This window comes from Xiphophorus maculatus, chromosome 4, assembly GCF_002775205.1.
Source record: "Xiphophorus maculatus strain JP 163 A chromosome 4, X_maculatus-5.0-male, whole genome shotgun sequence".
In the NCBI taxonomy this organism is placed as follows: Eukaryota; Metazoa; Chordata; class Actinopteri; order Cyprinodontiformes; family Poeciliidae; genus Xiphophorus; species Xiphophorus maculatus.
In genome coordinates, this window is record NC_036446.1 from 30,275,446 (window position 1) to 30,346,506 (window position 71,061).

General features: G+C 39.2%; 5 protein-coding genes across 6 annotated transcripts; 2 read left to right on the plus strand and 3 right to left on the minus strand.

The window, feature by feature from the left end:
- The first annotated feature begins 7,409 nt into the window (after window positions 1-7,409).
- Window positions 7,410-12,754, plus strand: slc7a6os (solute carrier family 7 member 6 opposite strand). The gene is made up of 5 exons (XM_005802503.2): window positions 7,410-7,672; window positions 9,113-9,436; window positions 10,364-10,570; window positions 10,874-11,006; window positions 12,041-12,754. Exons 1-5 carry the CDS (start codon window positions 7,484-7,486, stop codon window positions 12,160-12,162), a joined length of 975 nt encoding a protein of 324 aa, XP_005802560.1. The 5' UTR covers window positions 7,410-7,483; the 3' UTR covers window positions 12,163-12,754.
- Window positions 12,190-21,642, minus strand: slc7a6 (solute carrier family 7 member 6). Its single transcript, XM_005802504.3, has 10 exons — window positions 21,533-21,642; window positions 17,335-17,909; window positions 17,123-17,248; window positions 15,946-16,090; window positions 15,723-15,846; window positions 15,540-15,643; window positions 15,350-15,446; window positions 14,754-14,903; window positions 14,344-14,527; window positions 12,190-13,591 (listed from the first exon to the last, which is right to left on the minus strand). The coding sequence occupies exons 2-10, from the start codon at window positions 17,822-17,824 to the stop codon at window positions 13,524-13,526; spliced, it is 1,488 nt and encodes a 495-aa protein (XP_005802561.2). The 5' UTR covers window positions 17,825-17,909; window positions 21,533-21,642; the 3' UTR covers window positions 12,190-13,523.
- A 3,336-nt stretch (window positions 21,643-24,978) lies between these two features.
- Window positions 24,979-49,315, minus strand: LOC102219314 (adhesion G-protein coupled receptor G5-like). The gene is made up of 15 exons (XM_014470048.2): window positions 48,878-49,315; window positions 37,273-37,345; window positions 34,434-34,711; window positions 34,125-34,311; window positions 33,907-33,946; window positions 33,609-33,708; window positions 31,659-31,784; window positions 31,422-31,538; window positions 30,680-30,722; window positions 30,478-30,584; window positions 30,202-30,317; window positions 29,165-29,427; window positions 28,975-29,074; window positions 27,940-28,217; window positions 24,979-27,355 (listed from the first exon to the last, which is right to left on the minus strand). The coding sequence occupies exons 2-15, from the start codon at window positions 37,334-37,336 to the stop codon at window positions 27,228-27,230; spliced, it is 1,947 nt and encodes a 648-aa protein (XP_014325534.1). The 5' UTR covers window positions 37,337-37,345; window positions 48,878-49,315; the 3' UTR covers window positions 24,979-27,227.
- An 11,000-nt stretch (window positions 49,316-60,315) lies between these two features.
- LOC102235482 (synapse-associated protein 1) lies at window positions 60,316-66,347 on the minus strand. The gene is made up of 9 exons (XM_005802505.3): window positions 66,037-66,347; window positions 64,870-64,988; window positions 64,602-64,668; window positions 64,109-64,182; window positions 63,579-63,718; window positions 62,729-62,892; window positions 61,353-61,399; window positions 61,083-61,239; window positions 60,316-60,953 (listed from the first exon to the last, which is right to left on the minus strand). Exons 1-9 carry the CDS (start codon window positions 66,224-66,226, stop codon window positions 60,823-60,825), a joined length of 1,089 nt encoding a protein of 362 aa, XP_005802562.1. The 5' UTR covers window positions 66,227-66,347; the 3' UTR covers window positions 60,316-60,822.
- Window positions 66,348-66,754: 407 nt separating this feature from the next.
- Window positions 66,755-68,914, plus strand: LOC102219566 (pyridoxal phosphate phosphatase PHOSPHO2-like). Of its 2 annotated transcripts, none has more exons than XM_005802528.2 (4): window positions 66,755-66,837; window positions 67,271-67,364; window positions 67,477-67,571; window positions 68,087-68,914. In XM_005802528.2, exons 2-4 carry the CDS (start codon window positions 67,294-67,296, stop codon window positions 68,653-68,655), a joined length of 735 nt encoding a protein of 244 aa, XP_005802585.1. In that variant the 5' UTR covers window positions 66,755-66,837; window positions 67,271-67,293; the 3' UTR covers window positions 68,656-68,914. The 2 variants fall into 2 exon arrangements, with proteins under 2 accessions (XP_005802585.1, XP_023187678.1); XM_023331910.1 differs by lacking the exon at window positions 66,755-66,837 and adding an exon at window positions 66,900-67,011.
- Window positions 68,915-71,061: the final 2,147 nt, after the last annotated feature.

Below are 71,061 nucleotides of genomic sequence, written 5' to 3' on the forward strand. Positions count from 1 at the left end.
AACAATACTTTCAGCGGGGTCTGCAGCAAGGTTCCTTTTTTCCAATGTGTTGTTACTGAAAGTTAATCTCTCATGCATCACAAGCGATTATGACTTAATTCAACAAAATAAAATAAAATTAAAAAAATCATCAAATGCATCTAATTGCCCAAATTGTAGGCCAATCAAGAAAAAATCTCAATGTGTTTAAATTATACATTATTCAATTTATGTAGCATTGTTAATTCAATTCAATGTGATTATTATTATTATTCATTTATTACTAATAAGAATATTTTTTTTTATTATATGAATTATAATGACTAATTATTCACATGTTGTAGTGAATAATTTGCACATGAACATGAAAGGCACAACACAACATGTCAAAGAACATCACTAATAAATTGGTGTTCAATGGAACTTGGTTGAAGAAGCTCATCACCTGCTTCACCATCAGTTGTTTCTGATAACTTTTCTGTATTAGGCTGAATTTGTGGGAGAAAAACAAACCAAACCACATGAAAACAGCATGAAGATTGTTGATGGAGTCTTCAGCAGAGAGTCAAAACTTGTGCAGGTCACTTGGAAGAGAGGGTCGGGAATAAATAATTCTGTTTTCCTCCATCCCTCTTAGCTCTTTGCAGGCTCGTACACACACACACACACACACACACACAGGTGGTTTTCACACACATAGAGCCCATGTGCGCAAAGCTAAGTTTGAACGAAATGACACGCTGGGAACGCCGTCTTTATGGCGTAGCTTAGACAGCGGCCAACAAAAAAAAAAAAAGAAACTACTGTTAGGTTCCTCATCAAAAACCTCTTTTGATGAGGAAAACAGTGTTGAGCAGATTTAATGGGAAACCAGGTGATTGTGTTTTGCACATTGTTAAGCCTATTTAAATTACAGCCACATTGGCTGAAGCTGGTCTAAATTGTTGGGAAAAGTTTCATTTGTCTTAATATGAATGAATTTATTTGGAAATGTTTTGATGGTTTGAAACATCTCCTTTACTAGAAGGTGTGAATCACTTCAGAGCTTTTCCTGGTTGCCATAGCAATAGCAACTAATGTTACACTTGTACCTGACTGATGATGTCACTAGGATCACTACTGTGTCATAGATCCTATGACATCAGCTCTGAAACCTCTTGAATAGTTTACTTGTGTTCTAAAGTCAGACCTGCAGAAGCCAGCGAATTTATAGTGAGTTGTAATCTTTTCATCGTGAGACAGAAACGAAATATGGATTCCAGACGATTACTGAAGAGGATTATTCCTGTGTTTAGGACAAACAAGACAGGATCAAGTAGAGATTTGAACCGACTACAAGAACAGGATGAACCTTTGGATACCTTCCTGTCAAATGCACCTAAATTTACTCAAGATGTGGAAATAATTGCTCAGGATTCAGAACTTCGATATGCACAGGAGGAGGAGCAGAGATATCACGCTATCATTCGAAAATCACAAAAGAAGAGACCGAGCACAAGAAAACGAACTGCTTACGAAAGGGAGATGGTTAGTGAAGGCAATGATTCGGAATATATACATCCAGAGAGGGAGAAAAAAGTTCCTGCAAAGGATCAATTTGAAGACAGGCGTAAGACGATGGCTTATGTAAATCTGGAGGAGATAAAGAGAAGAGAAGCTGCCAAAGACGCCTTAGAGGAGGAAAAGATTCATAAAGAAATGGCCAAGAGGGAGTTTGCCCAAAAATTACTTGACAAACAGGAGAAGGAAAAGAAAATTGAAATGCAAAAGTCTTTGACTGCAGCATGGGATGGTCAAGTTAAATATAAACAGCAGAGGATGATGGGAATGGACCAGGTTAAAAAGCATGGATATTATTCCTTGAGCAAATCAGAAAGGTTAAATCGAATGGAGGATTGTAAGAAGAATGTTTATGATAATCTGGATAATATCAAGAGAAAAGAAGCTGCCAGCTACATTGTCTTAGAGGAAAAGCGATGCAAAGAGAGGGCTAAGCAGCAGCTAGGCCAACAGATACGAGAGGAACAGGAGAGGAAAAAGAAAGCTGATTTGAAAAAGTCTCTGGCTGACACATGGGATGCTCAGATTCAAGAAAAACAACAGAAGAAGAAGGAAAAGGCTGAAATTGAAAGGCAACAAATGGCTGCCATAATGGAGTCAGACAGACGGCAACAAATTGAGGAAATTGAGATGAGGAGACGGAAGAAAGAGACATACAGGAAATGTATGGAAATGGAAATGTACGGGACTGAAAGGCAAGCGGTGCTTCCTGGATATAGAGCTGAGGAAGTTGGAGCCAGGAGAGAAAAGAAGGAGGATCAGCAGATCCTGAAGACACAGGACAACATTAGTGAACAAAGACGAGCTGTTCCATATAAATCGGTCGTTCAAGATCATGAGATTGACTGCGATGTTCCTGTTAAAGACAGAATTCGTGAAATCCGTAAAAAAATAGTGTACGACCAACTGTCATTAAAAAAGAAAGAAGAAGATACCAAAAGGACTTTAATGGAGGATAAGTTAATGAAAGATATTAAACATCGGGAAGCTGCAGAGATAAAGCGTGAAAAACTGGAGAAAGATAAAAAAGCTGCAGCTACCAAGTCTCTGACTAATTCGTGGGATTCACAGATACAGCGCAAACAGCTGGAGAAAAAGAGACTTGGTGACTTTGAAAGGAAAGACATGCTTTCCTTAATTGAATTGGATAGAGTGTGTGGAGGTGAAAATAAAAGAATCCAGCTTGAGAAACTAAAACAGCCAATTTATCATGAAGTTTGGACGACTCTGCCAGCAGCAGAACCAGGGAGAAGTAGCTCCAAGTCCTGTGTGGGAACTGCTGATAAACATGACGCAAAAACCAGTAATGTTTACAGACCTTTACTGAGTCGACAGAAAGTTTGCAATACCGAACCTGTCAAACTTCCCTCTCTGAACTCCGACTCAGCGCACCTCCCTGAGAATTGCCAACACAAAAATGTAAAACTCCCATCCATTCCCAGGCCCAAATGAAGAATTTGTTTCTCAGTTGGCCAAAGAATGTGATGGGATTCCCCTGGAGGATCTGAACCAAGTGGCTGAGGAGAGGGAAGTCTGGGCCTCCATACTTAGGCTGCTGCCCCCACGACCTGGATGGATGGATGGACGGACGGACGGATGGATGGATGGATGGACGGCTGGACGGATGGCTCTTCAAACCAGTTTTTCCTTTTCTCTTCTGCCTCTCTGTGAAAACAGCAGCTTTCACTTATCGTTTACATAACATCTTTGTAAGATTGTCTGTTAGCTACGTCAGACATATGAGGCCTTAGCTTTGAAGGTAGCATACAGGGTATTAGTAAGTTTAAGTCATTGTAAGTGATTTGAACAAAAGGTTTTCTCTGGGTGCTCCAGTTTCCCTACAAAAATAGATAGATAGATAGATAGATAGATAGATAGATAGATAGATAGATAGATAGATAGATAGATAGATAGATAGATAGATAGATAGATAGATAGATTTTGTCTGTACTTTTCTTTATTAGTAAAATTAAGTAATCCTACTTAATCAAATACAAGTTTTCTCTGGGTGCTCCAGTTTCTATAAAAACACAAGTGACAGACAGACAGACAGACAGACATTGTAATTTGCTCTCTTAATAAAATCAACTAATCTTGTTTTAAACTAAAGTTTTCTCCGGGTGCTCCGGTTTCTCTACAAACACAAATGACAGACATACAGACAGACAGATAGATATTGTCTGTAATTTTGTCTATTAGTTAAATAATTCTACATTAAACATAAGTTCTCTGCGATGCTGCGGTGCCTCTACAAGCAGGATGGATGGATGGAGAGATAAATATTTTCTGCAAACTTCTCTGTTATTAAAATTAAGTAAACCTATGTTTTATATAAGTTCTATCCTGGTCTCTACAAACATGATACTACATCGGTTAGCTAGCTATAAATAGATAGGTCTATCAATAGGTAAGCAGGTAGATAGATAGAGCTATCAATAACATTTATTGGACGGGCTGTGCATAAGACTGACATGACATATCATAAACATGACATAACATGAGATGTTCCTCATGTACTTTATGAACATGATGCCTTCATGTTCTTAAAGTACATGAAGAACATCTCATGTTATGTAATGAGATGACATAACATGAGAAAGTGTCATTTATTAAATGACAACTTTGCATTACTTTGAAAATAATGTCACTTTAATGCAAGTAGGCACTTTTAATGGACTTTCACTGCAACGTTTAGAGCAATTTTGCATTAAAAGTGTCATTATTATGGAGGCGTTGAAAACGAAGGCCTCCATATGTGGGTTGTGCTTTACCACTGTGCCACTACAATACCCCTCTGTGATTTATCTTTGACTAAAGTTATGTCCTCATATTATGTGAAAAACCCTCAGTTATGTTCTCAAACATACCTTAGAGGCACAAGATATGTGCCTCTAAAACGCAGTAAGTATCTTGTTAAAACGTGATACGCATCTTGTACGTGATGCGTAGCTTGTTAAAATGTTTTAGTGTCTAGTTAAAATGTGATGCGTATCTTGATTAAATGTGATACGCATCTTGTTAGAACTTGATAGTATCTTGATAAAATGTGATATTTAAATTGTAAACGTGATAATTGTATGTGCAGGAAGTGGCGGTATAATGCTAGGCTAATACAGAGGCTAACAGGAATTGGTCAAGTTTCCCTTCATGTTTGGTCTAAAACATGGAGAGATACGGATGCTGCTTTGCACTGTGGATTAAACCATTAATAGCATGTGCACTCTGAGCAGGATCCTAAACAGAACAGGACTGCATAGAAGGAAACGTCAGTCTAGTCCTCTAGCTGTGGCGGCGTTTCAAAGACAATTGAAATACAAATATTAATTTATTTTTTTAGAAAAGAAAAGATCCAGCTTCATCTGGATCGAAGCTGAAGTTGGCTTCCGATTGTAGCTTCTGATTCAGGAAATGGCCAAAGGGCGATTATGATGGAGGCAAAGATGTATTTGCTGAACGTTTTTTGTTCAGAATTTTATTGTACTTTTCTTTCTTTAGATTTTTAGTATTCTAAATGCATTTTTCTTTTAAGTGTATTACCAGAACAAAAAAGGAAAAATTCAGCCCATTATGTCTAACGATTTTTGAGAGTTTGGGGGGTAGATGTACCTTGCCACAAACCCACCTTTGCAGTCAAGCAGTGTTCCCCATTGACTGTAAAGTGTAAATCTTCTCCCTTGACTGTCTTCTCACAATGAACAATCGCTGTCGTCTCTGGAGTTAGGAAAACTTCCATTTCCTCATTTCCTCATCCTCCAGTGCATGGCATAACACTGATAATAGAGTGTTATTATCAGTGTTATAATAATAACACTGACTTTCAGTGGTTTTGGCTTTGATCCCCACTCTTTTTGCCTCTGACAGCTCAGTTGTGGCATCGTTAAATGGGGACATCATTATTAGACACTGTGCTGTAATGTCAGTGTTCTGAGGCTACAGATCACTGATAAGGTTCCATGTGATCATAAACATGTTACAGCATTATTATCTATCGTTTTCACTGCTCCTGCTCTTGAAATAACCCACTCTTCCTACGGTTTGTCTGGATGTCAGACAGCACTGCATTGTGATCAGCAGCGTTTTGACGACTAATCTTAAAGTGTGCGCCACACAATTTGTGTGATGCAAACGAGCTTCTTTTGCATCAACACCCATATTTACCGCCCATCAGTCACAAAGCAAGTAACTTTGTGAGTGATTCCCCACTCTGACATATGAGCGCTGCTGTTCTTTATGGCAAATTATTAGCAGTAGTTGCATTGGGGAAATGCAGTGCCACTAAAACAGCAGAATGCCAGGAAGTGCTTGAATCTATGAAATGGCATGTCTCAGCTAGATACGCATCAGTGTTGATATAGGACCACATATCTGATGTCAAACGGACGTTCGGTGGTTTTGGCTTTTTCCTTGGATTCTGTGTGTCCCTCAACTTGAGCAGAGGTCCACAACGCTGGTCCTCAGAGTGAGGGTCCACTGTCCTGCATGTTTCAGGCGTTTCCCTGCTGCTGCACACCTGGACTAAACAAACGGGGAATTAACGAGCTGCTGCAGCAATTGGAAGCATGCTGCGGAGGTAATACAATCATTTGAATCAGCTGTACTGAAGTGGGAAATAAACATAGCGGGACTGTTTGGTTGATTTTTTTTTTTAATGCACACACTTTTACATTTTGAGAGTTGAACTAATGCAGAAACACTGTGCAAGCATTTTAGAAACAAAAATCTGAGTAGCTAAACATGTCATGTGTCTTTTTAACTTGGAGCAGATTGACATAAACAAAAAAGGACTGCAGATGACAAGCATCGCTTCATACAACGGAGACCACCATGGATTTTACCAGATGCCAAAGTAGATTTAAGAAGATAAAGAATCTATTTTCAATGTTCAGATTTACACAGATGCATCAAAAAACCCAATTGGGTAAAAAAAGAAATACCTTATAGCCTTAGCTATACCAGGATTTCATTCATGGGAAATGAATTACAAAAGGGTTGTCAGTATGTGCAGGTGAAATATTAGCATTATTATTAGGAATACAATGGCTAGAAGAAATAAGACCTTTGAAAACAATAATTTGTTCAGATTCCAGTTCAGCACTAACCAGTTTAAAATACAGTCATTCAGACCAGAAATTTTATTAGACATACAAGATTCAATATTTAGGACACAGATGATTGGATTAACAATTATATTTATTTAGGTTCCAGCTTTATTAGGTAACAAAACAGCAGACAGGGAAGCAAGAAAGGCAACAATAGGACGAGTAGACAATAAATACAAGCAAATCAGAAGCAAAAAGTATTATTTAAACAAAAATTGAGGATAAGGTGGCAGAAAGAATGGAATGAAGATAACAAATGAAATCATTATCTTCCTTTGATAACATCTCACCTATTGTTTTGACTAGGTGACGAGAGTAGAAAGGAGAAACTATTAGCAAGATTAAGATTTAGACATACTGAATTTAAGAATTTATTATTCAGAATACACTGACATAATACAGTGGGCAAGAAACGAGAAAAGCAGAATATTTTATTTAATGTGTGGAAGATATGAAAAACAAATTAGATTAATACTGGAGGAATTTAGGAAAATTAAACATTTAATTTAATAAATATATTACAACAAAATTCATATAGTAAAAGTACTAACATTTTAATTAGGTTTTTTGTTTTTTGGGGGACGGGAGGTTGGAAAATAAAATTGATCAACAGAATATGATAATACTTGTTTAAAATAAGACATTTTGAACCACACCCCGTGCCAGTAGATGGCGGTAATGGACACTTTAGGTTTTTTGCCAACCGCCAATAAAAATCAAGAAGGAGCACAACGGAGAAGAAGAACCAGCGTGACAAGTCTCGCGATGCTTCTGATCTTCTGAGTGCCAGACAGACACAAACCAGAGCAGACAGACAAACAGACGCCAGAGGACGGAAGGCTATCATGGACCCGAACACGACAATTCTGCGAGTGAAAAGAAAAAGGGGGACAGACCCCGCAGACGCTTTGTTGCTGGCGTGCAAGCGCATCCGGCCCGAGTCAACCCAGAGCCCGGGGGAGACGGTACCGGAGCCAGACGAAGCTGAGGTGGAGAACTCTGTGTTCAAACTCGTGGCGACTGTAGCGACCCAGGTGAGAGGCCCGCCGCGGTGACCACACAGTTAGCCCAGGCTAGACACGCAGCCGGTGGTGAGCATGACACGGGCCGCTCCGTGAATATGGAGTCGCCAGTAGCGGACAGTACAAACACAGAGCTGGTGTCGTAGCTGAGTGGCCAGTAGTAGGGATGTTTTTACAGCGGTAAGGTGTTTGGAGACAAAGCCCGCTCTGCTGTTGGTTAGCATAGCGGAGTCGCTAGCCTGTGTGCTATGCTAACCGAGTGAAGTGCTCGTTTTGTTGACGTTGAACCTTTAATGCTGCGGGTAGCTAACCTGTATCTACAAGCATTTAAATGCTAAATATATTAACAGAAAGCTTTTTTTTATTAAACATTTTGACAATAAATACACTTATGCAACATAAGTTTACTTCCTCTCACTGTGGTTATAAATATTACATCATTTGTCTTCATGTATTATACTAAATAAGAAGAAAAATGAGTTATTTTTTTCTATAATAATAGAGGGTTAAAACTATACACGCAGGATAATAGAAAACTATAGAATTGTGATGCACACGTATTTATATATTACGATACATATCAGTGATTGGCCCACAACTTTCAGAAGCCTCACATTTCAGTTGAGAATATCTTTTAATAATTTCATGTAATTTGGTTTTTTTAAACAGATTTTTCTTTCCTTTTTTTGTTCTCTGTAAGCCAAAGTCGTCTAAATTACAAACAACAAAGCCTTGAAATATTTCACTGAAACAAGAGCCTGTTCCAAGTTTCTACACGTTGTGCTTCATTATTTATTTTACATTATATTTAAATTACCTAATTACACTTTCTGAACCATTTGAAAGAAGGTTTGTTTCAGTTGTTTTACATATTTGACCAAGGTAGTCAGTCTATTGTTTTTGTCAGTTTTATTATAATTTATTTTCCATTGGCTGTTCTACTCCTAATTTCACTGAACAAATTAAAATTGTTTTTCCACGTTTGACCAAGCTTGTGAGGCTATTGGTGCATTTCAGTGTGCTTTACTGGTGCAGGGTTATAAAATAAACTTGTAATTAAGTGCAAAGAAAAAAATAAACATTTTAAATGAGTTCAGCTGGTTTTTTGAATCAGATCGGTATCAGGAATAAAAAGTGAATCGATGCAGCCCTAGTTTTATTCATGTGAACTGGTCAGTCTGGTCATTGAGGCTGTTCACATGTCGGTATTGTTTCCTTCCAAAAACACTAAAAGTATCTTTTTGTTGTTTTAACTTTCTTGATGTATTGAAGAAGTCAATAAGTGGTTGTGGTCTCATGTAGTATGAAGGACCATGTCTTGGTTTTATATATATATATATATATATATATTTTTTTTTTTTTAATTTATTTATTTGTTTGTTTTTGCTTTTTTCTTTTCTTTTTTTTTTACACTTGTTACTATGGTGACAACACACATCCTCTTCTCATCAGGATGCTCCGGTCCAGACCCAGGTCCGGCAGGCCCTGGCCCGGCCCCGCGCGGCCCACGCCCTGCGCCCGTCCGCCTCCAGCTCCCAGCGGATAATGGGCGACCTGCGCAGCACCAAGTGGAGCACCCGCAGGGAGGAACGCTACAGAATCCTGTCCAGCCACCGCACGGGGCTGCTGCGGCCCGCTGAGCAGGAGACCCCCCAGGCTGAAGCCTCAGAGGCCGGAGAGGAGAGCAGGACGGACAAACGGTGCGGGGTGGGGGAAATCCAGGTGGTGGATCTGGTCCAGGAGGACGAGGAGGATCCAGACAAACAACAGAGGAAGGTGAGGAGGAGTTCAAGTTTAAATACTTAAACTACTTTACAAGAGACGAGGCCTGAACAGTCATCGTGAAGATATGTTGAATTAAACATACATATGAGGGTATATATGAGTTTTATGTATCTTATGGTTATGTTTTTGCTAATATGTATTTGCTAATATTTAAAGCTTTAAATCGATTTCTACTTGTGTCAATAGAATATATCTTGTATTGTATTCTATGATTAGAGTAGTAGCATTCATGCTAGGTGTGGATGACATGGACATGAAGTTTTATCACAATATGTTGTGATATTAATGTGATGAGAAATATTTATTCAATTTTGTGTAACTTTATGGCAGCAGTCATCTCCACAAACAACACAAACAAAAACTTTCCACTTGAAACAGAAAACACCAGTTACATGAAGAAGTTTGATTTGAATCACTAAACTAAACACATTAACTGCATTTAATTACATTTTCCAATGGATTAGTATTTATTGATACTTTCGTTGAACAAACAGTGGAAAAACAGTAAAATTAACAAACCAGGCAATATGGATGGTTTTTTAATGTTAATTGGAATTTATCATGACAATCAAAATTCTTGTGAGAAATTTATCACAAACGATAAGATAAATGCCCAACCCTAAGTCAAAATGTCTTGTACATATTTATCATATTATTACTGCTAATGATTAGCTTCAGTTTATCAATTCACTTTCACCAGTAATACTCTTAAAAATGTATATTTTATCAAGTTTTAACATCAAATTTAACAAAACCATGACAACAGTAATCAACTTGCTGCATTAGAATGCTTTATTAAATCCTCTATGTGACCAGGACTAAAATAAGTAAGCTTGGAGATGAACACAAATGATTAATTTGTCTTGAACTGCATCATCGTCTCTGCTGCTGCTGCTGACTCTCCGTCTGTCTGTCCAGACGCTGCCGTCAGACCCGGAGGTGATTCTGTGCAACAACACCAAGCTGCTGCGGGAGCGGCTGGCCGTCTCCGGGGAGAAGCCGGGGGTGGAGCACCGGGAGCACGACGACGACTACGTTTACGACCTTTACTACCAGGAAACGGTCACACTAGGCTGGATCCAGGACATCCTGTCTGTCAGGGCCTATGCTGACGACGGAGAACTGGTGTGTGTGGATGGATGGACGGACAGATGAATGAGTGCTGAAATCTGAGTGAGTGACTGAAGAAATGGGCTCACTTACTGCAGAGGGGCTTACCCTGCTGCTGCCTTTATTACTGAGTAACTAGTATTACATTACCCAGTATTGTTTTAGATTTGTAGAATATTAATTTTTCATTTTAACAATAGAACTCCTTGAAGCGTTATTTATTCACAAACTTTAGTCCAAATGTGAACATTTTAGATTTGAGTGTGCAGCTGTCAGCCTTCAGCATGCTGCCACATAAACGCTGCTCCTCCTCCTCAGGTTCCAGATCTGGTGGTCCGTGAAGAGGAGGTCTATGACGATGAAGACGACGAGAATGAAGAAAGCAACTGGAGGAATGACTACCCCGATGAGGACAGTGGTTCAGACAGCGACAGGGAGCAGCGCTATGGAGGTAGGCCTCTTAGTGCTGAGATGATGGGAACCTCAGCTCTGCTCCTGTGTGCTGATGGCTTTTACGTTTTGTTTCTAATGAAAATCTGTTTTCATGAACATAAACCTGATGGTGTTTATGGTGACATTAAACCAGAGATGGAGGATCTGTTAATGTAGCTGTGGATAAAACCTTTCTGTCTCAATGAAGTTTAACTCTTTAAAGCTGCAGGATACTAAGCAATTCTAAAAAGGTGATGTTGTTAAATATTGTAAAATAAATCCATTCTTTCATAATTAAATATTTTCATCTGTCATTCCAACTCTTAACATTATCATCACAGTCAGTTACGGCTAATAGATATTGCGCTCCAAACAGTCCTTTGCTCTTTTACTTCTGCACATTACAGTTTGTATAAAGTTACAATATGTAGTTGTGTATAAAAGAACTGCCCTGTTTTTTTATGTTTCTTGTATATTCACTGACAAGTATGTCGAACTTTAACGGACTCATTGCCAAGGAGCGTGACAGAATGAGGCAACGGGATCCTGGAGTGGAACCCACAGCTGTCCCAGGATGTGTTGCATTTAAATGTTTCATATCATTGAAGAAATGTTGCTGCTAGAGTAAATATAAAACACTCTTTAAAAATGTTTAAGGAAAAATATGACCAACAGACTTTGCTGTCAGGTGAACTGTAATACGCACATTTACTAAATGAATAATTAACTGATTTATCACAGTTTTGAACACCTGAGTTCACATTCACCAGTCACATCCAGAGATGACAACTTATAGAATAAAAACATCAATAAGTAACTTAAATATAATATATAAAGAGCTTATCTCAAATTTGCAAAAATGAAAAAAGATTGGTGATCCTCAAAACTTCTGTGATTGACTAAAGTGGAACTTTCAATCTCATTACAACCGACTTAAAACTATCAGAGCAATTCAGGGAACAGTGACACTGAGTCAATGAATGTCTTTGTATCAATCTAGTATAGTTTTGATTGTGTTCATCCATCTCGTTTTTTTTGTTTTTCTGTATCCAGACTACTGGGAGGAGGAGCACTCCTACTGCAGGAGGGACTGGCAGCGCTACCAGAAAGACGTGTTGCAGGAGCTGGGCTGCAGCGGCGAAGACGACGACGAAGACAAATATGATTCTGACTGACTGCTGCACCGCAACTTTCCAGCTTCCTTTTCCACAAGATGCCTCGCTCTACGAGCTTCTGTGTAGCAGAGTGCAGAATAAAAAAAAAAAAAAGGAAAACAATCCTAACTGTTCAGATCCCCCAACGTTGGTGTGGTGTGCCAAAGTACTGCAGCGTTAGTCCCGATTCCAGAAAGCTTCCTGCAGGTCGGTCGTCTCTCTGCTACACACAGGCTCAGGGAGGGAAGGCGTTTCCAGAAGGAACCACAGCGTCTGTCTTTATTTTTAAGCTGTGCTAGAGTGAATCCGTATGTGGGTGTTTGTTCCACGTGAATCGTTGCACATTAGTGTGGTATGCCTCGTACGCTTCGTGCCGTTCAATACTTCTGTTAGCGAGTCGTCTCCAGACACGTGTGTGGGTGTGTGGTTGCAGTTTTTAGGGTGTTTGCATTCTGTGCATGGTAGCGCATACATGAATTAGTTTGTTTTGTTTTCTGCATATTGTGAAAGGCTGGTGCGTAACTTTCTGTTGTGGATGTGTGAGTTTGTGGTTTGGGGAAGAAGAAAAAAAATCCAGTTTGGAGTTGGGAACGTTTCTGGAATGCTTGTTGAAATTAAAAGTTTCTGTAAATATGTAGATGTGTAAACAAAGAAAGCTTTGAAAATAAACATGAGTCTGTTCTGTTACTCTGCATGAAGAACAAACAGCTTTGGTAGAAGATTTATGAAACAGTTTATTGCAGAATAAAGTGCAAATACTACATAATTAAAGGCAGGAATAGTGAAACCAGCCATTCGACATAAAAGGAAGAGGCTTCTCTCAATGGGAAGCAGCAATATGCTAAACAATAGAAAAGTACCTGTATGCTTTACCTTTTGGACAATTTTCCTTAATTTCATTCCCACTCAGTGCCTTACTATAGCAGAAATTGCCTTTACATTGTTTTTCACACATCACTTTACAACCACAAACATTTCATTTGAATTTGGGGAGAAATAATAGCTAACTTGACTGTTTTCAAATAGTGTGTGAACATTTTTGCAAGGCTAACAGTTTTCAGCAGTTCTTTATATTTAATACATATTTTTCTTTTGGCTTTATATCATGACAGTTCCTCATCAAGAACATAACCAGAGTAGTGTTTTAACGTTTTCAAGTATTTTTTTTTGGTGTGCTAAAAAATGGCACTGTGTTCCTAGAAAATGCATAATGTATGTTCAGCCACCAGTGTGACTGTAGTAAGTCATGATGGGTCATTATGCTTCTCCCTATTTTTCTCCCTACATAAATCTGCGTATGGCAGCATTTTCAGTGCGTGGCAGCAGCATGGTGAAGAGTACAAAAGATGAGAGCTGCTTGTTTCCCTGTGTGGAGAAACAGGCTACTGGCTTTTGTCCGTCTCTGTCAGCACACAGAAGCAGGTGTACTGGGTGAGGAACGTCAGAGAACCTGCAGAAAGACATGTTAGCAGACCGGACATATTGAGATATTCTAATATCTTACAGTGCCTATAATTGCATGTTTTACCCTTCTATTGCTTTTACAAATCAGTCATGATCAACAAAATCAGTTTGGTTTTTTTTAACAACAAAAAAAAGTTAAATAAGAAACATATTTAAAATCAAGTGAATAAGTTAGTTCACGTGATACGTCATTAAAAACATATACAGTGCCAATCACTTCCTCTCGTTTTCTTTGTCTCTATAGTGACAACCAAAGACTCTGGTTCTTGATCACATGACTCGCATGATGCAAGAAATGTGTTTCCATTGCAGTTTTACCAAATACACTAATTTTGATACAGCTGGAAAAACCATCTCATCCTAGCACCCTTTTCTTTTTTTCTTTTTCAAAAGTAGCGTGTTTCCATTTAGTGCATTTATTTTCATAATTCCAATTTGCACAATTTTAAGGTCAATGGAAAACGCAGCTACTGTCACTGGCACTTCACTCAGGAAGCATCTATTCCACTCATGGTGAGACCACTAGCATCGTTCGGCTGGACCTCTGTTGAATTAGGTGCAGAGTATCTACATAATCATTTATTTTACATTACTCTTTTTTACTAACTCTTTTTTAATATATAGAAATTGATTTTACTTAGCAAAAATAAAAACTCCGTTATATTATTTGTCCAAAAAGTCGAATATTGCTGCTCATGAATGAATTGTAAAACATCCCAGGATGTGTGGCGTACTCACGCAGCAGCTTGATGATAATCGGAGGTCTTTTGGACTCCGGCAAATAGACGCCCAGGAAGTAGATGGGAACACCAGACAGGGCGATTGCGATCCCGATCAGGGAGTTCAGGGTGTTGCTGTACAGAGGAACGGCCACCAGGAAGACAGCACACAGGCAGAACACCACGGGGTAAAACAGTGTGAGCTACAGAAGGGCAAACAGGAGAGAGGGGGGCTAGAGTAAGGACGTTCTATTTGTAAGAAAACATGTCATAAAGCACTTAGCGTTAATCACATAACTGCTTTTAAACTAGACTGAAAAATTCTGTTTATGTTGTTTTTATATTGATTAGTTCAACCAGGTTGTGCTTTAATCGCATCTCTTCTCTTCTAATCAACCCCAATTGAGATAAATGACCCAATAATGTTACTTTGAGAGGTCTGGGTCTGTCAGGCTGCTTCCAGCGAAGGTAGATCTGCCCGGCGACAGACAGACCCATGAAGAACCAGTAGCTGAAGCTGTAGTAGTTGATGAGCTGGAAGACGTCTTCCACCGTGAGGTAGATCAGTGACATGATGCACTGGGCAGGCAGGGGAAGAAAGAAAAAAGAAAAACAGGAAATGTTTCAGATGAAGATATTTAATCACAATCTACAGTCAGAAATGGTCCTTAAAGTTCCTTATTTATTTCCAACAGTGTACAACAATGGTTTTGAGGCGTTTCATACCAAATACCTCACCAGTAAATGCAAAAATGTCCATCTACCGCCATACTAAACGCCATTTGGAAGCAATAACAGCATAAGAAACATTCACAGTTTGCTTGTATTGCTGTTTTTTTCTAAGACAAAAAACTATTTTTATCCATTTCCAAAGTACGTGGAGAATATTTTGTTTTATTTGATTTGGAAAGTGCTCTAAGATGGCATTTTCGACTTCAGCCACATGGTTCAAACATGTGCAGTGATATATTTCTGCCACTAGGTGTCACCATTCAGATTAATTTAAGGTTGATTTCTTCTCTTACATTGAAAATCAGCGCAGGGATTGGAGTGAATCTGTGAATATGGATCATGGACAGAGCATCTGGGAGGTGACCCTCCCGGGACCCTACAAAGAACAACCTGGACACAACAAACATGAATAGTTTTAATGTCAACATATACAGTATATAATACTGTTTATTTTTGCTTGATGAGTGGATAAATGCGCAGTACCTCGAAGCAGCTATAATGGAAGCATTTAGGCCCCCGTAACAGGACAGCGCTACAGCAATGGGGATGATCCAGTTCATGACCCCCAGCGTGTGATCTGCAAACGTCTGTGGAGAACACATGGAGGTGACATTATGGAAATATTCTCATTAATATATCCTGATCAGACGCAGACTGTTAGCTCACCACTGCCACAGCATCGCTGGCCAGTATTGCACTGACATCCAGAACAGCGTAGTAGGCCACGTTGGTGAGAATGTAGATGACGGTGACAATGGGCATGGAGATGGCAATGGACAGCGGTAGGTTCCTATAACAGCAGCACACCTGATCATTTAGAAGTGTTCAGACTTAATTCTTTCTGAATGGGTGGCAAAGAATTGGAAAAAAAAAAAGAAGTAATAATGACCTCTCTGGGTTTTTGATCTCTTCTGTTACAAAGTTGAGGGTGTCCCAGCCGGAATATGAGAAGAGTGCAGAGTACAAGGCCAGAGCAATATCACCGGGGTCTGTGGACGAGCCCTGGAAGGATGACTTAAAGTTGTCTGTGTAGCCTGAAAAACAAAGGAAGCTGTTTACAACTCTATCCAAATAAGTAATTGTCATCACATTGTGGACATAAGGCAAGGTCACGACTCCTATTGGTAACCTGATTAAGGTTTGCAGTAAGAACGAATGCCAAGTCATTGTCTTCAAGTCATTGTCTTCAGACTATGTCTGACTGTAAATTTACACAACACACTCAAGTTGCATTTTAGACTTCAGTGAGGCGTGTTAAATGTCAAAGTTGGGGAGTGTGCGAGTGCAGGAGAAAAAGAAAGCCAACTGGCTTGGCTTGTTTGGGAAAATTCCCAATATAAAACCTCCTTTTCCCTGAAGAGAACAAGCTCTTCTGTATTTGTTTACGTGATTCTGAACAAAAACACTTTGAGTTGAGAGTTATGCTCAAATTTGCTAGTTTGCATAAATGATGTCTCAATTTACAGTTAGCCAAAAACTATCCATTTAAATTAGAATCAGCTTGACCAAAAAATATAATTTGTTACATAATTGACAATAAATTAGTGTTTGGTTTTAGGTGTTCACAGATACATCCTGGGTTATGGTTACAACTTGTATTAATTAGTAGCATATGCTTTTCAATAACATTGTTATTGTTCCATGAATTAATCCATTATCCTACATGCTTAGGATCACAAAGGGTGCTGTTACCTCTCTTAGAGGTCAACGGGCGATGGGATAAACATGTATGATAACAGATGGATGGACTTATAAACTTATAATTACCAGGTTGTTTAAAATATACTCTTATATAATAGAACTGCTCTGCTTAGCGTGGCAGTATGTTGGACTAACTCTGTTACGTTGCTGATTTTCTAGACTTTTGTTCATAATTTTTTGGGTTGAGGCATTGCTTTAGTTTGCCTGGTCTCTCTGTCCAACTTTCTAACCCTCACAGACAAACAAGAGAAGAAAAAGCAAATGACACTGATTAGCAATGGTGTCATCAATGATAGGTAGTAGGTCTGCTGTCCGGACATTGAGGTGTTAGTGCGTTATGACAGTCAGGTCATAACTCTACTCACCCTGGCACAGCCTGAAAATGCCAGTAATGATAATGACAATGAGCGCCGCCACCTTTGCATAGGTAAAGATGTCCTGTACACGGGTGCCCCACTTTACATAAGCAGAGTTTATGAATGTCAGTAAACCTGAGGAGAGAGGAAAATGTCACACATAACCCAACAAGGACATGAGCAAACAACAGAGGAACATTGCACGATTTAAAGGTACTTACATATGCATGCAGCAGCGACGAGGCGGGATGCTGTGTACGGGGGCTCACAAGTTGGGAACAGTGGTTGTACCAGGTAGTTTGCGAACGTAATGGCTATGACGGCCTGGCTGGTGGGTTCAATGATCAACAGTGACGTCCACAGACGAATGAATGCAAGGAAGCCACCAAATGACTCCAGGATATATGCATACGAAGCCCCTGATTTGGTGATTGTGGTGCCCAGCTCAGCATAGCAGAGGGCCCCAACAACCGAGAACAGGCCCCCAATGACCCAGATGACTAGAGACAGCCCGTAGGAGGCGCTGTAGATGAGCACGCCCTTGGGGGAGACGAAGATGCCAGAGCCGATCATGTTTCCCACGATCAAACTGACCCCGTTGAGAAGCGAGATCTCCTTCTTGAGCTTCATTTGTTCTTTGGAATGATCCTGATGAGAGGAAGACTGACTGGCACTGCAATACGACTTGTCGGTTCCTTCACCGCCGGCCATGATGGTGGTCTTGGAGCTGAACCAGTGGGACCTGCGCCAGGATGATCCTACCTCCTTGTTCCTAATTGACAACCTTGGGCACAACCTGTCCAACAGATCCGAAATACAGTCTTTGTTATTAAAACAGAGCTGAAATGTTCAGTGGCAGCTTAGAAAGCAACAAAAGGCCTCCTGTATCATCTGTACTCCACAAAGGAGCAGCAGTGTTTAAAAAGAAATGGAGGTCTTGAAAGTGAGCTGTGCGTACCGTTGAACTTTAACTTTCATCTTTGCTAAAACATTAGAAGACACTGTAGTTTTAGATGCTTTTATAAGGCTCACCTGTCATGCATCAAATCTGTGTCATGTAGACATGAAAAATGCACCAGGCAGAAAAGGCGTGGCCTCTGTAGACGTTAGCAAGACAAGCCATGGCATGTGCCTGATGTTGTAAGTTTTAAGCTTAGAACATCATGTTTCCACCCTCCCCTCACCAGAGTTCCGTATAAATCTGGTGAGGGGAGGAACAGTACCAAAAATAACTCCTGGATACAAACAGGAAGCTGATTACATTGTTTATTGCTCATTCTTGAGAAAAAAAAGTCAACTCTAAGGAGAAGACTTCAATGACCCAATGTGTTGTTCAATGTTGCGTCTTGTTCAAATGAAGAACCACTTTATTTGAAACTCTGTCTGTTCCTTAAACTTTTACAGTGTGGTAAATGTATATATATACATATATATATATATATATATATATATATATATATATATATATATATATATATATATATATATATATATATATATATATATATATATATATATATATATAGACACAAATATATATATATATGTTACTGTTATTATTTGTGAACAGCAGACCCATATACAGGATACAAATATCTATATTTTTGCAACATAGCTCCAGCTCTACACTGGTTGGAGAGAATCAGTGGATATGAATTTTCCAACTTTGGCCACAGATTCTCAATTAGACTTAAGTTTGGACTTTGACTATACCTTTTAATACATGTATTGGTGGCCATGGTCTTAATGTTCTTTATAGCTCAACATGTCTAGAAAAATTGTTCGCCGACATGTTAATCCGGGAGTTGGCAACTCACGGCTCTTTAGCGCCGCCCTAGTGGCTCCCTGGAACTTTTCCAAAATGTTTGAAAATTAAAAAAGATGGAGGTGGGAAATATAATTTTTTGTTTTAATATGGTTTCTGTCGGAGGACAAACATGACACAGTCATTCTTAACGTTTTCCAATGCTATAAAAATGTGTAGAATAAATATAAAATATAAACATTTCCGTCAACAAAGATTTGCGTCAAACCCTGTAACATGGTTCTTCCAGCTGGGCGGGGTGCGAGGCAGGTGGCTGCTGTAAACAAACTGACGGTGTGTGGTGGGCCATGGAGAGCAAAGGGGAAAAGAGAAAAATAGCTGAGGAGAGATTCTACTATTCTTGGACCGAATCATTTGCATTCATTGTCAATGCGGAAGAATCACCTGAACGTTTGCTCTGTAGCGAGAAGTTGTCAAATAACAAAAAGAGTACCGCACTTTCCGGACTATAGAGCGCACCTTACTGTAAGACTCGCCTACAAATGTTTTGAAAAAAAAAAACGAAACATATATATAAAAGCCGCATGGGTCAACGCGTGGGGAGAAAGTAGCGGCTTATAGTCTGAAAATTAATGTGGAAAGACATTTCCAGGGAAGGCGCTACATTAGCTGCCGCGTCAAGATTAAAGTTGCATCTTACATGTCCGTAAACAGAAGTCACATTAAACACTGCATATAGGCACATAGGCAGGATTGTGCCTATATGCCACAATCCTGGCATATAGGCACATATTTAGTAACAAAGTGGTTGTTTTTATAAATTGATTAGTGAGTTTTGTCAGTATATATTTAGAATGACTCTTAGTGATATTATTGTGTTTAACATCCTCAGGTCTGAGGATGGTTGTGTTGGTTATGTGTCAAAAGAGAAGGAAGCTGCTATGTTTTGCCATTGCACTGACTTGCTTGGCATTTGCACAGAAATCAAACTTAAACCGTATTAATTTAATTTTATATACTTTATCTTTTCAAAAGGTTGCTGTTTTATTTTATAACTGCAGGTTGTGTTTTATTGGACTCCGTTTGTTGCCCAGACAAGTGGCACGTTAAGCACGTTCTGTTTTGTTTTTTTCGATCACACACTTAACGTGATTATCTACAAGGAGTAATTGTTGTTATGCAAACTGCATTTGGGAGCAGATTTTTTGAGTTCCAAAAGAAAAAAAAAATCATCTTTCCCTGCCGTATCTTCATAATAAAAAGGACATCAAAAATCGGATTTCTTTATTGCATTTATTTAATTTGATCAATTTTATCAACGAAACACAATACATTCATATTGTAACAGGAGTTAAACTTAAAGCACCATCGTACAACAGAGTCACGTGGTGCGTCATTCCGTCCAGGACGCACAGCAGGGAAAATCAACATTTAATCATGAATGTACGCACTTAGTATTTTAGATAAAATAGCTAATATAAACACTTAATCTGATCAGATGACCAGGCAGTCCGTGGCACATGTAACACTGTGACACAAACAGACTACGGATGGCCAAGACTTTCAACTGTTACAGAGCTGGGATTATGTCCATCTCAGCATAAAAGAGCAAATTATTTTCACATAGCAACGTTTTCTCCTTAAAACATAAATAATGATGGCGGATAAAGTCTTAAATCCAACCTTTTTTTTTTAATTATCCCGAATTCACTATTTTTCATACTTATTTAGATTTAGAAAAACAATCAAATCAAATTTCGTACATATTTCACTTTTCAGGATGTGGGGACCTCCTGGCTTTGTGCCATTTGTTTTTCTACTCGGTGAGTATAAAGGAGTGTATGAGGAGCCATGACTCAGGTAAACATGACAAAACCTGGCCTGAGGAAAACCTCATCTTCACCCATTTCTCTATTTGTCCACCTGCCTTCGAAGGAAATCTCAAAACCACTTAAAATAATGTATAACAGCAGGCCCTCGTAGTTTACATTTCACTGACATTCAGTCCAGGATAAGGAAGTAAATCCCAAAACTCCCCAAACAAAGTTAGGACATCACACAGTACTAATAGTGAAGATAAATTATTTCAATAAGTAAAAAGTATTGAAGTTAAATCATTTTAACTTCAATACGGAAGTTAAATAATTGCAGCCATATCATTGTTGGGTTTCTATTTTTCCTCGTGTCGATAAAGGCTCAGATTTGGCCGAACATCTGCCGCGAGCGACTTGAAAACAAACATGAAAGGAACCGCCGCCGCAGCGCGTGGTTTCGGCCTGCATTAAACTGGCAGGCGTCACATTTACTTTCCGCTCGTGAATTTCAAAATACAACCAAATATCGAGTAATTCAATTTTCTATCTCCTATCTACTCAGTTGTTCAAACGGAACTTGCTCTTTCATTTCAAACGGTTTTCATATTTAGTTTAAACCTCGTCTCCAACCTTTTGCAAAAGCATACAATTTAAGACGGCGTCTCTAACGATATTCGTGTAATCTTTTTCCTGAACTCACTTCCTGTCTCGGCTTTGTTTCGCTCGCTTGTCGCAGACCTACCTCTTTTGTCCCGTTTCTCAAGCTACCAAAATAAAAACAGTGATTCCGAACATCAACCAGAGATAGCATAAACCCCGGATGTAACTGTCCGGTCTTACCTCAGCTGTTGGGTTTTTTGTTTGTTTGTTTTTTCCCAATTATTATTTCCTCCGTTGGTGTTTATGACCGGCAGCCAGCCCTCACAGCTGATCCATCTGCAGCCAGTAAACAACAGCCTGCTGCGGCTGCTGCTGTTAGGGGGAGCATCATGTGACGAGGCATAAGCATCCTGTAACACAACATGTACTATCTGTACAATACACCTTAGGACACATGATGATACTTCAATAAATTATGATAACATACAACAAATCCAGATTCTGACACATTTATGCACAAAAAGAGACCACTCTGTGATGACAGATTAAAAAAATAAAAATAAACTAGGGGCTTCAAGTATTTGTTTTGCAAATAAAACAAGTCACAAAATTGTGTTCATCTCCCTTTACTCTGATACCCCAAAAGTAAAATCCAAAGAGACACACTGCCTCGCAGCATAGAGGTGAGGTGCAAGAGTAGATTTAAAAGTTTCTGCTTTGTTGTCTGTAAAAAAAAAAAAAATTGTAATAGTAGATGTTTTGCCAACTGGGTCAACGGAGATTGTACTTTCGAAGAAATAATCAGACATCAGTTACAGAAACCTTGAAAATATTTACATCCTTTCTGATAACCTGGTCCAGAGTGTGTCCTCGATTATACGTTATGCTTATTTGATATGTGAGTCAGACCAAAGATTTCAGGCTCATCACACAGCATGGGTGTTGAAATCTCGCATGATTATCAAACAGTCATAATCAACTCATACGACAGATAAAAGCTCATTGAAAGTCAGTCGAAAAATTTTCCACGTATTTTGGGATTTTGTAAGGAGTTAATGTCAGAGCTTGTTTCTGGTCTTTTACCTCAAGTCCCAGAAATTCAAAAGAGTCAACATTTCCCAGGAAGACTTTTTTTTTTTTTAGTCAGTGAGTCCTCTTTTATCTTTACCTCTTAGCAACACAAACTCATACTTTACTCTGCATTTTGCTCTTTCAGACACGGCAGCAACATGTTCGCTAAACGATGCTGTGTACTGTCTGCGTGGCTGATATGAGACACTAATTGGTAGAAGTGTAAATGAAATGTCTTTTGCTGAAACTATTTGTATATGCTAGGCAGCCATGTTGGACTTTGACATCAGGCCTAGTGGGAAACCTACAACTCTTCCACTCAGACTTTTACCAATTCTAAATCTGTTTTGCGTCGTGGACATTTTGTATTGAGAAAAGCACGAGGAAGACTCTTTAACCAGTTGAGCAGTGGCAATGTCACGATTACTGTGTTTACCGAAGTCTTAAATGTTTTAAAGCAGTTGAGAACAACTAAATCAGACAGTTCTGATACGTCAAAGTCCGTATCAACCCTAAATCAAATGGAGATTTTGTCTGTAATATTATCAGCGTTTAAAGCGTAATGACTTGTGTAGCTCTGTGGTACCAGAACCATGATGCTAACAGATGTTTCCGGTCTTCCCAGTCTGACCCAGAAAGTGTGTGAAGAAGAGAAACGTAATTAGAATGACTTTGACAGAAGCATGTGGCAGAGGAGGGGATCCTGGAGGGCATGTGTCCTCTGTTTTCATCACTGTGTCAAGTCAACAGCTCAGAACAGAAACACAGGAAGGTTCTGGACGAGTTCATCAACTGTTACACAGGTGGGGAATAAAACTGGCTAAAACAACATCACTGTTGGACAATGTCTTCTGCTTCATGCTCTCTGTAGTTGAACTGGAGAGCTCCAGCAGTCACAGACTGCTGCATCCCGAGTGCACAAAGTGGCTTTAAAGGAGACCCTTCCTCCCAGCAGAGATTAGCCTTCACAACCATCACTGCTCCCAGCAAACTGTAACTTTTTGCTTGCAGTTTTTGTAAATTCTTCTTCTTTGTAAATTGTGCTTCTTGTAAATTGTCTATTATTTTTATGCACACACACATTTCTGTAATCATTGACTCATTCCATATTTTCTTATTCCCCATTGTTCAGAATTATATCAAACGAAACCATAAAACAGCAGTTTTGTTTGAACAACAGCAGAGAGGTTTTGTTGGTGCGAGATTCTGTTGTTAATGTTATAAAAACCCTTACGGTTAGTTGTAGTGTACAGTTACTCCCACTAGATGTCACCAAACATCCCAGATGTACCTTTCAGCCTAATTATGGTGACATTACGTGTCTTGCAAAGAGGTTACGACTTTTCCACGTTTTACCATATTCACAACACAAACGTAAGTATATTTCATTTGGATTTCTATGAGATCAACACAATTTGGTGCATATTTATGAAGGGAAAAACGATTCGTGTTCTTCAGTTTAGACTTTGAAGCACCGCCTTCAGCTGCGTGTCTTTTTCTACTAGGTCTCTACAAGCATTGTACATCGAAAATTTCTTCCATTTTTCTTTTCTTTTCTTTGAAAGAACATCTGTGAGAAGCTATTTTCAAGTCCCAGATTCTCAGTCGTGTTTGGGTCTGGACCATACAAACCCATCCTGCTGTAGAACTGGCTGAATGTTCAGCGTCCTTGTCCTGCTAGATGAGCTGAGCCCCAGATTGAAGTCCTGTGGAACATTTTCACTCAGATTTAACAAAATCTAAGGGAGGGGGAGCCACGTTTAATTGGCTGAGATTAAAAGCTATCAAATATATTATTTGTTGAGTCAAGCTCAAACATAAAGATTACGCTCCTTTCATCAGATTGTAACTTTATTTACACAAGATTATTCTTTACACTTTTACAAACTGAACTTGCCGATTCCCTAAAATCTTCTACTTATAATTTCTTAATTTATCTCTGCTGAACCAATCAAATCAAACTGAGTCATATTCTTATTCTCAATAAACACTTAAAACATTTTTATATCTGTGGTCTGTGTTAAAATTCAAGCGTTTATGGGAGGCCCCTGATGGTTTGGGGCCCCTAAGCAGCAGCTTAGTTCTCAATGCTTTGGGCCACCAATTACAATCAATTTTGTAAATTTTATTCAAATTTTACATATGAATTTTTGACCAGAGCCTTGTTTTAGTGAAGTCCATTTACAAATTCAAAGCAGCTGGTTACAAGAGCATTTTATTTGGGGGTATCAGAGTAAAGCGTTGTATCCATAGGATCCCCACTTTTTAATTACTTTTCAGATAATCCATAGAAACAAGCTTCTCAATTATGTACCACTGTGTTGGTTTCTCACCTAAAACCCAAATAAGATGCAGTCATATTTCCACTCAGGCTCTTAACACCTTCAGAGCTTTATTAATGTCTTCATGTAGACAGGAAATATGTAAATAATATTCTGACTGGGTTTAATAGATTATGTCAAACAAAACAAAGCCTTCCAGAATAAAGTCCAAAAGAAGTTCAATAAAGTGAACTTCTTCTGGACTGAAATATATTTTATTGTTTTTGTTTTACAGAATATCCTTCATTCTGCTCTCTGGTTTTCACATAGATGATCAAAAACAAGTCAGCTACGTCTGGGTCTGAAGTGTTTATTTATTTATGAAAAAGCTCAAATAAATGGCCAAGGAGGAGAATATGAGCCAAACACCAAAATAACAAGTTCTTCTTTATATTAATAAAACACGTTTTATTAATATTCCTTACAGACATATATAAAAGGCCAGATATACATAAGGATTTGACTGAAAAATATTCTTTCAAAATAAAAAAGTGCAAACATCACAGCGTCTAAAAACATGTGTGTTCTTCTGGGAAGGAACATAATTTATCCACCAAACCTCTAAATGTGTGGATTAAACTATTTCTGCAGCAGTAAATTGTTTTATTTTAACTTAAAACACATTCCATACTTTATTATTCTTCCTGAATACATCAAAACACATCACATTTTTCATTACTAATGCCCACTGGGTGTACATCAAACTAACTGAAGCTAAGCAACACAACAGCAGTATAAAGTGCTATTTCACTATTCAACTATCAATTACAAAAGCACAGAACAGAAAATGAGCAAACATCTGAAATATAAAAGCTTATCTTCAATAGTAACATCTAATCAGAGCACAGTAGCATACAGATATTAAGCTTCACGTTTCTGTGTGTTGTAGTAAAGCTTAACGACTTTTCTAAATGATTCTGAATCTGAACTAAAGCCGTTTAATCTTCCACTAGAACCAGTCTAGGGATTCTGCAGCTCAGGCTCCGGGCCTGAGTTTGGACTTCCTGAGGAACTGGGAGGCGGTTCTTTCATACGAGCAACTCATCAACTACTTCTACCAGTTTAGTTTACAACTGAAGTAATGCGCTAGAACCTCGCATATTCTACTTTCATATTTTCATCAGACCGAACATTCGCTGCACAGGCTTGATTTCCTGTTTATTCACAAATATCGCCTGCGTCTCAAATGAGGAGGTCAGATTATATATTCAATGTGAACATAATGAAGCAGAGAAAATACAAAATTTTGCTAATATTGTGTTTTCAGTTCTTTAATCCCAAACAGAACCAAAACTACTGAAGGGAACAAAGAAAAATTATCTTGTAGCTTCACAGCAACGGACCCTGCAGTGATTACTGAAAAGTCAACGCCATCATTTCCTTATTACAAATAGGAAAAAACACAAAAACATGTGCTTCTCTGTCCTAAACATTAATAAGATAACTTCCCATCAGTGCTTTCTTTAAAACGTCTCACCAAATCTTTTCACTTTTCCTCGGCAGATTTTAGCTGATTCACGATATAATTATAGAATTGTACATTTTTATACATCCTTCCAGTCAGAAACAATCCTCGGTTATTTATATTCTGATCAGACGCAATGTCACACTGTGTGGGTGTGTGAGCGAATGTTAAAAACAGGACGCCGCTATTTTAAAACAATCGCCGACTTATTGTGGAGAGGATATTTGAAACAGTCTTATATTAGCATGTAGCATTGCTAGCAGTCTCCTTGTGAATTCCCCTGAGAATTTATCCACACCAAAGAGTGTGATCAACATGCTTGTGGTAGCCGTTATGCTAACGTTGTTAGCGTTACAGATAAACTGAGCATTTTAGCTACCTTTTCATATAATAGACTTTGTTATGGTGCATTCACTGACTGTAAAAATATTTTAGGACTCAGCTGTCAGCGTCCATCAACCTAAAAACGGTCAGATTCTGGCAGTATGTTTATTCATGAAACATCTGATTGTTTTCACAGACCAGTTATATGCCAGACGTTAGATGATGTCACTTCCAGCTGACTGGTGTCAGCATGTGAAGCTGCTAATTATGTTGATGTGTTGTGAAAAGCTCCAGGATCTACATGTAATGCAGGAAGAAGGTCCATTAGAAAACAATCTGCTGTCAGAACCGAACCCATACGGGACACAATCAGTTGTTCTTTGCTGCAAATAAGTGATATAACTGATAGATTATTATAAGGTCCATTAAATAAAAATATGTTGAAGAAAAGCAGATATAGAAAAGCTTAAATAATGGATTTTGGTCTCTGAGAAGCCCTTCAAATGGAACAAGATATCAGTAGCATGTTAGGATGATCATACTATATCATCACCACAACCTTGACTCTAAGTCAGTGGTTCTTCCACTTAACTCTGCCTCAAAGTGATTGTATCGATCTTATTGGTTCAGCCAGTGCTCGTTCTGTCAGTGTTTTCTGTGAGAACATCACAACGCAACAAACTCACAGGAAACCTGAGCTCAGAACTCTGCCTCTGTGTCTCACAGTTGACCTCACACCTTGAACTCGGAGCGGCTAGCTGTTCTCGGTCGTCTGCAGCATGTGATTCTTGACGGACCCGGAGCTGGTGCTGCCTAGAACCGACCTCCTGGCCTGTTTCCGGACCCAGTTCATCATGCAGAACCTCAGCATCAGGAAGAAACCTGGAAACAGAGACAGGATTCAGTCACTAGGTCACAGTTTAGGTTCAAAATGTTTTATGAGTAGGTAATGCAAGCAGAATATGGAGAAAGAACTGACCCAGAGCAATCCAAAGGATAATATGGACAAGAAATATAAATGTTGACTGCATGCTAAATACTCACTACTGTTCTTTATTTATTGTTTTTTACTTTTGGATTGCTTGTTGTATTCTGTTTGTGTTCAATACATTCAGAAATTCACTTTAAGGAAAGATAGTGCTAATTATTCTCATGAAAAGGAATGTTGCTGACAGAAAGGGAACTGAAAATAACTTTTAGATCTGGATGAAAACCTTGTCTGGTCCATGTGAGAGGAAGCAGTTTTTAGTGACCTTGATTAGACCCAAACACTCCATCATTCCTACATTGATACAATAGAACTTATCTCTCTGAGACAACAATGAGTCTCTCTGTGCATCAACAGATTAAAATAGTAAAAAAAAAAAAAACTGAATTTAATCACACGAGATAATAAACCCTGAGCTTTAGCAAAAACTAACCATAACAAGTGCGAATAGGACAGGATGTTCACCACTGACACAAACCTTGAAAGGAGTTCAGGAAGCAGGAGAGGAAGAGGATAAAGTCTGACAGTGGCTCAACATTCAGGAAGGTCAGACCCCAGGTTACTCCAAAGAGGCAGCTGAGACCCCAGATGCTGAGGAAAGCCACCCGGTTCTGCTTCCACTCGTCCCTGGTGCGGATCTCCCGGAACACCAGGAAGAGCATCACGACCCCAGAAGACACCAGGACGGCCAGCAGGGCTATGGTGGTGAAGCAGTGAGCTAGTAAGGCGTTTTGTTCATTCAGTTTCATCCAGCACCTGCAAAAAACAAAAACATAAGTCAAAGGGAATGATCCTGAATTCAACTTTTATTGGTTCTGAAACTTTTCCATTCCATAGCCTCCCAAACAGCGTTAGCTTCACGCTACGGACTCCCTCTGCTAACCCACAGACAATGCTACAAAATATGTAAACACTCAGTAGCTGCTGAAATGTTTTCTCTCACTTTTATTCACTAGCTAGAGGAGCAAAGCTAGCAGTATAGCAAGTAACTTTTCAATAAGTTGCTATAGAATAGAAACAGCCTGTCTTGTCCCACAGAGGAAACATTCAGATTCAACAGCAGGATCAAGGTGTACAAGTTTACACTGAAGATAAACAAGTGTTAGAAATATATAAAGAACAAGATCAACAATAATGCTAATTATAATACATTGTACAAGATTATAACTAAATACTGTGCAATTATCAAAAATAGAAATACAATTGATTAGGAAGACTATTTTAAACTTAATTTAAAATTTAACTTATATTTTATAGCTGTGATGCAAAAACAGATTAAATTTGATGCTAAAAAACATAACTAAAAATTTATCATTCAAATTTATTTTAGTTTTTTTCCAGTTTCCCTTTCTGAGGCCCCTCTAATGCCCTCTGGTGGCCCCTCAGAGGGCCGCACCCCCCAATTTGAAAAACACTGCTCTAGCAGACATGCACATGTTAGAGCTCTTGATTCTCTTATTTACCACCCAGAAAAAGTCGGATGTTATGTTGGATCAGATGTGAGAAAACTTACATCCGATAAGGATCATCTTTTTTGTCAGCCTGTTCAATTTCTGACATTCCATAAAAATCCCCCACACCAGCCAGGACACCAACAGGAACAACTGGGAGGACTGGGACAGAAAGTTTAACAAGTCAAACATGATCATGGCTTCACCTTTAAGACAAAGGTCATAGTGTGAAATAACGCTTTCCACGCTCACCAAAACCGATCAGATACCACACGTAGGGCCGCGGGGAGGGTCTGAACACCATGTAGACCAACCAGAAGGTGTTAAGCACTTCTATCCCCATCCAGGTGAGGGAGCTGAGCAGGGCATAGTGGAGCAGGGCCCCCACCCAGGTGCACACATCTTCGCCTCCCACGTTGGCCAGAACCCCAGTAAAGAAGAAGAGCAGGCTGAGGAGGGCCAGGGCCAAAGCTAAGCCCAGGTGGATGGCTACAGACTGCTCCTTGGTCCGTCTCCTGATGGGACACAGGAAGAGACAGGAGCAGGTTAGCAAAGAACAAACAGAGGAAAAAACAGCAGGGGAAAAAAACCCATCTAAACAGACCAACGTTTTATTTTGTTCAGTTTAAGTATTTCTAGAGGCTCTGTTGACATGAATCTCACACCACATGTGAATAACAACCCAACTAATCCACACATACCAGCAAATATAAATAAACAAGTCAATACAGTGGAATGGTACAGCAAATATACAAATTAGACAAATAAATCAAGCATTAATTATTGCTCATTGATGAGGTATGAAAAGGTTTCTCATTATCCAAATAGAGGCGTTATAGGTTCTCTCAAGATTTTCACAACCTTATAGCTGCAAAACGTACCGGTGGCCTTGGTTACAGAAATGCATTGATGTGTGAATACATCAATGATTTAAAAGTGAAAAAGACATTTGACCATAAACCAGTCACAACTAGGCATTCTATTGCTGCTGCTGTATTTCTGACCAATCAGAAGGCTTGTCACAGAGGTACGGAGCTCTGCTAGAGAGATTTAGAAAGAGCTCAAAGTAGCAGATACTGGCTTTCCATGAAAGCCACTGGTGATGCACAGGACTCCACTGATTTGCTGCATAACAGCAAAGCAAAGAGAGTTAATTTCCTGAAGTCATTTTTCCCAATTCATGTAGGTCCTAAAATAAATTAACCATGAAGTTTGAAAAGTCCTAAATCCAGCCAAGTGAAACTTGCAGAAACTCTGGTTTAATGTCGATGTGCTCAGAGTTGGTTCACCTGTTCCTGCAGAAAAACACGATGACCCCGATGCAGCTGATGAAGGACGCTGCACAGCCTACATATGTAATAGCAGTAAGTGCCAGTAGGTGGCGCACCGGTTTAGGCTCCAATTGCTGCAAGAAAACAGTGCAATGAGTAGAGCAAAAGGGTGTTGCGCAGTAAAAAATAACATCTTTTGTGTATAAATTCACTTTCATATATAAGAGAAGTAAAATTCTGTCTGATTCTTTGATTTTTTAAAAAAAAAAGAAGAGTCTGAGCAGCATGTCTCACCACCAGCACTGTGAAGTAAGTCAGATGGTCACACTGGCACTCTGTGTGCCACGATCCTTTCCTCTTTGTCTTGCATCCGAACTCCGACCAGTTCACCTCCAAAGGATCTGCACCATTGAGATGACACCAATAATGGAATCATTATTGAATAAAACACACCGTTGCATGATCAGCTTGTAATCTCAATTCAAACATTTCCGACCTCTGTGAGTGTCCCAGGAAACACATTTTCTTCTGAGGTTCCACTGGAAAAAAAAAAAAAACGCAGGAAGTTTAATTCACACAGATAAAGCTTTGAACGCATGTTTTCTGCAAACTAAACTATAAATTAACTGCATGTTTCCTGTCACCATTTAAAAAAAACAGAACAAACTAATGTGAATATGGCAGCCTGATGAGCAGCGCTGTGCCCTGCACACAACAAGCAACAGGTGAAGTTGCCAGCTGGTTTTGCACAAGCAGGAGAGAAACCTGCCGGTGGTTTTGGTGTGTTCTCTAAATTGCTCTGAGTGAGAAACAAGAAGTTGTTTTTGTTAACAGATTTAGAGATAAGCCACATCTGTAATTTTATCCGCTAACACTCTACGCATTGGGCCTTGAAAACTAACACAAAAACCCATTAACTTATTTACCATTAAACTAAGTCTTACAGTCACAAACCTCTGTGTGATTATTTTTTTGGTGATAGACCAAAACAAAATTTACTGTCAAGTGGAAGGAAAATACTAAATGGTTTTCAATTGAACTTTAACAACAAAAGCATGAAGTGTGAAACGCAAATGCATTTCCCTGCTTTACTCTTTCACCAGCCTTCCAACAGCTGGTATAAACGTTGGTTGATACCAGCATTGTTGTACGATTTATTATAAAAGTGTGGAAAAAATACACTATTAGAAAGAAGGTTTGACATCAACAACACATTCAAAGCAACCAAACAAACTTACAGGTATGTATTCATGGTCAAAGGAAATCTTGACCGGCTCAGGCAGATTAGTGATGATCTCATTCTCCACTGAGATTTCCACCACATCCAGGAGAGGTTTGGCGTCCTCAGAGCGTACCTGGAATTTACCCACAGACACACGTTTACCGCCCAACCACCACATTACACAGAGAACCAGGGAAAGTGGATTTAGCAGGGAAACAAAACGGCAAACTAAAAGCTTATTGGATCTCCTTACAGTTTCACGCACTGCCAGTGAGAACGCCGGGAACACGGAGATGTTCTTAAAGAATGTCACGGACACTTTGCTCGTTGCTGTCATGGCTGGTTTCAGGGCAGAAGGGATGTCGACGGAGACAGAAGTCTACAGACAGAAAACATGCACACAACGTAAATATGTTACAGAGTGGAGACATTTACTTCCTAGTCAATCAGGAAAACACCCTCATAGGTCAAGACCTGCCACATAAGCAGAGTACTGCTTTTCTACAAGAGAATGAAGACATTTCTCAGCCTATCAGACCCGTCACTGTGCCACCCTGCAGCTGTTTGTTGCTGTATACACTTGTAATGAGTAGATGTGTCTGCTGATTGCCGGGTGCTTCTTTAAATGACTTTATTTTTAGACACTTTGCTGGAAAATGCCAGCTCTCTACTTGACTTGGCTTTCATGTGGCAAACCTCTCACCTATTTTTCTTCTCTCCATCACTACTGCCCTCTACTTCAGTGAGCATTAAGTCCCCGCTCGTTTGAACCTTGAGCTCCTTGGTGACAGAGTTTTTTCAGCGACTAACAACCTTTAGTTCTAGTTTCATGCAATCCCTTTTCACTCCCCCAAAACATAAGAAATGTTGCTCTAAGGTGTGAAATTATGTTTGTTCCAGAAAGGTGTGGGTGAAATGTGATACAACCACACTGCTACCGATGTGGTTGAAACGCTGCAGTAACAAATGGACACGTAAAACCGCCATTTTTATGTTGAGTTCTTCAGAGCAACAAGTTAAAAACATAAAATACTTTTAAACGACTGAGGGCTGTGAGAGCAGAGCTGCTTAAGAAGCAACAGAAGCTGCGGTTTACGTGTGAATTGATTCCATCACACAGAGCTGCAGCTGCTCTACGTTAATGTAGGAATTGATAGTAATTAAGCCACTGAATTCAGTATTTATGATTATCAAAAAGAAGAAGTGTTGTGGTGGGTTCATAGTGAAACCAAACTGGGAGGAGAGCGACCAGCAAACCTGCAAACTATGGCTTTGGGTTCCCACGTATCTGGTTTGTTGTTTTTTTCTTCCAGTGACCCAAAAGGAGCTAAAACCAGAGTAAATGACATGACTAATCTGCTAAATAAGTTTGTGTTATGAAGGATGTAGATTCTGCTCTCGAAGAAGATCAGGATGTTTTAGAAAACAGTAATTTGGTGGTGGTGATCCGACTACAGTCAACTCAGCAGAAAGTACCAGACTATTGCTAACTGTGAATGAGATAAAAAAAGAATGATGTTGTTTTAATTGTTTTAATTATTTCTTAATGCTCAGAACGAGTTTTACATTTTAAGTTTGTGTTTTTTATTACAGATTTGTGACTAAAGGCTGAAGATTTTGTGACAACTTCTACTTCAGTGCTTCTCAAAATATCAGTACGAAGAAGCATTTATATGATTGTAGTCATATTTTCTTCTTTTATATTACACACATGTATTTAGCTGCACACCTTTATGAACATTTTATAGAATTTTCACATCTGCAAAAAGGCAGATTTCCCTCAGCATGATGCTGTTGCCACCATGTTCCTCATGGTGTATTTATACCAAGAATACGTTACATCGTGGTAATCAACCAAATTAGGTAACAGATTGAGGCGACTGTTTCAGCTGGATCTTATTTAGCTGTATCAGGGTAAATGGGACTGAATGAATACATATGACACTTTCCTGATTTTTATTTCTGAAGAAGTTTGAAATGTATCATTTTTCTTCTAATTCGTAATTATGCACCAAATTTGTATTGAGCTGTCACATAGAACCTCAAAAACAGACATTAAAATTTGTGTTTGTAAAGTAATGAAATGTAAAAAAAATCAAGGTGTTGATTTACAGCACAAAATAAGCAAACTTTTGTTTCCAAAAACAGAGCATATGACTTTAGCTATTCTTCAGAAAGTGTAAATATAATATTGATATGAAACCTTTTGCTTTGGTCCACTTGTTGAGACTTTTCCCCCTTTGAAATCTTTCTTCATCTCTTTCTCATATCTCTGAGCGCACGGATGTTCGGTGTCGTGAAACCTGTCCCAGAAACAGAAGCGGAAACATCTTCAAGCTCAAAAGAAGCAACTTTATCTCAGAGGCACAAACAATGCTTCCTGTTTGTAGATGGGTCCTTGATTACAACAGCATTCCAATCAGTGAAATTAGTAGTCAACACAAACACAGATGAGGACACACTGTCATGAAATGTGGCAGAGGGTGAAAAAAAAAGCGTACCCTTTGACAGAGGTCTGGTTAGCGAGGTCACACAACTTCTCTGTAGAGGAACAAGTTATAGGGTTGGGTCACTTTGTTCACATGAACACATTTAAACAATGAAATGAACAAAAGTGGATATAATAAACTAAACAGCTAAACATGATTGATGAACAATTTGTGTTGCTAACGTTAACCCATTTCTACATGTTTCATTTAATAAAATCCATCCATCTTACTGCAGTCAGTGAACTGTCCCTCGAAGTTGTAGCCTTCCAATGTTTTATCTGTGATGTCATCATTTCGGACTCTTCCTTTGGCGATACCATATTTTGCTTCAAGCATATTGGCCCCATTACTTAAATCTGTGCAACAATTTTGTGCAGGACTTGAAGGAGGGCAAATAATAATATTTCTTTCTCCAACCTTAAGAAAATAATAAAAACAAAACCAAACTGGCTTTTAAAAGACAGTTAAAGGAATACACAATGAAATGTGAGCTCAACCAATCAAAACACAACTAGCATGATCTTCTTTTACTGACTCACCTTAAGCATCATCTGGTCCAGCAGAGGCTCCCAGTGCAGACAGAAGTCCGTATCTGGGTGAATTACGTATTTATCGAGAGGAATCACCTTCATCTTATTACAGTTGGCAGTGATTCTTCCTCTGATAGACAGAGAACTCTCATTGGCTGAAACATTGAGCCCTGCCAACCAACCAACCAAACCAGAACCTGGAGAGACGTCGATGTTCAGGCTCAGGGGTTTGTTTCCGTGGCGCCATTTGCCACAAAACTCCAGAAAAGGGTCATGTTCACTTGAACCTGTTGAAATGACAGATATGTCTATTATTCACGTGAATCACAAGCTTAGATCATTTTTATTTACTTTTTAACACACTTAATTTATTTGAGTTACCTACAGTTACCTCATGTAACTGGACTTATCATTTCTTCAGAATATGGCTCTCTTAACACTATCAAGAATCTATCACCATCACTATCCCAACAGCAGGGGGCATTTTAACAGGAATTAATCTTCACAACAATAAATTTAAATTCTTATCATGGTAAAACATTTATCACGATAAACAATAAACGTCCGCTCCTAAAGTGTAATATTTAGATCCCACTGCCACACCAGTCTCACACTTTCACAGATTCTGTTTTGTGTATAAATGTTTTTAATAAAACAATGACGCTGACTGTGCCAGGCGAGTGATCATATTCTTTCTGTATCAGTTTTAGATACTATATTAATATAGCAAATACTGTAAATACATCCAAAAATTCCCTTAAACTGTCATAATGAAAGCTTTTCTTAACAGACCAACATGACTACATGACTGTACCTTCCATACATAGGTCATCCGTCCTCTGCACTCCTTTAGCCTACTATAAGAACTAAGTTATTCCTGAGATACTTCCCAGTGTTTTTGAAGGCAGAGGGCTCCTTCTAATACAGAGCAGTAAATATTAGCAGCTATGATATGCCACTGTCCTGTCCTGACTAAGATAGAGAAGCTGTGAACACCCCACAGCTGAAAAAAGAATCACAGTAATCAAGTAATGATTAAATTAAAGCATGAATATAAATGTCTAGATCAGTTCAATCTGACTAAAAATGTTTTATTTATCCCAAAGGGAAATTAAATGTTGTCACATTGCATATATTTCTTAAATATTAAAATGTTATCTGCATAAAAGTCAATTATTTACTGATCAGATGGATGCAGTGACGGCAGTTTAAGTCCGACACACTGACATCACGCTGGTCATGCTTCGTGATCACAAAGCGCAGTAGCATATACTGTACATGCTGCAATGTTTTATTACATTTAGTCATTTTCACCTCTGTTTGATTTGATGTGACTTCAGGAAAAGAGCGTTTCCTGACGTTTTGGATTAGTGAGTAAATAATAGTTCTGAGTGGTGTGAATTCCTATTTAACTTTTACTCAAGAAAGAATAAAAAGATCATTTTGCAGATAATTCTTGAAATAGTGATTGCACAAGTGAAAGAGCACCGAGGTCAAGAAGATTTCAAATGTGTCAGCAGAGCTGGTGACCACACCTATTACTGAGGACAACTTCAAAAAGCAGATCGTAGTAAACAGGACTGTTCTTTCACATCTCCGTCTTTTGCTGACAAAAATAGTTTGGTTATTTAATTTCTGTCATTTAAAAACATTGATGATACAACACACAACATTATTTCTGTTCATTTTTATAATGAAGGATTCACATTTTTCAGAAACTTTGAATCTTACAAAAGACTAGGTCAATAAAAAAGGGAGTTTTAATACAGAAATGTGTGTTTAATGAACATAATGTAACTCAGTCTGTAGTTGGGACTCCGTTTACAAGAATTCCTGGCTCACTGGCATGAAGGAGCTCATCCTGGGACTCTGCAGAGGGGTTCAGGAAGCTCAGGTTGCTTCAAAAGCCACATGTGTAGTCATGCCTCAGATTCTCTACAGGGTTCAGGTAAGTCCTGTTTGCCGCAAACCAAGCAAAATGACACCACGGTCATTAAAGTAGGAGGTGTGTGCCTTGGCAGCTACTGCCTCCAAAATGCCTCTCAGCATGAAGTGGCTCCTTGTCTGACTTTGGGGAAACAGTGAACCAACACTAGCATTGCTCCTCAAGTCATCCACCCATGTGGATTCTGTTCCTCTCCACTATTCCTCCAGAAGTTGATTTCCACATGAAATACAAAGTTTAGTTTCATTTGAAAGGAAGAATTTGGACTCCTGAGCCATGTCCTCTTCTCCTTAATCTTGGTAAGACGCTTCAGATAATGTCTCTATTCAAAACAATAGAGCGTTTTGAATGTTCTTTACTTCAAAATGCTCTCAAAGTGGCAATGTTTTTACCTTTCACCAATATGCTTGAAAAAAGGGCTCAGTGAATGAGCTTTGGTAGCTGAGCCTTGTTGTCAGGGTGTCAGTGACTGGCTACTGGACAACTGTCTGTCTTCTCCATTATTGTGAAGCCATAACAGAACATTTCTAAATAGAAATGTTGTTTTATTGGTTGTATGTGCTATGTTTATTAGTGCTAAGCCATCAAAACCCAGTCAGCTGCACTAGTCTGCATGCAATAAGTACAAGTTTCCCAGTTTGAACTGATTTGAATCCAGATATGAGAGGAACCTGCTATGGCAGAAACAGAATAAGCACAAAATAATGGAAAAATATAAATACTAAGACTGGTCTCTGTTATTTCTAATTTTTTTCCATCTGTTTTTTTCTCAGTTCATTGAAATCACAAATGCCAGAAGTCAACAATGTTTGGATTCATTAAACTGCACCACAGTAAGCTGAAACAACACTATAGCAAGAGCTGAGAATGGACAAGTCCACACTAAGAAAGTTGTTGTCTTACCAGCTGACAGGAGGCCGATGATAAAAAACACAGTCGTTAGATGATCCGCCACGCGGGTGTTCATGGCTGTCAGCTGTGATGGAGAAGCAAAAAAGCAGAAATACAGTGAGAAAAAAGGACAAACCCTGTGGTTTGCAAGTAGAGTGGCATTCAGCAATTAAATTAAAAGTGGCTGCCCATCAACCACAGGGTTCAATGAAAAAAAAGATCCAGTTCCTGTCTATACAAAGGCAAATCTGAGAAAAAAAAATCTAAATTGCCTTTTTGTACAGACACACTTCCTGAGTAAAACAAAAAAGTATCCTGGGGTTCCTCATATTTGACATAATGCAACATTTTTTTAATGATATGATTGTTATCCAGCGGCCTGACCTGCTATCTGTCCTGTTATTTCACTGAATACAAATGAACTCAGGCTGAAAATACACACAAGGACCCTTATGAGCTCTTATCAATGGAAACAGGCCTTCCCTTTAACGGTCAGGCTCCCACATGCATCAGCAGATCGTTCTCGCCGCCTCCCTTTAGCAGGCAGCTATTACTTTCTCAAGGAGGGTGGTAGCGTAGCCTGATAGCACTTTACTGCAAAAGCAGAAGTTTCCACTGAAACTAAAAAAAAAATAGACAGGTCTGCACATGTTCCCTCTGTAGAAGGAGAATTAGTAGAGTTCGAGAGCACTACCAGTGGTCTGCTTGGTGAATAGGGCCTTCTTTTGGTTTTCCCTCGTTCTAATGAATGGCACTCTGCACTCGGGATTATTGTCTGACTGTCAAGGTGAGGCCAAATGGATTTACTTTCACAAGTGGAGCGTTACAGCTTTCAACATGATGTTCCACTTGATGTATATGTGAAACTGCATTAGAAACAGCATTAAGTTTATTTCAAATGTAATGGACGCAGAGTCGAAAAAGAAAGAAGAAAAGAAAGAGCGAAAGGTGAAGGAAAAGGTTAAGAGGGAAAGAAGCCTAGAGAAAACACAAGCCGACATCCTAGACGTCTTTACTGTTGGGTTTTGACCCAAACATGTGACAATGATGTCATTAAAACCCCATAACTGTCATGAGGACACTGCTGTCCACATGGACTCATTGGAGAACATGTAAATATTTTGAGGAAGAGAGTTAAAAAATTTGATGAGGATGTGAAAACTGGGCTGAAACCACATCTCCTTCAAGAACTACAAAGAAGGCCTCTGAAGAAAACTACACCAGGTTGCATCATACTTTCAGAGAACCATGTAGTTCCTACCAGACGTACTTGCAAATTGACCCGTCAAATACAGTCTGCCGCTTGAAGTGTTCTCGGTTTCAGCCAAAGATGCCAGCTCACCAGACAAACTTCCGAGTGTGACGCGCTATAGACGCTCATCGCCAACGTGTCGGTGAACAAGCTAGCCTGAACTCCACAAACAACTGCAGGTATGAGTCTGTAAACAAAGCAGAGGCTGCTTGTGGGAGCACGCTGGGTTTCTGTACAATGTGCGTGACAGACAGCATTTGTGGAAAGAGATGCAGACAGATGCTGATGATTGTGGAAGGGAAACAGAGCAGTTACAGATCTTCAAAACATCACAGGACAGACAGGAACTAGTTGAACCACAGACATTGCAGAAGGGCAGGCAACAGAAAGAAACAAAGAGATGAAAAGCTACGAAGACAAGAAACCATACCTAGTTACTCAGACATCTATATATAAACAAGTACACTAGGACACACACCTGATAAGTGAGGAGAACCTGAGGTCAGGTCAAATAGATATTGGTTAAAGTGCTTTTTGGTGGCGTTGAAGCAAAACATGCCCATTCTCATTAATGAATGGATTTTTATGCAAGAGTCATGTTTATTACTCCTCATGAGGCCGACCTACAGTGAAAAACCATAAAACACAGATTACTGTATGTGTGTAAACCTTTACCCTACTACAATACACCCTCTTCTGGTTTGTTATTTTCTCTGTTTAATACGTATGTGACACAGTGACACCACCATAGGTGGTTAAAGATTGAGAAACGGCTGCTTTACGAACCCACAGAGATAAAAGCCTCCTGAGAAAGCTGTGCAGCGGCTTCATACAGCACAGCGGCTGTGGTATAAACCGAGGACTTGTCCATGTCTAACTAAGGCCTACATAGCAACAGCTCACAATACCAACATCTAACTCCGGTCCTAATACTCAGATTAGTCAAATTCATGTGGCAGAACAGATTTGCTGCGTTGTCAAAAGGTGCATACACCATAAACGTGTATTTCTTACACATTATGTCATTTTGATGAATACCTGAGCTGTGATGGTGGTCATCTAAATTTGGGACAACATTGGTTTCAAAATGCTATCTGGAGTTTATATTCAAAGGAAAACTCCCATTGTCATTTCCTGTGGTTGTTCTGTCTCTGTTGTGATAAGAAACAGATAGAAAAACAGTCACGTAGGCCTGTCGCGATAAACCGTAAATCGATTAATCGTACGATAAAAAAAACCTATCGACGTCATTTAATTTATCGTCCATATCGTCTCTGCTTGTATTTTTCTCTTTCTATTGATGACGCTGGATGTGTAGGCTCAACTCCGGCGCTATCCACTGACCCCTCCCTTCCTCATTTTTTAGGAAGGGAAAAATGAGAAGGGAGGAGGAGGGGACTATTACGTCAGGTAGTCAGCGCGCACATCATTTTGTACTGCTGCAGCTTTAGAGCCCCGTGAGGAGTTAGCAAGGTAAAGAAACACTATCTCATATTGGGGGAGGAGGGACTCGAAATGGAACTCGTTTCAAAGCCGAACGCAACTGCCGCAGTGTGGGAGTATTTTGGATTCAAACCAAATGACCGAGGCGAACCGCTGAACCTTTGCGAGCCGGTATGTCGCATTTGTCATAAAATAGTAGCAACTAAGGGTAGCAATACAACCAACTTGTACGTGCACCTAAAGCACAACCATCCAGTAAAGTTTTTCCAGCTGAGGAGGAAAAGTACAACCGGTGGCCCGTCTTCGTCTTCAAGTTCGCGACAGTCCACCGTCATTGAAACATTTCATCGACAGGAAGCATACAAAAAGGACGGCGCAAAGTGGTGCGCGCTCACAGACAGCGTAGTTCGCTTAATTGCTAAAGAGATGCTCCCATTTAATATTGTTGAAAAGCCGGCATTTCGAAAAATGTTGCAAACTTTTGATAGACGGTACGAAATCCCCGGAAAAACATACATATCACAAACGGCAATTCCACAACTTTACAGCAGTATTAAAGAGGACATACTGAAGGAGATAAAAGACATTTCATTTTACTCTGCTACGTCGGATATGTGGTCAAGTTCAAATATGACTCCTTATATGAGCTTGACCATTCACTATATAGCTGCTGACTGGACCCTGCACTCTAAATGTTTAGAGACCAGGTATGTCCCAGATAACCATACTGCTAACACCCTGGGTTAGCAGTATGTGGCCTTAAGCCACACAAACTCAACATGTTGGTATTTCTTGCTCGGAATCTCTGACTAAAGTAGCTACAGATATGCCTAAAGATTGTTGAGGCATCTGGTCTTATTTAAAAATGTGCTTGTTTCTTTGCACTATTTGTTTGTAAAATGGCAGTTTTCCCCATCTTTATTTAAATCTAATGATATACAGACTTCATAATCTGTATTGTTTTGGTTGAATGTAGTTTTTATTTCCACTGTGGTTTTATCTTGTGCTTAGTTTTTATTCAAGTGCATTTTTTGTTAGAGACCGAGAGTCCATTTAATTTTTATTTCTGCTTGTTTTATTTTATTAACCAGTTCCAGTGTTGAGTGTTCTTTTGAAAATAAAGGATATACATCTTTGGCAAGAAATCGCATGCATTATTTCGTCATTTCCATTAAATCAGTGTAAAAAGGTCTTCAGACAATACTATCGTCTATCGCAATAGTTTTTTGAGACAATTAATCGTTCAGCAAAATTTGATATCATGACAGGCCTACAGTCACGCTAATTGATAGGAGCCCGTTAATAAAACCATGTGGGAACAGTGAAAGCATCTTTGCAAATGAGTGAAGCTCAAGTGTCAGGCCTTCAAAGTTAAACTTTCAATAAGGAACCATCGATACAAACTGCACTGCAGAAACACAAGATCTTGCCAAGTATTTTTGCCCTAGTTTCTAGTGCAAATATCTTAGTACACTTCAAATAAGACAAAACTAACATAAGTAACTTTTCAGCAATACGTGGGAGCTTCTTTTTTAAGTAAATAAGTCATTAATATTGATTTTAAAAGTACTAGCAGGTTATTTCACTTACAACAAGACATTTTTTCCATGTTACAAGGGAAATAATTTACCAGAACTCATAACATTTAACTAAAACTGACTCATGTTGTTATTCCTATGCTTTTAATTTTTGAATGAGATAAGAGTAATCATTTCTCTAATTTACTGTTTTCGCTATTCATTCATTCATTCATTCATTTACTGTATTTGTTTATGTACTCACCCTAGTGAAAACAAGGGCGGTACCAATTCATTTGACCTTTACAATAAAAAAATACTATTGTCAAAACATCATCTTTACACTAGTAGTCTTCACTGGAATCTATCTGAGAATGTCAGCAACGTTCTCTAACTTTGAAGTGGTTGGAACGTGTAAACGCTGTGGATCACAGGGTTCTGGCTCAAACTCACAATTCCAACCGCAGATCTTGCACATCTGCCTCCTTCACAAGGATTGCTTGATTTGTTGCTTATTGCGTGTCGCAATAAGCAACAAATATGACATAAATTGAAACAAACTCATTAATTTCCATTTGAAGAATTTTATCGTTTTTCTCTTTTCTCTCTTTCTACCAAAAACTGGATGACAAAAGTCTTCAGTCTTTGCTTTGGTCTCTACTAGTTGATTTTTTGAAAGGCAATTTTGCTTACAGAGACTTCCCAATTCATTTTATCTGTTATTTTGTTAATTTATTTTGGATATTTGAAGCGTCTTCCGGTTCCTGTATCAAATGTTCTTTAGAATTGAAAGTTTATTTATCTTTGAGAAGCCCTGCGACAGACTGGCGACCTGTCCAGGCTGTACCCCGTCTCTCGCCCGAAACGTTCGCTGGAGCATCCCTCCCGACCCCACTAGAGACAAGGGTTTACAAGCCAAAGGCATTTATTCATTGCAACAACTTGCAATGAAAACTAAAAGTTTTCTTTCACTTCCCAGCTCCTGCCTGTGAGAACGAGCGGCACCGGAGCAAAACGTGTACATGTGAAACTACAATATCGGAGCAGCGCTCCAGAAGCACAGATGCACAACTTCACAGTTTCAAGTTTGGCATGCACACTTATCTTGAAATGCCTCACTTGCTCTCTTTCACACATCAACGCGCCAGGACAGTGATCCTCTTACTACGCCCAGACAAATCACAAAATCACCCCGGCTCCCCCACCACATCGCTATATTAAGCGGAGGGCTTTCCAGTAAACCCTCCCTTCTGTTGTCATCGCATGGGGGTCTCACTGACTCACACAGGCCTGCTGTCTTCACAGGTTTCTCTGAACGTCAGGCCGTGGGAGCAGCGTGAAATGCAGGCAGCAAACATGAGTCAACTGGATGTGTGAGATATTTCAAAATAAACGAAAACAGATTACGTTTGTTTTCAGGCGTACCTATGGTGGAGTTGGTTTAAAAGTTATTCATCTTCAGCCCAACAATGTCAGAATTATTGTATCTTGGGCTGCACAATGGAGTGCATTTTTTATCATTGCTGCAATGTCAGGGTGTACAACAAACCCAAAGGATTGTAAGTGTTAGATTTTTGTGAGTATGTTTCTTTTTTCATTTTTAATGTTTACATTTATCTTTATCTTATTGTTTGGGAAAACATATTCCTTTTTTCATTGTTTTTTACATTGTTAAAATTATTTTAAAAAAACTGTTTTTTAACTTTTGTTTGCATCTTTTCAGAGTATCTACTCCCTTTTAGTAAAGCAAATATCAGGGCACATGCATTAAAAGATGGAAATATCAGACTCCTTAGGCAACACAGAGGGAGGTGGCACTTTGTGGCTTGTGTCACTGTGATAGTGAGAGATAAAATTATTTATTCTCTCTTTATCTGGGATTCTGTGACTAGTCAGCATATTTGATGGGATAAACAATAAAAATCTGTTGTCATCGATACTTTCACTGGAGAGAATCACTTTGAGTCTTTTAAACTTCCATCTTGAAGGTCTGCAAAGATACGCGTGTGAGAGTTTGTGTGTATCTGCATACTTCTGTCGCTCCAGTCATCTGTTGCCTCTTTCTGACATAGATTTGCAAAACAGAGCAAAGCGTCCCTGTCGAGCGATCTGGTGCATAACAAGCTTTGAAGGTTTTGAAGACCAATGTGGTTTAAAGTTTGAAGGAAGTTTGAATTAGGTAACAATAAAACAGAACCAGCAGCACATTGGACGACATCCTGCGGCTCCTTCTGAGCCCTGAAAAAGACAAAGCCGCCATACCTGCCTGTTCTTTCCTCTAAATTAGTGTTTATGATGTACAGCAGACACTTACAGGCATTCTCACTGGAGGACTCTGAAAATGCATAACTATTCTGGCAGATCCTACCAGAGCCATGCAGAATATTATTAGAGGGTACACACAAAACTCTGACCCGACCCACATGAGTACAACCACATCCCCAACGCGAATCATGTGTGTGGCGCACAAACCTTACCCACATAAATACAGGTCACAAGAGCATGACGTGCTTGGCACTAGGCCTGTCACAATAATCAATAAATCAATTAATTGCATAATAAACTAAAACAAACTCAATCATTTCCATTGGTATAATTTATCACTTATCTCTTTTTTTCTCTGTTTCTACCAAAAAAACTGGATGATAAAAGTTTTCAGTTTGTTGCTTTTGTCTCAACTAGCTCTTATTTTGGAGCACAGTTTTGTTTACAAAGACATCGAAATTAATTTTATTTGTTTTATTTATTTTGGACATTTAAAATGTCTTCCAGTTCCCGTGTTAAATGTTCATTATAATTTAAAGTTTATTCATCTTTGAGAATGGGCTCTTGCATTATTATTTTGCCATTACCGTTATAGTCCTTGAAAATGGTCTCAAAACAACAATATTATCGTTTATCGCAAAAACGTTTGGAACAATTTATCGCCCAGCAAAATTGATCATCGTGACAGGCCTACTCGGCACACGGAAATATGCCACATTGTGCTTGGCTCACAAAAACAGCAGACCTGATACACACAATGTAACACACACACACTTATCTGCCTGCAAAGCCTACTTTTTTTACAAATTAGACTAAATAATAAAGACAGAAAAGCAAATCCTATCCGTCTGTCTGCAGGCGCTCCTGGTGCCGCCTCCAACAGTCAACAGGCAAAATCAGGTATAGGAGAACCTAAAGGTAATTTCTTTTCAATTTCATATATATTTCAAAAATTACAATATGAAACAAAACTGCTTTATTCTTGTCCTAATGATTCTGATGATGCAGTATCCTCCTTTAGATGTTGGTAGATCTAACAGTCCTCATCTCTTACATGAGGAAACAGCGCGAGTTCTCGGTCAGATAAGAATGTGCTGAGTTTCGACAGTCACCACCTGATATACTGAAAGTCCGGCTGTTTCAATTTTTGCATCAGGTTTTCACTTGGATAAGCCCCAGAGAACCATGATAAATGTTTCACAGTCAAACCGCTGCATGTCATTTCAGGCTCCAGCATCTTTGTTTTTGTACAATGGGGAGAAAATGAAAGTACCTGAAGGAAAAACCATCCAGAACATACAAACACTACGGAATATGTACAAGGCCAACTTCTGCTTCTAACCCTAGAAATAGTTTTGAGTTGCGACTAGAGTCTTAGATTATTCCCCAGATCTGAACAAATTGAACAAATGGCTCCTCTGTGTTTCTGACATGACGTTCCTTTGGAATGGTAATCAACTTCCCCTTGATTCATACCTAACGTGACATGTTACATGGTTCTGTTTTACTGCAGACACCTCACGTTATTCAAATTCAACCACTTGAGAAATGTTCAAAGCTTGACAAAAAACACAACCACAATAACCATTAAGCAGAAGTGACCAAGCTTGCACATCAACAGTCATGAGCTGCTTACGATAAAAAAAGGATAAAATAAAATTATATATATATATATATATATGGTCGTGGAGACCGCACCTCCTATAAGAACTGCTGTTTTTAACAAGCCTTGAAAATACCACTTCCTGTTAGTCTCAGCAGTGTGACAGCCTTTCTGACGCCTGCAGGACATTTTGAAAACTTTCCGTCACACACCGCATTTTAGGATTGGCACATTATGAAAATATGATTTCACAACATATTTAGAGTGAGCTTTATAGTAAATAACTATGCCCTAAGTTATGGTGGGGTTACTCCTGTCATCCAGAAAACAAATTTCGCTGCACATAAATTGTTCCTGAAGTTACTGGGATAAAGGATAATATTATTGTTTTGAGACCATTTTCAAGTAATGTAATGGTAATGGCATAATAATGAAAGTAGACCCACTCAAAGATTAATAAGCTTCAACTTCTAACAAACATTTAACACTGGAACTGGAAGACATTTTAAATATCCAAAATAAATAAACAAAACAACAGAAACCAAAAACAAAATGAATTATAAAGTCTCTGTAAACAAGACTGTCCTTGGAAAAAAAGGTCTACTTGAGACCAACGGACCAGACTGAAGGCTGTTGCCATCCAGCTTTTGGTAGAAAGGGAGAGAGAAAAGAGAAAAACAATAAATCATGAAAATGGAAATTATTGAGCTTGTTTTGTATTGGTTGATTTACTGCTTATTGTGATTATTGCCACTAATTCAGATTGTGGGAAACGAAGGAGTTTGTCAAGAGAAATGTAGGCAATCAGTATCCTGGACAATGAAATCGGAACCGCAAACCGTGCGAGTCTGTGCAGCTCACTTAATGCACCAATGAGTCAAGAGGAAATTGTGGATAAAAGACCAAAGGTCACCTCACCAGTTTGGCCGCATTTTGGACACTTAAAACAAAAAAAACTGAATCACTAATTATGGATATTGACTGATTGTCAATGAATTGCTTACATCGTGATGTGTTTTTCAGACATATCGCCCAACCCTCACTGCACTTGATGCTCTCTGGAAATTTAAACATCCCCGCATTCTGCCGCCGTCTTCACAGGCGATAGATTTAATCTCCTTCTGCTGCACTCCCATGGCAACCACTGAAACCAGTAAGCGTTTCATCTCAACTGCGTGAGTTCACAGAATGTGCCTGATAGGTGATCTCAATATCTCTCTGCTCTGGCACCTCGCCGACATTTTCTAATGTTTTAGGATTGTAACGTTGCCCAGCCCTGTTTTACAGTACGAAGTGTCTGGATGACTGTCCTGGAGCAGTTTTCCAGTCTACACGGCGGTGCGGGGAAGAATGCACGAGGAAGAGGAATCCGGGGAACAAAAGCAGCTCTTTGTTGTCAGGCATTAGAGCCGAAGTGACAGCGAGCGTGAATAAGGGTCAAAGATCACGGGCTGATTCAGAGCCTGTTTAAAAGACGAGCTCAAACAGCACAGGCAAACGCATGCAGAGTCCTCAAACGCTGCACAAGGTGCCCATGGAGAGAAGGCGGGGGAATTCATCTTCCTTCATACTCCTAGCAAACGAAATTAGTATTTTGTAGAGTTGAAGAGAACTCTCTCCTGAAGGATAGTGCTGAGCTCACAGTGCTGCAGCCAGAGGCACCGCTAAAGGAGGAGTGCCGATCCCTTCTGCATGCCTGGTTATCAGACAAGTTTGGCTTTCTTTTCTGTTGCTGCTTGCTGTGGCTGACAGCTTTCCATGTGACAACGACACCAGACGTCTTCATGAAAGTTAGAATTTCACTGGGCAAAGTGAACATTTACTCACAATCTCTTCCCACGCAGCAAGCAAAACAAGACATTGCTGCCAAACTGTGCCAAAACAGAAAAGCATATTCTTCCCCCCCCCCACACAAAATCTCAGACATGGAGCTCTAAGGTCAATGTTGCCGACGTGAGATGCACCCTAGGATGCATTTGTGCTGCATTCTTTGGGAAAGCACCATAGTGATGCACAGTGCACTCTGCCCTGCGTCTTTGGGGAGGAAATTGAAGGAGCAGGTGGAATGCTGCAGATAAGCCCTTTGTGGCTGAGAATAAATCAATAACTACTTCGCTTCCAGACAAAAAACCAGCAATTTATTAGACCTCAATCACTCCCAGAGTGTACATAAGGTGTGGATCAAAGGGTTTTTAGTTTGCCATCAAGTGCTTTCTTTCCCTCACTATAAAAAAATGAAGTCAGCACAAAGGAGAAGAGGTGATCTGCTATGAGTCACCGCTAACGCTTGCATTTCAAAAGATGGGGATTTTTTTTTATACATTCGTTCACTTTCGGTTTCAAGCGACATCTCTGATCTGCATGTGCTCCTTTAGGAGTCTTTCAAAGGGGTAATTGCCCTCGTTTTACACTTACTTTCACACGGTTTTTTTTTTTTTTGTTCTTGATGTTCCTGCGAGTGAAGACTTTTGATTCTACACCTTGGCACAGACAGAAACCACATCCTCCAGCTGAACGAAGAGCGGAGGTTAGAACCGTATAAACGCTGCTCGGTTCCTTTAAACACATATTTATTTACTGTGTACAAATGTTTTGAGTGTGTACTTAGTTTCACCCCGAGCTTTTTTATTTTTGGCAGTCAGACAGGGGTCAGCATGGACCGGTTATAAACTAACGTAGCTAAATGATTTCGCCGACCTTGTTCTCCATGCAGCATCACTTTCTCCGTCAACTCAATTAGATAACTTGAAACGCTAAGAACTGTAAAAAGGAAAATTTGAGCAACTAGGTTACTGACTCTTTTTTTAAAAAAGTATTTATTTAGGCATTTGTATAATGTTACCAATTAATGTTTTACCTAATTTAGAATAAAAATATAAATGTATATATACATATATATATACATACACAGTACAGACCAAAAGTTTGGACACACCTTCTCATTGAATTCAATGAGAAAGTGTGTCCAAACTTTTGGTCTGTACTGCCATATATATATATATATATATTTTTTTTTTTTTATTATTATTATATCACAGCCCCTACCACACCTGCTGCTGCACAGTCCTGGTTGGCTGACAGTTTTGGACAGAAATGACCCAGTGCAGCCCAGCTACAGCAACAGGTAGCCCAACTAATTAAGCAGCCAATACCAGCTTGTCATATTACTGTTACTTAACAATAGTAGTCTGCACAGTAAGTGCCTAAAGTTTATTACTATGTTGTAGTAGTTGTTGTTTTCTTTGTATCAATAACCCCCCCCCCCCAAAAAAACAAAAAACAACTAATAAATACAAAGACATTCTAGCTAATTAGCTATTAATTACGTTCTTTATTTAACAGCAGGTTAAACAATTTTTTAGTGTTAAAAAAAAAAGAATGTATTCTTGCTAATTTTTTTATGTAGTTTACTGCTCTTTTTATGTATCATAATAAATGAAATAGTATACTTAAATTCGACGCCTCGGGATTTAGAAACGTCGACAACGACACTAGACTTTTACAGCTAGCAGCTGGTTCAATAATGAGCAGGCTCACCTTGAGGCAGGTCTCCTTCCTTGTAGCTTCGGTCTTTGTGCTTCACCTGGACGCCCGGAGCTCAGAGCCTCCTGGTAAAACTTGCAGCCGCTGTTGCAAACCAAACGAGCCCGGAGGAGAGTAGACCAGATGCGGCGTGAAGGAACACAACGCGCGGCTGCAACTTCTGGTGAGAGCGCAAATGAACTGGTTAGACTGAGAGCGAGGCAGGTTGACCAGAGGGGAGGAGAGAGGGGCAATTCCCTGTCACTTGCTTATTGCATCAGTTGCGATATAGTTTCTAAATAACGTGGAAAAATGTTCGAACAGAATTAAAAAATAAAAAGTCTGATCGGAAAAGCGCGCGCGTGTGTGAAGCGTCTCATTCGGGACGTCGCGAGGACCACTCGGTCCGAGTGCGGAGAAGATTCGGTTCGGTCCCGGCGGTAAAGGAGGGAGAAGTCAAGGCAGCTTCAATACAGATGTGCTACTTTCTTTTCTGATTTTCAAAATAAAGTTTCAGGTCACAGCAGAATAGCGCAGATAAGTCACTTCCTCGGTAAATGACAGTTTTTTACTTATTAATTGCTTTTCAAAGTTGTTTAGTTGTTTATCTGTTTAGTCATTGACAAACATGTACTTTAACCCTTTCATGCATTAATTATGATCCATTGTGTCAGAATTTTTCCCCATTTTTAAAATTTGTTTTCTTAAGGCATAAAAAAAGGAATTTTTTTTTGTAAAAATAATTTTTTTTTATTTTATTTCTTTTTTATGTGATCAATTGTAATTTTGTCCAAGTACAAAGTTGTTATTTGAAAAATACATCAGTAGTATTGTTCCTTAGGGGTTATCTGACGTCACAATATTTTTTTTACTTGCAAGAGTCGTCTACAGTAGAAGGAGGGACCTGGTCGGTTCTCATGCTTTTTTGTCTGTCGGCCATATTGTATTTAACAAAAATAATTTCTTGCATTTGCAGCTGATGGCCATTTGTTGATGGTATATTTTATGATGCATTAGTGTCCACTTCAGTGGTCTGTGTGCCTTTATAACATAAAAATCCACAGGAAGCACAAGAAAATGGCTTTTAGATAGCTGTCCACTGTAGTGACCACTATGCATGAAAGGGTAGGAACTGACATTGTGTTTATGTTGTATACTTGATTTAAAAGAGATTTTTAAATAGGCTTTTGTCATTTGCATTGACATTGTGAAAGATGTCTATGTAATGTAAAAATGTTAATTAATGACTGACTGTTTAATAGGATTGCATGAATAAAATAATTCAGCTCCATTTTTACTAGCCTGTGTTTGCTAGGTGACCATCATTAATAAATCTAGAAGTCTGGACCCAATTCTCATTTGAACAAAGGATCTGGTCTATGTCGACCTGGTTTGCAGGTCCTTGAAAGAATGCAGCCCCTGACTTTAAACACACCGTGTGTCTTGTGCATGCGGCCATATTAGATTTTAAACGTATTACTCAAGGACCTCCCACTTTTCCAAATCAGAATTCCAACTTCATTCGTTAAACTGGAAACGTCAAAATTCATACCTCTCAGTACAAACAAAACAGACCACAAGCTTTAAACATGAATGAGCTTGAAGACAATAAGCATCATTGTTCGAAGCATAGACTGAGACCCTTCTCTCCTTAAACCCAATATGTTTGCTAAAGGTTGACCTTCTTGTGTTCTATACTTCTAGATGAATAAATTATGCAAATTTAAAGTTAGTCTTCTCTTCTTCCATTCCTTTTTGCTTTTCTCAGCCCGCTCTCAAGTCTAATAGGTTTCCCTGTGGCAAATTTGAGCTCTTATTTTGCTAAAGACAATCCCTATTTCCTGTTACTCTTGTCTCTCTTTTCTGTCAGGTGTAAAGGAGAGAGCCATAACTGGATGTGTGTGCAGAGAAAGGGGGTTCAGTGTTAAAGAGGCCAGAGGGCAATGACTCATTTACCTTTCTGAGGCGACTAAATTACGCAGCAGAAAATCTCAACTTCCCTCGGTAATTGAACTGTTATGGCTCCTTATTGCATTAGGTTGCGCTATCACACCTCCTAATCTATTTAACTGGATTTAAATAGATTCTTTGTAAAAGGGCTTCTTCTCCTGTAGATCTCCAGGACAGGTTGGAGGTCAAATGGGGATACTGCTAATGGGAATTGCCTCCTTTGGGGCTGTCCTAAGTGACATGTCAGCTTCTCTGTGGGAGAATTAATACGAATATTAATATGCAGAGAAAATAAAGAGGTTTATCTCGCTGTCTCTTGTGCTCAAGCAGACGTCAGGGTTTACAGACCGAAGCCTTGTTATCCGCTTGTTATTACGTCTGTAAGATATAACCTCAGAAAGCTGCAGAAGGGGAACTCACTAAAGCAGAATAAATTATGCAAACGGTAATTTGTCTCCTATCTCACTGTGCGACAGATGCATTTAATTGTGGCAAAAGAGACTTTGCAGCCAACTCCTCCTCCTCTCATTGTTTGCAGGAACTACAGCAGGTACTGTTTCTGTAACTGCCGTGCACCTGCATCTTTGGTCTGCGTGTTTGTGTTTAAGCAAAATCTGTCGTTAAAGGGAGTTTAAATCACTTTCAGTTGTTTTTCCATTTCTTTTTAAGCTAGAAATGGCTGAGAATTTTTTTTAAAAAAGTGTATTTCCCTGACTTTCTGTAGTGAATATATGAGCAGGCGTTTGCTTGTTCTGATCTCTTTGGAAATAAACAGCAGCAGCACGATGCCGTTCCAAGCTCCAAGGTTTGCTCAAAGGAAATGCGACGTGCATTATGTGCAGATGACTTCTCAAAGGAGGCGGCGGTGTGTGCAAAGGTCTTGTAGACTTCGTGATGAAACTAACTAGACATGTTGAATGTTGGCTGTTTCAAACATCCTTTACTATTGGACACTGTGGATATTTAATATCCACAATATAATTTTTATGTGGATAAAAAGTGGATCCACAATCCAATGCCTATTGGTTTGTGGATGCTGGAAACTTGATGGACTCCAGGTTTGTCAAAGAAAAAGCAAATATGGCGCCATTGTCACATCTATTTAAATTACTAAATTCTGCCATTTCAAATTACAAACATGGCAGAACACAGCATACAGGGAACAGAGTGAGAGGAGAGAAAGAGGGAAGTGCACCTGGCTCTCCTCTGTCGGTTCCAACAGTCGACATGAGTGGTTTATTGTCTGCAAGGAAACGTACGGCTGTGTGTGTGTGTGCGTGTGTGTGTGTGTGTGTGTGGGAGAGGTTTGTTTGCTTGCAGGGTAGGGTATGACGGTTGAATCACAACGAGTAATAAAGATCCTACTGCCAGGAGATAACAAGTGTGCTGAGAGTAACTCTCAAACATTCACAAGCCCACATGGAGACAAACGCTAGACAGACATGGCGGTTTGCTGATTTGCTGATGGCCTACCCCTTGAGCTTTTGCACATCACAACCACAAACTTCGGAGCATTTAAAGAACCTTTGCGGCAGACTAACACAAAGAAGCTCGTAACTGGAAAGTGGAAGAAAATGTTGTTTTCAAGGTTTGTACAGAGGGGGAAAAAAGTGTAGCATTTTCTTCTGATCTGATGCTGAAAGCTGGATTGGCCATCGGCCGTATAGGGTGATGCCCAGTGGGATGATGCATCATCGTGAACTTTAGGTCATGTTATAATGTTGTCTCATACCTGGAGAGACAACCTGAAAACATACCTGGAGTGTTGCCTTGACACTTTCATGCATGTCTGAGAAATCCTTTAATCTTCCGTGGCAACCATTCAGTTCCTTAAGACTAGCCCCTAGCAATTAGCAAACACCTGGTGGGACTTTTCCTCTGCTGAGCTCATTATACGAGTTACTGCTCATTGAAACACTGGTTTAAAAAAAAGAAAAGAAAAAAACCTTGTGATGGAGTTAGTGAAGGAGCCAAGTTGTGATGACTTCAGAAAGAGCAGGAGTTTTTAAAGAGGCAGAGGTTCAATTTCAAGGTACTAAATTTAGTTAAAATTCTCTTAAGTCATATTTGATATATAATACATTTTTATAACAACTGAAGGTAATATAGTTACATGATTGTGCCATAAAATGGCACTAAATGCCTGGAAAATACATAATACTGCCCCTTTAATGATGGCACTTGACAAAATCTAATCTCTCTTATTGGTTTCATAATTGGTGACTGTATGGTGTGTTTATGATGTTTTTATGTTTTCATCATCACCTTGTTGCTGAAATATGTTATACAAACAAACTTATTTGACTGATTGATTTTACCAAAAAAGTATATTACAAATAACTCTTACCAATCGTGACGAGCTGTTGCTTGATTTTCTTGAAGCACATTATTGACGCATAGTTGCACTGAGTACATTTGGATGCAACATTTTTCAAATTTTGAAAAAAGGAAAAAAAAAAAGAAGCTGTTCATCAATGTAACATGACAAGGGTTCCCCCCCCGAGAAAACGATCAATTTTTTGTGTTAGAAAATATTTCAAGTTGACAGGAAACTGTAAATTATCAGTTGATAATTATGTGTTATTGGAAGATTGGAAGATTGATATCTGAACACCAACTATAAAGTCTTTAAAAAAAACAAACTTAATAAATAAGCAATGCTAAGCCTGGTGGGGGCACAAGTAAAGCCTGGCGGCCCACCAGGTTTATGATAAGCCGGGGGAAACACTGCATGACAGTAAGAATCCCCCTCACTTAGAATAGTGAAAATGAGAGCAGATAAGCACCAGTTAAATGAGACTTAGCAATCAGTCTCACGTCTGCATGTGTTTCTTATCTAATCGTCTAACTTGATAAAAGGCCTGAAAACACCGTGTTGGACCTCTTAATGGATGAACTATTAGGAGTTTCGGCATTAACAGGGAACGGCCCACAGCAGGGAATGTTTGCTCATGCTTGTCAGCAGCAAGTAATATCCTGTCCCGCTAGATTATTGACCCCTATGTAGGCCTGTCTTGTCGAAATCTCCATATGTGGTCAAAAGAATCCTGGGAAGTCTGAACTCTGAACACAGTACTGAGACTCAGCCACCTTTTAACCCTTTAGCCCTCACACCCGGAAAATACAATGGAAAAACGGAACGAGGGCGTTCAGCTGCTTGTTAAGGGGTTTTAATAGACAGCAAAATCTCCCACCTGCACTTAGTGAGGTAAAAAAAAACAACAACAAAAAACACTAGTTAATATTACAAATGTCGCGATACTTGCATGTTGTGGGTTTTGGCTTGTGGTTTTTGTTATGGATTATTTATGGATCATAGTTTTTGCATTATTAGTTCATTCCGTTAGGTTCTGTTTTCTTTTAATATTTGTTTAAACTCTCACTATTTCAGTTTAGTATGAGACAGATAATCTGTGATAATCTAGTTTCTCCCAGTGCTAACTAGAAACAACCAATCAGAACCAGGAGGAGGGTCTTAGTGCTCCTTCCCGTATGCATGTCGCTATATCAAGTTAGCATGGCCACCACAAGTGCGTATAAACAATTTTACTGTAGCACATTTAGCAGCTTGTGCACAAGGATGATTGACAGAGCTAAACCCCACCTCCTGGCTCTGATTGGTTGTTTTTGCATTTATTCAGACGGCTATAAAATCACATGGAGGGGTGCAATCTTTTTGCAGATTGTGCAACTCATGCTCTTATGACATGGTGATAGTTTTAATAAATATGCAATTTTTTTATTTTATTTTTTTTACAAAAGTTACATACTGCAGCGTTCAGTCATTTCATATTCTGTTTCTTTTACTCCTTGCTCATCAGGTTTTGTCATGAATTAACTAGTTTTATAGTTTATTTTTTAGCATTGATTATTAGTTATTTTTTTCCTTTTCTTGTATCAGCGTTTTGGTTTCTTATTCATCATTAGTTTCATTTGTGCTGTTTAGATGTGCTGCTCATTTCTTTGTCTAGTAAGTGTCGCTACGTTTACGTTTTTCTGCTGTTACGCTTCTTGCGTGTTTGTATTTATTGTGTTCGATTACTGTCAGGCCTGTTTCTCTCTGACTCCAGTTACATTTTTCCAGCAGTCAAGCCCACTGGGCCCACCTGCGCTCCCCCATCTTCGTTGTCTGTTTTAGCAGATTTCCTTTGTTCGGTGTTCTGTTTTGCTGAGTTCAGGTCTGTTCCTGGCTAATGGCAATCCGGTTTAAGTCTGTGCTTTTTTTATTTTTTATTTTTATGAGAAAATAAAACAATCTAATGCCACACTTCAGTGGCTGGTTTTCTGGGAGTTGGGTCTTTAAGATCCACCATGACAACAAACAAGTTTAACACTGCTATATCCTTAAATCTATAAAAAAATAAATAAAAACCTGCAGAGTAAAAACGGTAATTCACTGGCCAGGCACTGTATAATAGTAAATGGCTTGTACTTGTGTAGCGCTTTATTAAGTCCATAGGAAGCCAAAGCGCTTTACACTACATTTAGTCATTCACCCATTCACACGCTGCTGGACAGTAGCCACAGCTGCACTGGGACACGTCCAATAATGACATTCTCATAAGGGGGGAAAAAAAGAAACAGCGATGAGAAGTTTCACTAGGAGCTAAATACACCGTGAGACCACTTTATAGTTTTAACCACCAGGGAAGCACCTGTTTTTGAAAGGGTTGTAGTATCAAAGTAGGGGAAAGCCCTTAAGAGGAAGTACAGTACTCTTGCCCTCTAACCAGGAACAGGTATATTCATGTTGAGCTACAGTTGGCCCAGTTTAGATCAATTTCAGATCTACAAACTGCACCCAGGTTGGAAGGGAAGTAAACAAGTGGTATTTAAAGACTGTCTTTTAGACTTTAATTAAAACTGCTTACTCAGAACTTACATCGTTTTCACTGGCTAAATGTAATTCTGTTTTTTTAAAGACAAAACTTATAAAGCTGCATGGTATATGAATTTTAAGAATTGCAGTGAAAGGTTTCTCTAAAGAACAAGATGAAATAAGCTTTGAGGAAGTATCACAGAGCACATGCTCACTTCTGAGTATACAAATTATATATATATATATATATATATATATATATATATATATATATATATATAAATAATTTACATTTTTGATCATTGGGATGAAATTTAGTTCAAAATTTGACTGAACATGGATCCTCTGTTTAACACTGCAGTTGTTGTTTCAGGGCAGTAAAGTGAATATTTTAGTATAGTCATGCACAACGTATTGATCATATAGAAAATATTTCTATCAGACTTGCAAAGACTTGAGTGAGGAAGGTGGCCTATAACACCTGACTGTTTCAGAACAGATTGGTTAGGTTGAACGGGCAAAATTCCAGCAAATGTTTTATTAAAAAATGTTAGAGTATCCAAAAACTTTTGACAAAGGCAGAATTTTCTAAATACTGATGAAAGTATGAAAAATTCAGAAATTTAAGAAAGTTTTCAGAAATTCTCTCACAAATTCTCCCTTTTGTTGATTTGGTGTTTAAAAAATAAACTTTAACTTTATCAGTCCTGAATGACTTAGAACAGGGCATGTTTGGTCTGATTTGATGTCAGCAGTAGCAAGACTGCTGGTTGTGTGTCTTTTTCTACCCAGTATAAAAATATCTGGTTTCAGTTGTACCAAAGGAAACGGCAGATGAGAAACAGCCGTGAGAACGAACACAACTGAGGTGTGACGAAACGGTCAAACAACAAGTGGGAAAAAATGGGAATAAAAAAAGAGAACATAGATTTAAACACCACACATAAAGCTGCAACGCAAGAACAAAGAAACTGCTGATTTTTGATCTTCTATAAATAATGAAATGAATAACTAAAAGACACCAAGTCTTAGCATTTTTTACATGTTTCAACAAAATAAAACTGGTCCAGATATTTAAAGGAAATATTTTTGTTTTATTTGAGGTATAGTTCATGACGAATGAGGCCGGTGGGCCGTCTCCTTTCACAGCCCAACAGTTTTTAACAAGTCTCCCACTGGAGTCTGAACGAAAGCAAAAGGATTATACTTTCTGAGTATCTTCAAAACGTGTTCCTACAACTGGAACATCTTCACATTTGATCACGTTACAACCACAAAGTCAAGTTTTTCGTTTGGATTTTCACTATTTATCAAGCATGAACAAAAATGATCCTTGATATTGAGATTGTGAATTTGTTTCTAGCCTTGAACTGCATCTGTGCGTCTTCTTTTCTCTATTCTCCAAAGCTGCCCTGTATTTTCCGCTTACACATAAGCTCTGGCCAGCTTAAGGAAACGTGTCCCCTCAGCACCATGCTGCCACCACCTCGTCATGAGGAAAGCCGGTCTCTAGTAGCTATCGGACATCATGAAACAGCTGTTGGGGCGAAATTACACAACCTCTACAACCTTAGAGGGCAGGTGGTTGCCATGGATTCTATTATAATACTCTCTTAATTTTCCAAATTTATTATGACATATTTAAAAATGTATAATATGTATGCAAAATCTTTCATTGCAATGTTTGCAGATATTTTTCTGCCTCCTTTAAGCAGGTGGAACTACACATATTAATATATCCACATATACTTATTAAAGGTCTGACTTTGTTTAACGTGGGAAAGAGTAATATGAGCAATCTTGAAAGTACAGAGGGGAAATTTCAGCAATATCCAGGTCTTGTTTCACTACGAAAACACAGTGTCTGGGGCTCGCAAAGTCTCTCCACCCTTCAGCAGTCAAGCGAAGCCTCAAACATGGCCTTATTGTGCGAATTTGTTCCCCCTGACAGCACAGCACTTTGCATTGTAATATTTCTGGTCATTCCCGTGGCATGACAGCTTCAATTCCCACAACTGACTGCCACACTAACTGTAGCATTCACAGAGGCTTTAAAAGACAGGAAGAAATGTAGTCAGTTCTTAGTAGCGTTCAATAAATTATTAGATGACAGCTGGATTCAAATGGGAAGTTTCTTAGCTGTGCTTTTGGTGACTGACTCCTTTCAAAATCCATCCTCGTTTATAATCTCTTGTCAAGAGAGTCCATGTACATTTTTCCCTTCGACCTTCCTTCACTTTTATCAGTCCCGTAACATGATGCTGCTGCCTCCAAACTTCACTTGGTGTGCCATGTTTGGGTTGATGTGCAGTGACATTGCTCCACCAAAGACGGTGTATGCAATGGCATAAGGTTTTGGTCTCATTTGACTGCCCAACAGTGTTTAACAAGATTTTTCTTCAGCAGTGGAGTGTTATGCAGTAAGGAGGAACAGAGTCAGTGGATAAGTACTTGTTGTTTTCTTGGAAAAAAAGCAGTCTCTCCTAACTCCAGAACCTTCTTCGGCCCCGTTCAGACTGAGCCGGTTTTCGGCTAAACTGTAACATTTTTGTTGCGATCAATTCGTTTGTCTACCAGTGACTGGCTTCTCTGACACTGGCACTTTTTGAAACCAGGCCTCAGAGTGGAACCTTCTGGGAACAGCCGCCGTGGCAGTGTGAAGTACTCTGCAGGTGTGAAAGCGTGTAGGCGCAGAACAGACAGCTGTAGGGTTTTGTTCTACACTTGCACGGGTAGACAACAAGAACAATGGCCGACAGCACTTTCCTGAACTCAACCTCTTCAGCTTAGCAGAAATTATACGATAAATGTATGTGTTGCCTGAGTACTTGGTTCATCTGAGACTGGCTACAGTTTTCTAAATGTGATGGAAGCAAAGGGTGAAACGTTCGTGCGCGTTTGGACAACATTCTAAACTCATTACAGAGCCTATTAATTAGGACTAACCAAACAGACGTTAGTTAGAGCTGTTGAGGGCAGGACTGCTTTCTAAATCCTGAGCAATTTCAACTGTTTTTCTTAGCTAGTCTTTTCAGGACCTGCTTCTTTTATCGTTCCACCTTCTTACACATGATTTACAGACTAAATTCCGATTTATTTGTGTGGCTTGCTTGGGTTGTTACCAACGCGAAGTATAAATTTCATATAAATAATTCTGAGAAAAACCTTGACGCCTTCACTTATTTCCGCTACTACAAACGCTGCTCATCAGCCATTGTTTCTTTGTCTGGAATGTAGACACAGAAATAGGCTATGACACACACATACACACACCGACAGACAGACACACACACACACACACACACTCAGGTCTACCTCTATGCATTATTAAAACCCTGTTAAAACGACATCACGCACAGGCAATAAAAGCACACACATGGGCCCTCTTCTGCTGGGCTTTGTCACCATGGTGACCAGTGCAGGTTCTGCATGAAAGCAGCTGGTGGGCTCCGGCTGTGATGCTGAGGCAGGAGACTGTGCCAAGATAAGAATGAGGACCAAAACAAAGAGGAAATCCCCCAACACCAACACCAACCCCCATTCAGATGTCTATTCATTAAGCTACCTGCATCTGATCCTGCTTAAACCCAGCAGGGAAGAAGAAACAATGGCTCACATACCCTGTGTATTGATCTTTATATTGATTCTTTCTTTTTTTCCCCCACCTAGTGTCTTTTTTGAACAGAAAAGAGAGGCTTAGACCCTGCAGACACGTTGGTGCCTGTTTCCAGCCGTCTCTTGTAGAATGTGGGAAACGTGCCGAGGCACGGTCGGAACAAGCAGAGCCGCGTGTCTGTCTCATTTAACTGGGGTCTGTCATTCCACGCTGGCTGACTCACTCCCTCGCTCACTTGGACTTTCTTCTCTTCCCTCCCCGGGTTGTCGGTGCGGGCGGAAGTGTGGGACGGGAATGCGTGGAAAGGTGAACACGCTCAGACCTGCGGTGAAACGGGACGGCGTGGAAAAACTACAACGACTGGTTAAACTCGTTAAAGCCTGGAACAATAAACAATTGTTTTAACCGTTTTAACTGGTTCATTTAAGCAAAGAAAAAAAGGAAAAGAAAAGAAAGAAAGAATGAATCAATGGTTTTCACAGATTTTCTTCTTTTTTTGCCATTATGTACGTAGAACTTATTTGTCTGATGCATTTGTTTATGAAGGATATATAAAATATATTTAGCAACATAATTACTCGCTACAGTATTTTTTCTTATTTGTTAGAAAAGACAGTTGAAGATCACGGAAATACTTCAATATTGTCGGGTTGAAGCAGGTAGGAGTCTGGAGCCCCCTTCTGGCTGACAGCGGTATGACTGCTGGTTGGTGATTGCACGAGTCTGCGCTCCTGATTGTTTCACGTCTGATATTACTTTTTGCTTTCCTTACTTCCACCATGCATCAGTTCCTTGTTGATTTTTACGGAACCCCTAGAAAGACATTGAAGGAAAAAAATAATAAAAAAATTAAAAATATATTAGAATGTCGTGCGCACCAGACAGTACAAGATGGTGTGTGGCGGTCATGAGAAAACTTTTTTTATTTTTATTTTTTAATTCAATGTCCCTATAAGGGCTCAGTAGACGTTTTGTTGTGTTCATGCTGCAGTGACACTATAGTTTACATCCACTTCCAACATCATTCATTCTGTAATTTCTCCACCATAGATGTGATGCAGTCTGGTCTGAAATAACATTATCATTTATTAAAGAATCCAAAGAAAGTAAGAAAACCACAGTAAAGGTACAGTTTTCCAGCTATGGAGAAACATTGTACACAAAGTAAGAAGAGATAAAATATTTCATAATGAAGGAAATCTAACTTCCAGTATAGTGTTACAGCTGTCTTTATTTACATGCCGCTTAATTTTACATTTAACCTTCCTCACTATGCAACACACAGTTGTCCAGCCAAGCACAGAATGCCACCTATTGTGCAAAACTGGTGTAAGTTGTCCCAGAGCTCCCTCTAGAGGACGTGCAAGTCAAGAGACAGAGGCTGGAGGAAAAGGAGAAGAACAAACTAATTAAGAAAGTACTACTTCATTAATATACCCGCCCTGCCTCCAACTGATGCACTTTTGCTACAGCTGGATCAACTTTACTGCGTAAGGAAAGAGAGATTTGGGCGTGTCGGTCCTCGCGCATCACTGGTGGTTGATTCGGAGCCGCGGTTTTATGCGGCGTCGCTCCCTAGCTGTCCTCGGACTGGAGCATCTTCTCGATCTCCTGGTCCCACTGGTCGTCCTTGTTGTCTGACTCGGTCACCACCTCGTACTCCTGGAGCTCTTGCTGCAGCTCTTTTTCCCAGTCTGCTGCCTCATCTGGACGGGAAGCAATGATCAGAAGAGTTTGGGATTTACAGCGAAACCGGTTTCATTCAGCGTAAAAAAACAAACAAACAAACCAACAAAAAAAAAAATCGACAACAAAGAAGCGCTGAGGAGGCTGACCGTCTGGAGACGGGGCGCTGTCCTTCTTGTCCAGCACCAGCTGCTCCATCTCTTTCCTCAGGTCCTCGTGGTTGATCGCCGTCGAGTCGAAAGCGTCGCTCACGAACTCCGAGACTCCGGGACTTGTTGAAATCTCTTCCTCCTCCTCGTGGGGTGCCTGAGGTTTGAGTATGCAGGCAGGTTAAAGTTAAGTGGCTGGTTTTCCTCTTTTTTAAGCATGACATAAAAAAAACACATTACTCAGGGTCATGTTTTTTTTTTTTTTTTTACCTTCTGCATGTCGCTGATGGAAACCGGTGGAGTTTTTGGTCTAACGTCTGCAAAGAACCAATATCATGTTTCAGTTTCCAGTTCATGAACTTTAAAGTCATCTGCCTATGAGGGTCAGGGAGCAGGGCTGCTGTAGACTGTTGTTAACAGGCAAGTTTAGCGATATTTTAAAATGCTGCTTTTAACGCTACTAGGATTCAAAATCATTTTAACAAGACACAGGTTGTTTTTTTTCTCACATAAAGTCAAAACTTATCTACATTAAATGTTAAGCAGATCTCAGTCCAATGGTTTCCAATAATTCAAGTACAATTAAAATATAAACCAGAGCTGATCGATATCAAAAATAAATCTAATTTTGATGATCGTGGCAACACTGGTCAACAGCCAAAAAATTGTCAGTGGTTTTCCAACTGCTTTGGGGTCATTCTGGTGAGCTGAGTCCAAAAATCACATTGGTTTTGCTCAAACATGAGCATCAAATGCACGACTTGTTCTCACATCTGGATCGGTTTCCTGAGAATCTGATCTGAGCAGGAGGAGAGACTCCATCAGGACAGGAAAGAGACGGAGAATTTTACACAACGAAGACGTAATGTTCGATTTACATGTACTTACCCTTATCAGGGTTTATTATTCAATTTATAGAAATCTTCAAGTTTGTAATATTAAATTAGTACACTCTGTTAGAAAACATTCTTTCTTTTCCTAAAGCGTTTTTTGGATGAGCAATATTAACGGAAATGAACGGATAATGTCACAAAAATGTCATCAATTTAGTCAGAAGATCAAATTTCTCTAAATCAAATTGGGATAAAAACTTGACCTGATTGAGAAAAATGGATGTGATTTTTGGATTCAGCAGGGCAAAAATAGTCCTAATGCAACTGAAAAAACGTGGACAACTTCCAAAATTTTTTTTTTTCTAATCCACTGTAATGATATGATCTTTATTAGCCCACATTTTTATAAAGAATTTCAATGTATGGCACTTGAAACATAACATTCAACCAAATATTGCATATAAGGAGCCTCATGCGATTGCAAAACTGCACATATGGATTCTGTGATGACTACAAATAAATACATTGTGCATTATTATTATTATTTGAAATATAAAAACTAAACTTTAAGATGAATCCATGCCAGATGTTTCAGCAGTGATCAGGTTGGTGATACGCAACTTGCAAAAACCCACAAACTAAAGAAATCTACAGACAGACACATTCGGGAACATTTTTCCAGACTTTCCAGCCTTATCCAGAGCTGGAAAATACTTTTTTAAAAGAATTTTCCAGACCGCCTTGTAACTCTGTGGTTGATTCGGCAAATTTTTAATAGCCACAAAAAACACAGGTAGGAAACTAAAGCAGGACCTTTTAAGACGATGTCGTCAGGTGAAACACTGTCCCCGCCCTCCCCGCCGTTCTGCTGCTGCTGCTGCTGCTGCTGGTGGGCTGCCAGCGCCGTGAGCTGAGCCGACTGCTTGATCAGAGACACCCTGTAGAAGTAATTCCTCCAAAACACGTCCTCCTTCACCCTGTAAGAACACAAACCCATGACAGTATTTGCACATCTGAACATACTGTGACAATCAAGGAGCAAATCATTAGTGGTTCCGCGACAATCGGGGCTTGACACGAAGGCGCGACGCCTGCAGGACTGCTGGGGATAAGGTGTTTAAAATGTGAAGAGATTCTGGTCTTTTCAGCCTCTCCGCCGTTTTGCATCTTTGTAGTTTTGGTTGGAGCCTTCGACAAAAACAATGTTTTAATGAATAATATCAGGAAAGTGATTGTTTTGACTTGATCAGTAGTCATAACCCATCAGATGATTGTCACTGCCAGTCAAAGCAATCGCAACACTTCAAAGTAAAACTAAACTATTTAAAAAGATAAACAACTTCAATATCAACGTATTTTCAGGTGTATCTTATAATCCTTTGATTCCAAATGTGCCTCTTCAACTTCTTCTCACATCAGAGAAACAATCAGGCTTCCCTACCAACCAACCAAATGTACACAATAGACAAAAGAGCATAATTACATCACACAACTTTTAACTATTTTGACCTGGTTGACCAGTTTGTGACTTCTGTTCCTTCCATAGCAGGTTAAAGGTAAAGGTCCAAAATCGGCACCCGAAAGAAGAGGAGACAGAGTGGCCTGCACCTGATTGGTCCTTACAGGTTTGAACTTTCGCACAGGAAGCTGAAGGAGCCCTTACTGTTTAGGAACCAGGTCGAAGCGCATGCGGTTGAGAAGCTGGTCTTCCTCCAGCATGACGGCCGCCAGAGGGTACATGTGCTCCATGTCGAAGTGGAACTGGACACCAGCCGGAGGGTCCCGCAGGAAGTTCCGCTTGTCCTGGAACCAGACGACCCGGAGGTCAAAGGTCAGCGCGTAATGGCCTGACAGACCCACCATGTCCTGCGGCATTAGGAATCACGCATGCTGACACGTTTGTTTGCAAGTGGTGTACAATGCTACACCGCTAACAAACTTGTTAACTTGTTTAATATTTAAGCGAATATTGCAAATTTTGTGTTTGTCAGCTGATGTTACTTTAGAATAGTTAAAATGATATGGCACACTCTGCATTTCAAAGTCCAAGTATTTTTTGTCGTTGTCGTTTTCTACTCCTGTAGGATTAAGATCAACAGCTCTAATAACATTGGTACACTGTAAGCCAATTACAAATAACGCTAATGACAGCACTTTTTTTTTTTTTTTGCACACAGAGTAGAATTTGCTTACAGCGGACAGAGCCAGGATCTGCTGCTGGATGGTCTCCTCCTCGTTGTAACCCACCCAGGGAGGCACTGCTGCTTCTACACAAACATTAGCCAACAGAGACACTCAGTCAGTCACGGCCATTCAGACAAGGCAACATCTCTGCCATCTAATTATTACATCATGTATTTCTACATTACGTAGGCTAAAAACTAGACATTTTACCAACAGATTAAAAAATGTCTGAAGAGATAGCTGAGAACAATTGTTGATGTTTCTACACATCCCAGCTCCATGTGCTCCATCCCAGTGCCACACCGCACTCTTCAGATTTGTATGAGAAGAACATTTTGAAATCCCTGCGGGTTATTTTCTTTCCGTTTTAAAAAACAGTGAACTTTGCGTAGCTCCTTATAATAAAACCAGATAGATTGGAGAAGATGGAATAGTGCTCTGCATGTGTCTGCAGGGCTTCGCTGTAGGTTTGCTGCCATAAACCCAGAGGTCTTTGTTTCACCTGACTTTTTGGCCTTCTTCTCTTGGACAAACTTCTCTTGCTCCTTATGGAAATCTCCCAGAATAGTCTGCAAAAAAAAAAAGAAAAGAAGAAAAACACACACACAGACAAAAAAGTTTACAATACAATCAGCAGAAGACCAATCAACTGGCCTATCTGTCTTAACAGAACAAATGATGAGTCAAACACAGCCCTTGAAATAAAACAAATTGAACCATCCGTGAAGAAACGTTTCCTAAAAGTCCCATAAGCAAGAAGAGCAAAGTGCCTTATCTATGATGCCATCGATCTTCCCTTCTTCCACCGTCTTCTTGATGGTCTGAGCGGTTCCCACCACAGACTCTGACAACTTCTTGGTGGCACTGGAGGCGAAACTGAAGATGAACTCTTCAATTGGTGGAAGCAGAACAGAGAACAGAAGGGTTACACAAGGTGTTAGCAGACTGATACGTTTTTTTTCTAAAACACTCAGAAGTGTACATCCACTCTTTATGGGCAACACAGGCTGTCAATATTAGGTTTTAATGTTTCATTTGAACTGTCCTTTCTGTGTTGCTGTGGTCTTTTGGCTGTGTGAACCATTCCACTCTTGGTTTTTAACCAGAGGATCCTATGCCTCCATGTCACTATCCTTCCCTTTCTCCTGCGCTGGTCCTTTAAATAAGTTTGATTGGGATAATTATTTTAATGCTTTGGCACTCCATGGCTTTTAACTCTCCATCATTCCATTCCCTGACCGTTTCCACAAGAATACTGTTCCAGCTTGCTTGTTTCAGCTCAACTATGACTGGTAGAAAAAGTCCCACAAACTCAAAAGATAAATCAGTGATAATCAATAACCTATTTCCTTTTTTAAAAAATAACAGTTTTACAAACTGAACATAATATTTTAGCTCCAAAAGGTTGTTACCTGAAAACCTGGCATATATACGATCAACTGAAAGGTGGAGCAATAGCCTTAAGTCTTTGTTTGCTCATGCAGCCGTCTTCAAACTGGTCTGCCTGTTCCCAGTGACACTGGTGTTCCACCAGTTTCCTGTTTATGGTTAGTTGTTCATAAGCAGCTTAAACAAATTCCGTTGATCCTACAGGTCTTTCTATCAGATCACGACAAAATGAAGAATTGTTGAAGAATTGGCTAATGGATCACCCTGGACTTGGCAGTCCTTCTTCAGAATAACCCCAAACTACTTTTACAGTTTTTATAAACCTACAATTTACCCGAGATATGTTTTGATTTGAGAAAATCCTCAAGAGATTAAAATGTGAGGGACCAAAACGGGTGAAATTGCACGTTAATCGTCCCACCTTGGGAAAATAGATTTAAAAAAAAAATCCTTTAGAGCTGAAAATAAACAAAACATCCATCTTTCATGACCTCTGACCGCAGCTATGTATGATCATTCAGAAGAAAATAGTAGCATCAGCCCCTCACCGCCGAGTCCTTTGTTGTGATCAGAGGTTTCTTCTTTCGTCTCCGTTGCCCCATCATCCTGCTCAGCTGCTTGCTGTTTGTTTACCTCGTTTTGGGCTTCAACCACCTTCTCTTCCTGCTGCACACTGAGGCTTTCCTTCTCCTCTGACGTCTTCTCCAAACCCAGCCACGTCCCGAACCCTTTGAACATGCTGGTCCGAGGGAGAAAACGAAATGATAAAAGAAAAATGACAAACGGAAACTGACTGCGAACTCACACAAATGTAAAAAATGTTTTTAATGCAACCAGGAACTAGAAGCTTCTTCGTCTCTACGTTTTTTGGGGGGTGCTCGCTCGATGCTGCCACTCAGTGGCCACAAGGCTGTAATACGTTTGTTGACTCCCCTAATAATAATAATAATAATAATAATAATAATAATAATAATAATAATAATAATATTATTATTATTATTATTATTATTATTATTATTATTATTATTATTATTATTATTATTATTATTATTATTATATATTTATAATAATAGCGTATTGTGAACTTTACAACAAGCATAAAGCACAATTAAAAGAAATAAAAAGGTTAATTTACCTTAGAATAAATATATTTATATGGCGGTATCCAACAAATAATTTTAAATATTCTCTAATGTTGTTCCTAGAGAACGTGCCATTCTTTCTACAGCCAGAAGGGGGCGGTAATTAGCAGAAAGCACGTAGACGTCAGCACAGAGTGAGCAAGTTGAATGTAGTCTCGGCCATAGACATAAATACAGCCTCGGCTGCCTGATGACAGGAAGAATACGGTTAGTTTCGTTCTCGTTTCACTTGTTTAAGTTGAAGTTTGTGTAAATTGAGTCAAAATACAGCGTAATGCAGTTTATATATTCATCGTTGTGTCTGCTAAAATCAAGTGAAAGTGCGGACACCGGAATTTACTAGGTTTACTTGCAAGAAAACAAGGTTGCGCCAGACGTCCGGTAAATATCCGGTCATTTTAAAGACAGAACACTCAAACGGAACTTCCACGTACTAATGCAAAATACAAAAATGAAAAAATGATTAGTTTAAACGTGGTTTTCCGATCGGCCTGATAGATTCAATGTTTCATAGAGACCATAATTGTGTTTTATCGAGTCACTCAATATTGATTTGATTTGGAAAGACAAACGTGGCCCAGTAATAAACATGCAACGCACATGTTCTTGAAGTTAATGAATTCTCCTTTTTCCGAGGCAGGCTGTTTGAAAGTGCGGCTAAAAATGAAGATCCTGATGGTGTTTGATTTTGACCACACTGTGGTGGACGAGAACTGTGACATCTGGGTCATCAAGTATGTATTAAAAGTTTTATTACATGTCACAGGGTCCAAAGAAACTGGGTATTTTATAAGCATTCTAAGTGTTAGTTTATTAACTGGTGATCTTTATTTTTCCTGCTTTAAGGTGTCTTCCGCAGCAGACTCTCCCAGAGTCTGTGGAGAGCACATACAGGAGGGGCCAGTGGACTGAGTACATGGCCAGAGTGATGGCCTACATAGGTTAGAACCTATTACATTGTTTTTCTTATGTTTCAGTTTGTCCTCCATTGTGCTCAGTGAGTCCTCCACAGAGGTGGTTCAACAAACTCTGAGTCTATCCATGAGCTCTACTTTAACAGTTAACTTACCCATTTCGGGGCACGTTCACCAGCATGATTAAGAGCAATAAGACCCTCCTCCTGGCTCTGATTGGTTGGTTTTGGTTGGGAGCGGTGCATTTCTTCAGACAGCAGCTCAGGTGGGAGGTGGAGGAGATTGATCTTTTCACAGATTACCTGTCTCATAATAAACTGTAATGACACGGTGACAGTTTTAACAAAGAACATTTTTTATAAAAGTTACATACTGCGGTTTTAAGGCCCAAAGAATATGTAGAGGGTCAGCAATACCCTAGGTAATGGAATTCAGCTTTGGCCCTAGCTTTCTTTCTATAACTCAGAATTAATTTACGGAGTTTTTATGTAATCTGCGTCCCGGTTTTCCATTCTGATAATTTCTGTCTTTGGTTCTAACAGGAGACCAGGGGGTCGCCCCCGACCGGGTCCGCAGCGTCATGGAGACCATCCCCTTCACACCCGGCATGCTGGAGCTGCTCACATTCATATCCGAGAATAAAAGCATGGTGGACTGCATCGTCGTCTCCGACGCCAACACCATGTTCATCGACTGGGTCCTGCAGGGGGCGGGACTCCGGGTAGCTGTGGACCAGGTGTATTCCAACCCGGCCAGCATCAGCGAGTCCGGCTACATGGAGCTGCGGCCCCACCACTCGCACCAGTGTGCCAAGTGCCCCGTGAACATGTGCAAGAAGAAAGTCCTGGAGACGTACCTTTCCGGGAAGGCAGACGGCGGCGAGGTGTACGGGCGGGTGTTTTACGTGGGGGACGGCGGGAACGACCTCTGCCCCTCGTTCTGTCTGAGTGGGCGTGACGCTGTGATGCCCAGGAAGGGCTACACCCTGGATAAGATGCTGACCCGACTAAGCGATCAGGAAGGCAACGACTCCATTTCAGCTAAGGTTATTCCATGGAGCAGCGGCGCCGACATCCTGCAGGAACTGAAAGACAGTCTGCAGTCTCAATGATCCACATCCTCACCACGCCGTTCACCACGCCCAGTCAAAAGATTTTATTATGGCTCTTGTATTTTTAATTGGAACTGAAGAATTTGTAGGGATAAAGTGATTTTATTATAATAACAACTCAGCCTGTCGCAGCAAACAATCACTTAATTGCATGATCAATTAAAGCGAGCTTGATCATTTCCATTCTGATGATTAATATTTTTCGAAGGACAGTTTTGTTTTCAGGGATTTCATAATCCATTTTATCGATGATTTTGTTTGTGTTTTTGTTCATGTTTTATTTGCTCTTTGTTTATTGTTTTTGGTTGTTAAGTTTTATTTTGGATATTTAAGATGTCTTCCAGTCCCAGTGTGAAGTATTTAGTGCAGAATGAAAGTTTATTAGTCTTTGAGAGGGCAAACTTGCATTATTATGGGATTACCAATATATTAGTTGAAAATGGCCTCAAAACGACAATATTATTGTTTATTGCAATAACCTCTAGGCCAATTTATCATCCAGAACATTTTGTTAACAACTACGTCATTTAAAAGAAAAAAGATTTGATAGCTATGTTATGCCTTTATGAATATTTAAGAATATAACAAAACTAAATTTATCTTGACCAGACGAGAGCACGAAAGAATAACAAATAATAATAAAAAATACTTTTTAGTTATCAGTGTACGTTTTAAATGACATCCCTTCTCACTTGTTTGGGGTTTCCTGTGTAGCTTCAAAAACTTAATGGTTAGCATTAAGAATCAGAAAAAAAACCCTGACATTTTTGTGCCACACGCTATCTTTTATGTTCTAATATTCTGAAACTCAATATTCAAATCATTGTGTTTCCATCTGATTACAGGTGGCTAAACATGGCCATGTGTTGGCTTCATGGAAATATTTGCATTTGTGGATTTGTAACATATTTGTGAGTTAATTGAATTTGTCTTGTGATTTATATGTTAGTTATTTGAAATTTTGGAAAATGTCAAGAAAGGCTGACTGTAGTTGTTTTGGTTTGAGAGAAGCTTTGAAAAATGTGGTTTGTGTAGTCTCCATGGATACATTGATTAAATAACAACACACAACTTTATTTTTTATAAAAAAAATATTTAAAAACAATCAATTTCTGCCTGTTAATCTCACAAAGTCACAAAATTATTTAGTGTAAACAGTGTTTTGCTCCATTGCATTGTAGTGATGTATCATTTTCAGAAGTCAACTGAATGTTAAAGTGAATGTTAAAATTTATTAGGAAAATAATCATCTCAGTTTGAGTTAGTCCAGTTGTTATTACTTTTTTTTTAATTGCAGGAGATTAAACTGCTTGTGTTTTAACATTTATTTCTGGTTGAGAAGATCTATTTTGTTTTGTTTGGAAATTTGGAAACAATCATCAGTGCCTGATCTAGTTTTCAGAAAATACCTGAAAAACACATTTCATCTCCTTGGATACGTTGCCTGTAATCAAACATTAATACTTGAAGAATATATATATATAAAGTAATATATATATATATACTGTATACACTAATGGCAATACAAAGTAAAAAAAGAAAAAAGTATCGACTTAATTATAAAACTAATCAATTAAATGGATAAAATGATGCAACAGATTCAACTTAAATAGACCGATATATATATATATATAAAGCATATATATACTGAAAATAACTTCTCATATTTCTCCAGTTACTAAATATTTTAGTTTCCATTTAAATCCACTATAGTTTATTTTTATTTTTCTAAGAAATAGGAGACTTGAATCATTAGTTATTTACACAATGCTGTCTTGGTCAGTTGCATATTTGGATCTGTTGTATTACAGCGATTCTGAAGAAACCTCTGAGTGAAAATGTTCTGTTTTCTCAAGACGGTCTCATAATGAGGACGGTCAGGGTTGCTCATATTTGTTGCGTTTGGAGCATTCAAATGAACATTCATCTGAGTTTATTGCTGGGTTGTGTGCAGCCCTGATCTTCAGAATGATGAAATAAATTTCATAACAATACCTTCAGCCATAACTGGCCCATTTGGAGCAGTTGTGATAATAAGAACCTGGTCCATGTGTACACACATCATGTACACATGCAGAATATTATTTTGATTATTTTGTCTCCAGACAAAATGTAATGACCATTTTAACAGGATATAGATTTCTAAGCCAGATAAACAGTTTTATTTCTGTAAAATAATAAACCTGTTACTGGAAATTTAGGAAGGCCATTTGTGTCTGCCTTTTATTTAGATCCCCAATCTGTAAATTATGAATTTTATAGATGTAAATTTCTACTGTTGGCCATATGTGGGAGTATGAAGGTATTTATTGATGGGGCGTCAGAGTAGCTTTGACTGTGATTCTGAAAAATTGTGGAGCCCAAAGGAATTTAATTTGACTCGTCACTAATGGAAACATATTTTTA

Bases quoted from the DNA above. Each gene is read 5' to 3' on its own strand.
- slc7a6os (XM_005802503.2), top strand. From the start codon at position 7,484: ATGGACCCGAACACGACAATTCTGCGAGTGAAAAGAAAAAGGGGGACA. The intron at 7,673-9,112 runs GTGAGAGGCCCG...TCTTCTCATCAG, and splicing joins TGGCGACTGTAGCGACCCAG to GATGCTCCGGTCCAGACCCA. The intron at 11,007-12,040 runs GTAGGCCTCTTA...TTCTGTATCCAG, and splicing joins CAGGGAGCAGCGCTATGGAG to ACTACTGGGAGGAGGAGCAC.
- slc7a6 (XM_005802504.3), bottom strand. From the start codon at position 17,824: ATGGCCGGCGGTGAAGGAACCGACAAGTCGTATTGCAGTGCCAGTCAG. The intron at 17,249-17,334 runs GTAAGTACCTTT...CTCTCTCCTCAG, and splicing joins CGTCGCTGCTGCATGCATAT to GTTTACTGACATTCATAAAC. The intron at 15,644-15,722 runs GTGAGCTAACAG...TGTTCTCCACAG, and splicing joins CCAGCGATGCTGTGGCAGTG to ACGTTTGCAGATCACACGCT.
- LOC102219314 (XM_014470048.2), bottom strand. From the start codon at position 37,336: ATGAACACCCGCGTGGCGGATCATCTAACGACTGTGTTTTTTATCATC. The intron at 34,312-34,433 runs GTGAGTCAGTAA...TATTTTCTTAAG, and splicing joins TGGACCAGATGATGCTTAAG to GTTGGAGAAAGAAATATTAT. The intron at 30,585-30,679 runs GTCGGAAATGTT...TCAATGGTGCAG, and splicing joins TTCCTGGGACACTCACAGAG to ATCCTTTGGAGGTGAACTGG.
- LOC102235482 (XM_005802505.3), bottom strand. From the start codon at position 66,226: ATGTTCAAAGGGTTCGGGACGTGGCTGGGTTTGGAGAAGACGTCAGAG. The intron at 64,669-64,869 runs GCACTTTGCTCT...TTTTTTTTGCAG, and splicing joins TCGATGGCATCATAGATAAG to ACTATTCTGGGAGATTTCCA. The intron at 64,183-64,601 runs GTGAAACAAAGA...ATGTTTGTGTAG, and splicing joins GAAGAAGGCCAAAAAGTCAG to AAGCAGCAGTGCCTCCCTGG.
- LOC102219566 (XM_005802528.2), top strand. From the start codon at position 67,294: ATGAAGATCCTGATGGTGTTTGATTTTGACCACACTGTGGTGGACGAG. The intron at 67,365-67,476 runs GTATGTATTAAA...TCCTGCTTTAAG, and splicing joins TGTGACATCTGGGTCATCAA to GTGTCTTCCGCAGCAGACTC. The intron at 67,572-68,086 runs GTTAGAACCTAT...TGGTTCTAACAG, and splicing joins CAGAGTGATGGCCTACATAG to GAGACCAGGGGGTCGCCCCC.